At 43.4% G+C, this 53,755-nt stretch overlaps 2 protein-coding genes across 3 annotated transcripts; one reads left to right on the top strand and one right to left on the bottom strand.

Moving 5' to 3' along the window:
* Window positions 1-6,925: 6,925 nt before the first annotated feature.
* On the top strand, window positions 6,926-16,673 carry ddx18 (DEAD (Asp-Glu-Ala-Asp) box polypeptide 18). The gene is made up of 14 exons (XM_034109324.1): window positions 6,926-7,081; window positions 8,331-8,468; window positions 8,550-8,771; window positions 9,450-9,585; window positions 12,401-12,501; window positions 12,605-12,804; window positions 12,997-13,111; window positions 14,273-14,412; window positions 14,493-14,654; window positions 14,751-14,903; window positions 15,019-15,132; window positions 15,829-15,885; window positions 15,979-16,156; window positions 16,283-16,673. The coding sequence occupies exons 1-14, from the start codon at window positions 6,976-6,978 to the stop codon at window positions 16,429-16,431; spliced, it is 1,971 nt and encodes a 656-aa protein (XP_033965215.1). The 5' UTR covers window positions 6,926-6,975; the 3' UTR covers window positions 16,432-16,673.
* A 5-nt stretch (window positions 16,674-16,678) lies between these two features.
* Window positions 16,679-49,388, bottom strand: LOC117466194 (glycerol kinase-like). Of its 2 annotated transcripts, XM_034109326.2 has the most exons (20): window positions 49,101-49,388; window positions 46,681-46,754; window positions 40,263-40,369; window positions 40,055-40,132; window positions 34,583-34,662; window positions 34,345-34,482; window positions 34,034-34,143; window positions 33,841-33,907; window positions 31,224-31,259; window positions 30,764-30,831; window positions 29,917-29,959; window positions 29,750-29,830; window positions 29,525-29,603; window positions 29,275-29,371; window positions 28,972-29,056; window positions 28,617-28,737; window positions 19,739-19,882; window positions 19,485-19,571; window positions 19,254-19,346; window positions 16,679-18,142 (listed from the first exon to the last, which is right to left on the bottom strand). In XM_034109326.2, the coding sequence occupies exons 1-19, from the start codon at window positions 49,152-49,154 to the stop codon at window positions 19,255-19,257; spliced, it is 1,641 nt and encodes a 546-aa protein (XP_033965217.1). In that variant the 5' UTR covers window positions 49,155-49,388; the 3' UTR covers window positions 16,679-18,142; window position 19,254. The 2 variants fall into 2 exon arrangements, with proteins under 2 accessions (XP_033965217.1, XP_033965218.1); XM_034109327.2 differs by lacking the exon at window positions 19,254-19,346 and having other exon boundaries at window positions 49,101-49,387.
* Between the last annotated feature and the right edge of the window lie 4,367 nt (window positions 49,389-53,755).

Genomic DNA, 53,755 nt, shown 5'->3' with positions numbered 1-53,755 from the left:
CAGTGCAGTTTATAGTATTAAACCATTCGTTTTTTTTTTTTATGTGTGCATTGTTATTTGTGTGTGAGCAACATTTTACTTGAACTTTATTTCAATGAAATTAGTTGTAATTATTGTCCTACATTTTAATTTGTTTTACAGAGATGTTTCACAGCTGTCTGGGCCTAGTGGCCCACAGGCGGCGTTTGTCCAGCAGCCACAACATCCATCTGTGCCGGCCCCCAGGTCAAGATCTACTGTGGCTCAAGGGCCTTCACTAGAGCCATCACCACCAAGGACCAGCAGACCAGCTGCCTCCACCTCCATCTGCGGCTGCCACCAGGTCAAGATACACCTCAGCACAAAGGCTCCACCACAGCCATCACCTTCAACCCAGCCAGCAAGGAGGTCTCGTGGAGGTCTCGTATAGCACTTGTACACCCCACCTACACAGCAGCCCATGCACCATCACCCCCATTTACACAGCAGCCAGACCCACTGTCTTGGAAGACAGACAAAGACCTTGACACTGTCTTGACATTTATAATGAATAGTTGGTTGAAAGTTCTGATGTTCAATATTGTAAATAGTGAGATTTTCCAGTTTCTTATATTTATATAAATAGTTGGTTGAAAAAAACATATTTATAATAAATTGTTGGTTGAAAAAAAAAGGTTGAATGCTCCATTAGTATTTGTACACATCACATGAACCTTGGTATGTAATATGAAGTCACTATTCAGTCCTGATGTATCTCAGTCCCTGCTGTGCTGAAAGTAGAGTGATAAACACCTGTTTTACTCAAAATTCGAATAAATTTTTTTCATTTTAGACATGAATTACACATTTATGTACAGTGTAATTCAAATATTTCACTGCTTTTGTGATCCTAAGACTTTGGTAACCAAATCTAAAACACCAAAACAATTCGATCACATGACAGGGTGTCTGCGGGGTCTTAAAAAGTATTAAAAGTTGATAAATCAATTTAGCAAAAATTAAGGCTATTAAAAAGTATTAAACGGCATTTTCCAAGGTATTAAGAAGGTCCACAGCAACGACAACATGTAACACCCTTTAAGTTACTGAAACAACATGTCGGGAAACCCCCTCAAGGCGGCCCCATGCATCGCGTGCCATAAAATGCTGCTTCTTATTTGAAGTTTCGTTGCCTTGCTCCGCTCGGTGGGGGGGGGTTTATCTGCTGGTGGACTACCTGAGAGAGATACAGCAGGAGAACACGCCGTCCACCGCGGAGAATAAACAGAAGGACCACCATGCTCCGGGGTCTTCTTCGCTGCTTTTGGTGTATTTTGAGGCGGCAGCAGCGCCACTTACAGGCCTGGCATATGTACTACAGCGTTTCCAGCATTTCCAGCGGTCTAGTGTGAACGGACACGTTAATGAATTGAACGGAAGACTTTTTTGCGTTTGCGTTTTACTGTATGCGTCCTCGTGGGGCCGGGGTCTAAGCCAAACTATATCCGGTCACAGAGATCTGCTATTTTAAAGTAAGGTCAACACATATCGACCCTAAATATAGTCTATATTAAGAACGAGAAAAGTCTTAACGTATATATCCTTTTTTGTAAACATATGACAAATGTGTGAGGGGGATGACGTCAGAGCATCGTCCTCTGTGCCGGGCTTAGCCCCGGACAGCCCCAGCCCAATTGAACCCCTGGGTATTTGTGAGGGAGCTCCTATATGGCATTACCGCTGAAGCTCATGAAGTTTAATATATTTCATCGTTTAAAGTTTTGTCAATTGTTGTGTTTATTGGTCAAATACTGGTTTCTACTGGTTTCTGAGGAGTTCACTGGAATGAAAGAGCACGGAGTCCAGAAGCAACAAAGCAGCATGCTGCATTAACCCTGACCTTCACAGAGAGGTTGAAGGTCATGTGGAGAGGAGGCTTCAGTGTCTGTCTGCACTCTGTTTAGTTGTGCTATCTTACAATCAATATAGTACATGTGAGGTGAAGTATAACCGGACACGAGAGAGATCAGATCATAACGCAGAACACGCAGGTCTTCCGGATCACAGCTCCCCGCTGTGACGGACCGTTGAGCGGAGCAAAATACACTAAGAGTTAGACCTAACACACTTAGCTAGTTTATCTACTCTGGAACTAGCTAAACTAGTTATAAATATATTTATTCTTTACTGTCGGTCACTTATTACAGGTTCAGCGAGCTGCACGAGACTGACGGGCTGTCAGGAGAGAGAGGAAAAGAGAGAGAGGGAGAGGAAAAGAGAGCATCCCGTTTATTTTTCCCATTTTATTATCCAGAATTACTGTAAACTTTTGAATAAAGTAGTTCATCTACTATTAGTAGTTTGTTTAAATGCATTAATTATGTTGTTTCTTTCATTAACATAAACTAAATCTCACGTACCCCCTGCATAGCCTACTCCAACGTACCCCTAGGGGTCCGCGTACCCCCATTTGAGAACCACTGATCTAGACCACCTAGGATCTTGATTCTGGTGGCTAATGCTACATTTTCAAGGATGAGGAATGCAGTGGTACCAGGGACGTGCACAGACATTTGGGGGGCGGGTGCTCAAGTGAGAAAAAGGGCGCTTCCCATAATCATTTATAAAAAAATGTTTTAAAACAAAAACTTAAATATAGTTGCACATCTCTGACTTACTGACCAATTTATTTTAATACCCTCACACTCACGCAATTGTTTAATACTCAAAAGACTTCTACAAAATAATCAGCTAACACAGAAACAATGGTCTTCTTTAGTATTCACGCACAAGAGCAGACAACAAACTATAGTACAATTAATAGTTATTAAATGAGCAGCCAACAATCAAAATTATGAAGTTACTGTTTAAGGACATTACAGGCAAAAAGATCGTTTTTTCATGTACTTGTTATTTTGCTTCCATGTTTTCTTTCACTCTAATGGAAATAAAACTTCCAAGAAACACATAAATCGTGTTCGTTTTACTACCATGTCTGAATTCATCCATAGATTTAAAGCTAAACTGCATTTAAACATAACATTTCAGGGGGAAATACTGACTTGACGTAAGTAACTATCTGGGGAAGTGATATGTTTTTTAGTTTTATCCTTTTCACCTGCAATGCCTTGGTAACTGCATGCAAATTAGCGCATTTTAATTAGTTAACACCTAATCTGCATATCAATGTGGCGATTGTGATGACGTTATTAGATACACATTTTACTGTATTCACTTTAAGTGTCTCCCCTTAAGTACAGTACATTAGCCTGTATGCCCATTGCCCATGATACATTGCCTTAGCTAAACCTTGAGCTAACTTATCCATTAGCAAATAGCCTACCTTAGTTAACTTTATTTGTTTTTGTCTTTTAGCTAATTAGCTGTAAACTCGAGGCACTGGCAGTTTAGTAATTTGTTCATCACCACTCACCTTCAAAATGTGCCAAGAAAAGCCGGCATAACATGGGACAGTAAAGTGGGAGGTGCTGCTACCTGTCAGTCTGAAGGGACTGCCGATGTCCGCACCGCTGTGCAGGAGACGTGGAGGGAGGGTAGAGAGAGCATCGGAACTTCTCAGTCTAATCTCCCGACCTGATGTTTTTATTTTGTATTCAGTCAATATATATTTGGAAAGGGAAACTGTGCGCAAACAGCAGTAGATATATATTAATTTATTAAAAAAGGGCACTTTCTCTGGAGGAAGAAAAAGGGCAAGGGCTCAAGCCCATTTCGATGTCTATGTGTGCATGTGTCTGAGTGGTAGCCTACTATTTACAACATGCTAGAATGTAGCTAACTCCATGTATCTGGTATTCAGGGAACAAAGTACACAGTAAAACCATTAACATATGTATTATGGTGAAGTAGTATGTTACATAATATGTAATATTACAGGTTTTCAACTAAATGCAGAGTTAGTTCTGACAACACAGTCCACCACAGTGGCAAGGGCAGTGCACTGAATTGCTGCCTTGACACAGTTGAAAATGGTCCACTGCACCCCTTTTTGCATCCACAGCGGAGGAGTTCGCGACAGGCCTGGGTCGCATCTGGTAATGTGGTTCAGTAAACTTACCATCCACCTGTGGCCTTCCTCTTCCACCCCTCTTCCACATCATCAAACGTCATCCATGTATCCCACGCCGTCTTCTTGCCCCTGCCACCAAAAGATGACAGTGTCACATCCAGTAAATGCATGGAACATTGGTAAGGCTATGCATCGATCTGGACCCACTGACCTCGCCATCTCATGAGCTGCTAAAAGCCGAACACTCTTCCCAGCTCCAAAGGCAACCCACAGCAGTGATGTTGAGGGATTGGGCTGCTGTGACTGCCAGTACTACCGCGTCCGTGTCAACTGTGCGTATTGACACCTTGTCCTTCCATCACAGCATCTCCTAGGTGTAGGATGCGGGTATCAGCCTCCTCATGTGTGCATGGTGCAAGTACTGATTATTTGTTTGCCAGTGTTGAGGGCTGTCACACTGGTTGCCGCCAGGAAGGAGAACAGTGCAGCCTTCTTGTCTTCAATGCGCAGAAACTCTGGCCAGTTTCCAGGAATGACACTGGATGGCTCAACGCGTCTATGAACTCCCTTCGCTCTCTGGCTGCGTGTTTCAGCCTTCAGACTTTTGGGAAAATATTCATCCCACACGACATCGACTCTGCTGACATGCTCCAGCTGAGACGGGATGTATGGTGAGAACACTTTCTGCACATAAACAAAACACTTCTTAGCAGCAGCAGGTCGTAGCATGTTCACAAGAGCAGCCCCATCAAGGACGATGACCTGTACTGTGGGGTGAGATGCATTCTCTTGTAAAGAAATCAGGTCCTCCAAACAGCCCACCAATCTGACTTGGTACCAGTTCTGAGCTTGCCCATTTGTGACAATGATGATGGACATACCTGGTTTTCATGCTCAAAAAACTCATCCAGACTTCCATCACGTATCTCAGATACAATGTACAGCCGAGAGAACAGAACAGTCATTCTTCAGAGATGAGAGCTGTTGTGGAACCTGGACTTCCCTCGGACTGGAGGCCGGCTGAATAGAGGGACGTTTTTCCTTTTGATTGGATCTTTGATGGGCTTTGTCTATTTGACCAGGCGCTCACTGACATACAGTGGAGGAAATAAGTATTTGATCCCTCGCCGATTTTGTTTGCCCACTTACAAATAAATGAACAGTCTATCATTTTAATGGTAGGTTTATTTTATCAGTGAGAGTAAGAATATCAAAAAGAGAAACCCTTGTTGGACAGCACAGAGGTCAGACGCTTCTTGTAGCTGGTCACCAGGTTTGTGCACACCTCAGGAAGGATTTTGGTCTACTCTTTGAAGAGGCTGATGCTTGGCATCTCAAAGCTTCAGCTCCCTCCAAAGATTTTCTATGGGATTAAGGTACGGAGACTGGCTAGGCCACTCCCTCACCTAAATGTGCTTCTTCTTTAGCCACTCCTGTGTTGCCTTGACCGTATGTTAAGGTTTATTGTCCAGCTGGAAGACCCATCCATGACCCATTTTCAGAGTCCTGGCTGAGGGAAGGAGGCTATCGGCCAAGATTTCACGGTACATGGCCCCGTACATCCTCTCCTCGATGCAGGGAAGTGGTCCTGTCCCCTTAGAAAATAAACACCCCCAAAGCAGAATGTTTTCACCTCCATTTTGGTCTGATCTGACCACATCACCTTCTCCCAAGCCTTCTCTGAATGATTCAGATGTTCATTGTCAAACTTCAGACGGGCCTTTCATGTTCTTCTTGAGCAGGGGGGGCCTTCAGGCGCTGCAGGATTTGATCCATTATGGTGTAGTGTGTTCCCAATAGTTTTCTTGGTGACTGTGGTCCCAGTTGCCTTGCATAGGAGGTGCCAGGGGGGGCACTAGGGGGTGCTGCAGCTCTAAGCACCCAACTCCACCATCACAACTTAATTGAGGAGTGACGAATCTTTAAGCAAAACAGCACTTTAAATTGAATTTCATTAAAGTAAAGTTACGTTACCTGTTGACTGGTGAACTGGAGCGTAGTATGCTGGAATGACCTCTCAATCACATACATATTTTCGACTTTATTCTCGTAATATTAGGTTTACGACTTTATTCTCTTATTATTACGACTTTATTCTCGTAATTATGACTTTATTCTCTTATTATTACGACTTTATTCTCGTAATTATGACTATATTCTCGTAACATTATGACTTTATTCTCGTAATTATGACTTTATTCTCGTATTATTACGACTTTATTCTTGAAATCTCTGGGGGGGGTTTTCTTAGTGTGGCCCTAATACTCCGTCGTAAAGTATAACTTTGCCACAATTGTAATTTACTTGAGTATTTCCATTTTATACTACTGTATACTTCTACTCCACTACATTTTAGAGGAAAATTGTACTTTTTACTGTCCTACTTTTATTTAACACTTACAGTTACTATAGGCCTACTTATATGTATACTTAGTTAGTTACAATTATATATAAAAACACATGATATACGTAGGCCTATGTGATATGATGTACTAATAATTCTAATATTTTACAAAGTTTCTCAAATGTGCTGCACATAGACATGTTTAAAATACTTAAATCTTTGAATATACCTGTCGGTCGTTAACTAAATCCAGTGGTAATCTAAAGATGTTCAGAAACGATGCAGGAATGTGGTACAATAATTTAAAAAAAAAAAAAAAAAGTAAAAATAGTCAGCTAAAAGTGAGCTAAAATGAATGTATATATTCTTTGTTGTACCTTAACAATACAACTAATTCTATTAATACTTACTCAGCGGGGTTAATGTTAGCATCGGGACCACAGATCGGGACGCGCACCCAAGTTTCATTCACACATTCAACATTTCTCGGAATGTTCTAGTTAATATATTTTCCCCTGGCCAAAAGTCTTTCCTCAAAGGATTTTGAGACGGGTCCTTCGCATTTTCACTCAGGCAATGCAGAATGCTACCCCCATGGGTCCTGAACACCACACACATACACACGTGTGCATGCACAGCAGCCATGGCGGACCTACAGATGAAGCTGCTTCGCAAGAAAATTCAGAAGAGAAGTGATAAAGACAAAGAGCGCAAACTGTTGAAGACGCAGGCAGAAGACAAAGAGACCGGTATGTCAAGTAGAACAAATATGATCTTGTTGCATTTGTTTAGTGTTTCTGAAGGGGTGTCGAACGTATATGCTAGGCTAGCTACGTTAGCTTCTCACGAGAGGGATTTCAATCCGGAACTCATGTCACACCGGTTAAACTGTTTCATGACATTAGCTGGTTTTAATTTGTAACGATATATTTATCCGTGTGTCACCATAATTGGTTAACCATCACAATTTTTGATTTTTTAATTGTTGTAATGCTGCTAGCTAGCACTGGACAACATGAGAGTTCTCCTTACAGATGTTACAGCAGAAGGCCCAAAAGTATCACCCTTCACTGGCTTCCATGAACCTAAAGAAACGTTTTAAACACCATGGAAGAAAAGTGAAGCATCATGAAGTCCATCAGAACTGCTCAAAGATCTTTCCATATCCTGTGTGGTGTAAATTAAACTAAGTACTGTACTTAAGTAACATTTTGAGGGACTTGTACTTTTCTAATATATCAATTTGTTGCTACTTTGTACTTCTACCCCACTAATATTGGACTTTTTACCCCACTATATTTATTTATTGGTTATGTATATATATATATATATATATATATATATATATAAAAGAAAATACATTAAAGAAAATACTGAACTACTAATAAACCCAATTTTTCACAAAGTCTCTAAGATTTGCTCCACATTAACACGTTTAAAAAGATTATATTGCACACAAGTGTTAAACAGTTTACTTTTACTCCACTACATTTAATCCCTTTAGTTACTTTACATAATTGTGGATGAATGATGTGAAATATAATCAAGTGTGCGGAACAGCAGAGGGAGAGCTGTCATCTTCCCTTTACAAGCTTCAAAAATGTATTTATTGTGTGCTTTTGGAAATATAAGTTTCATATTCTGAAAGCCAAGACTTTGTTTATTTAAAATCAAACGGAACCCCGAAAAACGCAAATCCACGTTTATTTTGAAATGAGCCGTTGCGACTTCCGACTGATTTCGATAGAGCGGATAATATAATATCATATTATTCTGAAATGGACCAATCTGTCGACTTTTGGCACTTTAAGTATATTTTGATGCCAATACTTTTCTACTTTTACTCGAGGAACATTTTGATTGCAGTAATTTTACTTGCGACAGAGTATTCCTTCACGCTGGTACTTCTACTTTCATTAAGTACACAATCTGAGTACTTTTTCCACCTCTGCATATCATCTGGCTGATTGAATGTGTTTTGTTTCAATGTGTTTACAGCAAACGGGTTGGAAACGCAACCCGAAGCTGCCTGTAAGCCTGACGACAAACCCCAGCAGAAACAGAACGAGGCGACCCCCACTGAAGACGCTACTGCGAAGAAAAAGAGAAAGCTCGTGGACACTGCTGGATCGCCAGGTAACACATGAGCAGTCGGCTAGCTTCACATTAAAAACTAAATATGTGTTTACCTGTGATGGCTAACCAACATGTTTCCAGTTGAGAAGAAAACCAAAACGCTGACTGAAGCAGATGATGAAGAGGAGGACGATGAAGAGGTGGAGACGAGAGCAGCATTAGCAGATGGAGAACAGGCTGCAGACAAACCAGAGGAAGCTGCAGATGATGATGAGAGCGGAGAGGAAGATGAGGAGGAGGACAAATCTGGAGAGGAAGATGATGAAGAGGAAGATCAACCTGAATTACCATCCGGCTTAACGGGTAAAGAAGAATTAGTTATCTGTTTAACCCACGGGTGGGAGATGATAAGATTGTATAAAAACCAATTCCATTATTTATTGCTCTTAACGATCTGATTCTTTATCCTTTCCTAAAAACCCACCAGGGTTTTTAGGAAACCCACCATGTCTGTGTCCGTTGGTATAGACGAGACCCTTTTCATCGATTTTACTTTGTAGTCGTTGTTTGCATAAAAATATAGAATATTACCATTGTAAAAAATTCTGCTTTTAAACTGTCTAACATTTCTGTGAAGTTGTAATGTCAACAAGACGATAAGAAAACAGTCAGACTAAGTCTTTGCTTCATGGCAATAGATGGTATGAACTTCTAAAGAAACACTTTACCCAAAGCATCTGAGCGGGGAAGGAGTCTCCTAACGGCTCGTCTTCTTTGACTCTTACCTGAGGAACATTCAGCAGGTGCCTTTATGTGTTGCCCGCTCAGTGTTTCCATCATGAAGCGGGTGTCAGCAAAGGCATACAGAGACTCTTGTGGTGGTCTTCGTGGGGGTCCCCAGTGATTCTCCTGACAGGACTCACTGCAAGCACACTGGATCTGACTAGTTTCCCAGCCCTTTCCTGGCATGCTGTGTTCCTATGCTTCATCTACGCCTTTCCTCTCAGCCCTCCACTGATGAACTGTTGTCTGCTATTACAGGAGCGTTTGAGGACACAGCCTTTACCTCTCTCTCTGAGCTGGTGAGTGACAACACGCTGAAAGCAGTGAAGGAGATGGGCTTTGAACACATGACTGAGATCCAGCACAAAAGTATTCGCCCCTTGCTGGAGGGAAGGTAAGCGTCACTCTACTCTTACTCTGTTCCGGGCAGGTTTCTTGTTCTTAGGCTTTTAGGCATCAGTTTGTCAGAAAGAAATAGAGAAGCTCCTGTCGTTTGGCTAGGACAGGGTTAGTCAAAGATATCACAGATTATGTGCCAGTGAATTCTATGCGTAGCTTGATGGTTGTTAACACCGGTCCACAGACAGCCTTTTTGTCACAGCAACACACTTGTTAGACCCTATAGCAGGGGTGGGGAACCTCCGGCCCCCGGGCCGTATACGGCCCGCGAGACAATTTGATACGGCCCTCGAGGTAACACACGCAAAAAAGAAAAAAAATTAAGAAATCTAGAACGCAAAATATGTAACAAGGGAGTACCTGTTTTTCCTGGCCACGGTCAGGGTCCTTGAACACAACACGAGCCTAACGTGTCATCACGTGGTATATGTCTCCTCCGACAGCGGTTTAGAGCTGTCGGAGAGCAGAGCACAAGAACGCCGCTCCGGGCCGGGACTTCACAAATGTCAGTAGCCATAAGGAGCCGTACACATGCCGCAGATTTTGAGTGGCTGTGTCTTCAGTTGAACGCCCAGTGGCGATCTGTTCATCTGTCATACTGATCATACAGTCAATAACTTTGTTGTTATTAGCATCTGGTTACAGGGTGTCCGCGGGGTCTTAAAAAGTATTAAAAGTTGATAAAATCAATTTAGCAAAAATTAAGGCTATTAAAAAGTATTAAACGGCATTTTCCAAGGTATTAAGAAGGTCCACAGCAACGACAACATGAAACACCCTTTAAGTTACTGAAACAACATGTCGGGAAACCCCCTCAAGGCGGCCCCATGCATAGCGTGCCATAAAATGCTGCTTCTTATTTGAAGTTTCGTTGCCTTGCTCCGCCGCTCTGTGGGGGGGGGTTTATCTGCTGGTGGACTACCTGAGAGAGATACAGCAGGAGAACACGCCGTCCACCGCGGAGAATAAACAGAAGGACCACCATGCTCCGGGGTCTTCTTCGCTGCTTTTGGTGTATTTTGAGGCGGCAGCAGCGCCACTTACAGGCCTGGCATATGTACTACAGCGTTTCCAGCATTTCCAGCGGTCTAGTGTGAACGGACACGTTAATGAATTGAACGGAAGACTTTTTTGCGTTTGCGTTTTACTGTATGCGTCCTCGTGGGGCCGGGGTCTAAGCCAAACTATATCCGGTCACAGAGATCTGCTATTTTAAAGTAAGGTCAACACATATCGACCCTAAATATAGTCTATATTAAGAACGAGAAAAGTCTTAACGTATATATCCTTTTTTGTAAACATATGACAAATGTGTGAGGGGGATGACGTCAGAGCATCGTCCTCTGTGCCGGGCTTAGCCCCGGACAGCCCCAGCCCAATTGAACCCCTGGGTATTTGTGAGGGAGCTCCTATATGGCATTACCGCTGAAGCTCATGAAGTTTAATATATTTCATCGTTTTAAAGTTTTGTCAATTGTTGTGTTTATTGGTCAAATACTGGTTTCTACTGGTTTCTGAGGAGTTCACTGGAATGAAAGAGCACGGAGTCCAGAAGCAACAAAGCAGCATGCTGCATTAACCCTGACCTTCACAGAGAGGTTGAAGGTCATGTGGAGAGGAGGCTTCAGTGTCTGTCTGCACTCTGTTTAGTTGTGCTATCTTACAATCAATATAGTACATGTGAGGTCAAGTGTGTCGCCAAGGTAACCGGTTAGAACTCAAAGTGGCGATGAGGTCTTAAAATGCATGGAAAGGGTCTTAAAAAAGGTCTTAAAAGGTATTAAATTTGACTTCAGGATTCCTGCATATACCCTGGGTTAGCTAGCTATGCTAACGAATATAAGAAGCTTTTTCTACTACCAGTGAGGTAAAGGCACATCTTTATATGATCATTATAGTTATAAAAAAATAATAGAATACAGTAAACGGGTATAAAATACTATGACAGTAAAAAAAAGTTGTTATTAATAAACAAGAATACAGTTTGAAGTGATTTGTAAAATATCCATAAAGAAAAAGAAAATCTGCTTCCAGTTCTGTTTCATATGGGTGCTGAGAGGTATCCATAGATCTCCTAATGTTGCTCTCAAAGTGCACCAAACTTCAACATTTAAAAAAAAATCTTCCCGGGGAACATGCCCCGAGCCCAGACCCCCCTAGAGGAGGTTAGGTCCCCCCCCCACTTAAATCATGTTCACATTGATAGGAAACTAAATTGCACACATCTTGTGTCCATATCTTTCTGTTTTGATGGCCATGCCACAACCGTGCACGTGCATGCATGCGCGAATCATGGTAAAATATCTGGATTAAGAGGTTGCTTTTTCTTTGCACAGCATGAAAGAAAGGCCAAATGAATGGGCTGTGATTTTAGTATTTTTAAGCAGACGTCAATAATTTGTACGGCCCTCGGAGGATGTTGAAAAAAATTGAAATGGCCCTTGAGAGGAAAAAGGTCCCCCACCCCTGCTCTATAGAGTGCCACAGTGACGCGTCTTAAAACCCGGAAGGACGTGATCCGCCTCTTAAATGTGTCAAACACAGACCTTATTTCCAGCTGTTTTCCAAAATCCTATGGAGAAATTGCATTGGTTTTTGTCAAAGGAACCAGAAGTGGTAAAATGCTAACTTACTTCCGGGTTTTAGGACGCGTCACCGTGGCACTCTATTTTACACTTTATATATGAAAAGCAACTTATTCAGACCAACAAGGAAAAGGTGATTAAATTATTCAAATATATTTATTTCATTCCCATTAAACGTCACTTTAGTGTTGTCTTGATGAAACGGTCTGCTTTTCTTCTCTGTAGGGATGTCCTGGCTGCTGCCAAGACAGGAAGTGGTAAGACCCTGGCCTTCCTCATCCCGTCTATAGAGCTCATCTACAAACTCAAGTTCATGCCCAGGAACGGTGAGACTCCCGTTAATAGACTCTTTCTCCAAATTGCTGAAACATTTCTTATTCCTTGTGTATCAAACGGTCTTCTGATGCTTCATACTGCTCCAACCCCCAGGCACAGGAGTGGTGATCCTCACGCCCACACGCGAGTTGGCGATGCAGACATATGGTGTGCTGAAGGAGCTGATCCAGCATCACGTGCACACCTTCGGGCTGATCATGGGGGGCAGCAACCGCTCCGCTGAGGCCCAGAGGCTCGCCAACGGGGTCAACATCGTGGTGGCCACACCGGGCCGACTGTTGGACCACCTGCAGGTGAGCTCAGCCCCAGAACCACCACATGAACAGAGCATCACGAACAGAGCATCACACATTCACCACAGTGTAGAATTGGTGGTATGACACATTGACTAAACGTTTAATCACCGTTTTATATTTTCCTTCTCTAAACTCTTATTGTGAATATGTGGATAAGATTATTCGAACTAAATAACATTGTGTGTTCAGAACACGCCCGGATTCATGTACAAGAACCTGCAGTGTCTCATCATTGATGAGGCCGACCGGATCCTAGAGGTGGGCTTCGAGGAGGAGCTGAAGCAGATCATCAAACTGCTGCCAAGTACGTACCCACCTGACTGTTCTACACATTTGTTGGAGTATGTCAGCAATTTAGTGATCCACTTCCAGAGTTAGGACAGTAACTGACAGTTTGAAACAAAAAGCTCACAATCAAAAAAGAAAATTAAGAAACAGGCATGAGAATCACCCACCTTTGGGCGAAATTCGCCGTTTTGAATCCAAAATAGGTCGTTTGTGTGATTCATGTAGATCTGCAATACAAATATTTTTGGGGTATGGGGGGGTCTGGGACCCGGAGTAATCTGCGTCCGCGAGCTGTTATGTGCCATCATGACACGCATGGTGTTCTTTTTTTATATATTATAATGCAGCGCGAGCTGTGTGCTCGAGTCTTCCTGCCTGTCGGCTCTGCTGCTCCGCGATGATGGTCTAGCTTCAGCAGCCACATTAGCTAGCCTACGGGTGCGTTCGTTAATATTAACTGTGCGGTCCGGAGTCACTGTGGCACAGACCGCTGGTGAACAGCTGTTAGAACGGGCCGTTCAGGTGTTCAGAGCAGAGCTCCCTGTCGGAGCGCAGAGCGTGATGTGCACTGAAAAGTTTTTCTGTCGCAATATTATCGTTGAGCTAGCTAGCTAGCATACATTGTCACTATCTGCTAACGTTAGCTTTAGCCTTCGTTTTCTAATAGTTTTTTTTTCATAGGCGATAAACGGAGGTGGTATAAGTATAGATCTTCTACTTGACTAAAAGTAGAAGCTCTCAGATATTGTACTAGAGTTTTTAAAGCCGATATTCCGTGGGGTCGGGGGGCTCGGGTCCTTGTCACCTTTTAGTAAGGAGGTCATAATATTTTTGTCATGGCTGAAGTTAAGTTTCTCCAGCTCTCCCCAGGTTGGCAAAAAAAATGCATCTCAAAATGCATCAGGTTGATGCTTTAAAATATGGAATATTCAAAATGTTCCTAGAGGGATAATATCCTTCTCACCGCTGACCCGTTTTCATGCCTGAAGAAATATGTGTACTTTTAGTCCGTAATAAGCTTTTATATATTTAGACAATGTCCCGCCCTGTCTGCCAAACAGACATATTTCTGTTATGTTATAGTATCCAAAAAGACGCACATCACAGGCTGTGTTGACCTCGTTCCTCTGATCCATCTGCCGTCTCTGAACCCCTGCCTATTGTCTGCTCTCCCCAGAGAAGAGACAGACCATGCTGTTTTCAGCCACGCAGACCCGGAAGGTGGAGGACCTGGCCCGTATCTCCCTGAAGAAGGAGCCGCTGTACGTGGGCGTGGATGACAACAAAGACAACGCCACAGTGGACGGCCTGGAGCAGGTAGGCTCTGCTGCGGTTTCTGTGAACGCAGAGCTGTACTGCCGCTCCGCAGCACTCTAAAGAAATGTCTCATGTTTCAGGGTTATGTGGTGTGCCCGTCAGAGAAGCGCTTCCTGCTGCTCTTCACCTTCCTGAAGAAGAACCGCAAGAAGAAGCTCATGGTCTTCTTCTCCTCCTGCATGTCTGTGAAGTTCCACTACGAACTTCTCAACTACATCGACCTACCTGTCATGGCCATCCATGTAAGAAGTGCCACGTAGCTTCACATTAAGTTGTGTTGAGTCTGTCTCGTCTACAAAGCCAGTGGTAGTAACAAAGGTTCTTCTTCTCGTTTCCAGGGCAAGCAGAAGCAGACCAAACGTACCACCACCTTCTTCCAGTTCTGCAACGCTGACTCGGGCATCCTGCTGTGTACTGACGTAGCTGCCAGAGGACTGGACATCCCCGAGGTGGACTGGATCGTCCAGTACGACCCCCCAGATGACCCCAAGGTATCAAAACGGCCCTTGTTATATCACATGATAATAATTGTTCAACACTTGATGTTTACTTTTGAATTCAAATGAAATGTTAGGAATCCTATTAAGCCTACCAACCCCCTCACAGGAGTACATCCACAGGGTGGGCCGGACAGCCAGAGGCATCAACGGCAAGGGCCACGCGCTGCTGATCCTCCGCCCCGAGGAGCTTGGCTTCCTGCGCTTCCTGAAGCAGGCCAAGGTAACATCTCTCTGCCCCATTAACATTCACCTGAAGGCCCACGTAAATCCACAATTTATAGTGTGATGGATCGTTGGAGCTATGTGCAACTCAAGGCATATGCTCGAACGGGAGCTGCCTGGACGCTGCAATCATGTTGCGCACTCTCCGTGCTGAGTGTGCTGACTTTTCGTACAATGTCCCGCTGTCTGGCTTCCTGCATAAATGTCGCTCCTCTGTTTTCATTTAAACAGTTAGCGCAGCTAGCTAGCACCAGATGCTAACAACAGCAATACACGTAAGGTCTCTCTCTCGGGCCACACATACACGCACCCTCCTCCGGTCCTCCCGATGGCCAGTCGGTGCCTGCCGGTGAGCGTGGAAGTGTGGTCTGCAGCAAGCGGGCGGCAGGAGCGGGGCTGTCAGCATCAGCTTGAGATGGTATTTTAAACTCGATGCGCTCTGAAACTACGGGGCGGCCGAGGACAAAAAATACACATGCGTTAAAATAATTAGAGCTCTGTAAATCTTTTTGACTCATTTCTGACATGCTATTTAGTTAATTGCATTTTACAAACATTAACTCTTGGATATGTGTTGTCCTAACTAGGGCTTGTATCATGATATCAATGATATGTATCACGATATAGCAGGTGTTACATATAAAATATTGAGGTCAGGTGAATAATGTCAGTATGAACACTGTTTTCTGTCCAGGTCCCATTGAGTGAGTTTGACTTTTCTTGGGCTAAAATCTCTGACATCCAGTCCCAGGTGAGAACTTATCCCTCTCAGAACATTTAAATACATGTATATATGGTGTTGTGCCAGTTCAAGTTTAAACACACACTGTCTGCTGTTCTTCAGCTGGAGAAGCTGATAGAGAAGAACTACTACCTTCACAAGTCAGCGCAGGAGGCCTACAAGTCGTACGTGAGGGCTTACGACTCCCACTCGCTCAAACAGATCTACAGCGTGAACACCCTGAACCTCCCCATGGTGGCGCTGTCCTTCGGCTTCAAAGTGCCTCCATTCGTCGATTTGAGTATCCTTTCCTGTGGTTTGTTTAATGTGTTGAGTCTGTCATGGCCTGGATCCCTCATTTCATGTGCAATGGTATAGAAATGTATAATAAACAGCTGAAGTTTCCCTTAACCCGGCTCCTCTCCAGACGTGCACGGCGGTAAAGGAGGAAAGCTGCAGAAGAGAGGCGGCGGAGGTGGCTTTGGATACCAGAAGTCCAAATTTGGGCAAAAGTCAAAAGTCTTTAAGCATGTGAGCAAAGGAAAGGGGGGTGACAAGAGGCAGTTCTCCCGCTGAAGACCGAACAGTGAACTCCTGGACTGATTCCTCCTGGTGTTAAAGAACCGCCTTTTTAGTACATGAACTTCCTGCAGGCTCCAGCTGTCCTATATGTGTAACTGTGAACAAACATCATCGGGATGCGGTGTGATAAAGCTGCATTCCACTGTGGACTTCCTGTTCCAGAATATTAAATCTGTTAAGTTTGCCTCGTATTATGTAGACTTTGCTCATTACAATGAAGTAACGGATATAAACCATGAGGTGCTGATGTACATTTCTTTATTTTTCAACATCACATTATCGATCTATTCCTGCAGAGCTGAGGGCTCTGATCATTCGGGACATATTACATGGAACGTTTTATACACCTTTTTTAAAAGACCAATGAGACCAGGCCACTTGCTCTAAAGAGATAAGGGGGGGGGGCAGCATTTCAACTCCAGTACTGGATCTATACAATCTAAAGTATACAACTCGTAATCTTCACGTGTGGTGTTAGCGCTGGGCTGGTCTGTTGCTTTGACTGTCTTTAATGTATTACATCCAAAGTAGCAAACGGTTGAATCACCAACACCGCCGCGTAGATGGAAAAAAAAAATGTATTGTCTGCCACTTTAGTCCAATGAACACTTTAAAAACATTCAGACTAACATCAAGCGCGGAGCAGCTGTACTTTCTCATGTTGATTTAAGACCAGACTGGAAGCAGTGAGTCATTATCACCTCGAGGAGCCAGGCACAGCTAGTCCGTTAGCATGCTAGCTTCAGCAAGTCTTGACACTGTAATATCTTCACATTCTGTTGGTTCCGTTTTTGAATGTGGTAAATTACATTTCTGGCAATATTTCACACATTGTGCCTTTGAAATATGTCAGACAATACAGTACCCAAATGCTAAACTTTCAGAAGACTAACTCTTGAGGTGTCTTCATCATTCAGGATGTGTATGAGTAACTGACTAATTACAAAAACCCATGGGAATAATCCTAGTACCATGATGTTTTAATAGATTGTAGTTCGTCTTAGATTTGAGTAATGATCAACTCTCAAATAAATCATTCATAAACCTTTGTTTAAATCCTGCATGGCTCACAATCCTCATACACAGGATACATTATAAAGTGCTGTTGTGAGTTAATGCATGCTAACATGTAGCCTGTTTCCCCTCAATCTAGAAAGAAAATCATGGTAAAAATCCAGGAAACTAATTATGCCTGATATCCTTAACTCAGAAGATATCTCACTAATTTTAAGTTCTTCAAAAAAGAAACCCCACGAGCAGTAACCTTTTTCAAGCATTAGTCACACTAATCTTGTGCATCCCAAAGCTAAGAAAGAAGCACAAAGACATTAAAACGGTGTACACAACAATTAACAACTGTCACAGTGATGAGGTACAGTAGTGTGCCTGTTTGCTACCAACACCTGAGTCTGCTATGCCCAACAAGTCGAAGAAGGCAAATTCATAGATTAAAAAAAAGGATGCTTTAAGAACATTTTCAGAAAAGAAAGATAAAAGAAATTCCATAAATCCAAAAACGGTTCATAGTGCTGCCCAGGTTGTGTCAGTCTTTAATGCGGCTGGCTCTTCATCCTTCAGTCAGATGTGGGGTCCCACTGCTAGCTACATCATGCAGCCTTCACGTCCTTCATCCACTGGGAGCACATCACTCTTTCAGCGGTGCTGCCATTGTACGGCTCCATGATCCACAGTTACAGCCGGGGATCTGTCAGGGGAAGGACCGTATTATCAGAGAGACTGCCACACAGATCGACAAAGTTCTTTTGGTTGGACATACGGTGGAACCAAAACATGAACCCTGTGTGCGTTTGCTCTGTCAGTTAGCATCTTAGCACAGCTACGGTTTGGAACCGGTCCGGCTCAGTCTGAATTCAGAGGTTCATAGGGACGGTTCACCCCAAAAATATATATTACATATTTTTCCTTTTATCTCTAATCAATCTGTCTTAGTGCGAGTGGCAGAGTGTGGGAGATATCCACCTTTTTTTCAAAATATTAGATGGCACTCAGCATGTGATTTCTCTGCGTTAAAAACGAAAATAAATCTGCAACAACAAAGGCAAGAGCAATGTCTCCTTCCAGAAATCATGACCTGGTTATTCCAAAGATCTTGTTGAGAGCAGTTTAATGTAGGGACTACTTTATTTATACCAAACTACACCATGTTTTCCTTAGCTTCAGCTCAGCCATTCTTAGGTGTAGTTTGGAAGAAGGAAAATAGTTCATACATCAAACTGCTCACAACAATGTTTAATTACATTATATTGTAGAGCTGGGGGAGACATCTCCAATACTCTGCATCCAACACACAAACTATCTAGATTGATAAATGGCGTTTCATTTTGGGATGAGCTGTACCTTTAAGACACCAAGTTACCCAGACTGCCTGTCTTTACCTTTAAACTGCAGCGTAACTAATGACATAACAGCGTCTGGAAGAGTAATAAACAGTAACATGCACACCCAAACAACATAGTAGGGCTAGAGCGACGCAGTTGATTCATTTGACAATAATACTCTGTTGTCTAATAACTAGTATTTAAACGAGTTATTTAAGAACAACTGTATTTACCATTCAGCACTCCTTACAAAGCTGGGGGATAAACCTGTCATTCATTGATTGAAACCATTTGTCCAATGAAGGCCAGGTTTTGTTTCAGAGAATTCTTCGAAGTGTAAAACATGTGTATTGAAAAACTGGTCGGTCAAACCCTTCAGAACAGTGTTAGTACAGCCTGGTAATGGGACCATGCCACAGTTAACCCTTCACAACATAAAGAAGCAGCCACACACACAGCATGCAAGAAATGTCGGACCTTAGAGGTCCGCTCTGATGTGGGGATGTGGGGAGGGGGGGGGAGGCACCCCCCAGGGTGTGCCGTTCATCTTCTTCCCTACACCCGTTGTCACTGAAGAAGAGAGCATCCGGAGGGATCAAACCAGACTATTGCACTTGTTCAGGGAAAAATGCTACAAAGAACTGTACGTCACTGACGTTGTAATAACTCAATCCACTTTGTTATAGGACAAATATTTCAGATCTGTACCGTTGGTATTGCAGCAGGGCTCGTTGGTCTCCCAGTTCATGGATCTCTGGACGGCTTTCTTCCAGCGAGCGTAGCGGAACTCGCTCTCTGTGAAGACGACACATACACCAGGGTCAGATTAGATGCAGATTTGTAAAAGACACACCGTCATGATGGTAACATCCACTAGATGGCAGCAGTGATGTGAACCCCTATGAGAGTCACATGCTGTGTATGGAGTGCCTCACACATTTCCTCCAGTTTTTCCTCCTTACCATCAGGGTTGATCTGAGGTTCATATTTCTCAGATGTGACGTGTGGCAGATGACTCGGGCTCAGGCTCCACACCCCCACCCCCTCTGCTGCCCCAGCTGCCATGGCTGCCCCCAGAGCGGTGGTCTCTGACATGGTGGGTCGCACTGGAACAACATGAGCCAGACACACAGGAGACATGTTTTCAGTTAGGTACAGTCATATCCATTCATTCTACGAACTAGACTAGTTAATCATTTCATTTATATAAATGCTAAAATGTTTTTCATGTGGCAGATATTTAAGGAGGGACAATGTTTTAAATACCTGAGTTTATTTTTAATAATGCAATCTTCCAATGAGCATTTTAATCATGATCCAAGATGCTATGAGTAGGCTGGACGTTGTCATGACAATTCAGTTTAAACTAATAATGTCATTTGGGTACACCGCTAAGTACACATCAGTTATCTTACAGCATTGAAGTCAACATCTGTGTGTGATTGTGTGTGTTTCCTTTGAACTGGGACAAAAGTCAGGACAGAGGGTTTAAAGTCCAGGTTCAATCATTGGTTACTCACAGTGACAAAACACTTTGAGAAGCTTTAGAGCTGTTGTTAGAGAACCTTGGTGAAGCTGTTGGTCCTGCCAGTGTTCTACTGATTCACCTTTTCTTTAATGCAGTTATATAGGGACAGCTAAACCATGTCAATCCATGCAGCTGAACCAGAGAAAGGGGCAGTGTATATGTATGCCCTTCATACTACACATTCAATTGTTGCCGTTATCATCACACTTCCCACACTGAAGTTCACTCCGTAACAACACGACTGAATCGATCATGTGACTGCATCGTCATGACATTACCGGTCCGAGCTCCAGTTCATTTCAAAGTTTTTCACAGAAGCCCCATCAACATTTCTCCTTCAATTTCATATTTTCTCGTACTATTTTAATGAATTTGAAAAAACAGAACTATTTGTGCTAAGTCAATATATTCTACTGTTCATTATAAAATGTGAGCTCCTCCTAATCGTTTTGCACCATCATTTGTAAAAAAACAGTCTGCCTTTCAGTGCACTATCGGACAGTCTGGTGGGCTGCAATGGATTCCAGGCAGTTTATTTTGTAAGCTCACAGCTCAAACTAATAAACACCCGGACATTTCTCACTGACACGTCATCCACATAATGTGTTAATAATACATACTCAATTTACCACATACTTAGTTTAACGTATCTTAGTAAGCCAGTTCCAACAGAGCCTCTTTTACATCCACACATTCTTTCTTGTCAAAACCTGGAGTCTACATTACCCACAATGCAACCTACTGTTGCATTGCACCCATAAAAACCAAAACCGTTTCCTTCACCCACTCTACTCCCTGGTTCACCCCCGAACTCCGTCTGATGAAAACCCGTGCCCGGCAACTTGAAAGACTACGCAATAAAACAGGGCTGAAGTCGAATAGTCCATTTAGTTTAGGAACCTTCCTAACGGAGTGAAATGACCCGGAAGTCCCTCAGTGGCAGCCATGATAAGTGCCGTTCCAATTCTAAATGAAATGAAAGGAGGTTTCAAACTTCCTTTATAGCCTCCTTTAGCTTAGGAACCACTGGACCTCCCTTGACGAAAGGAGAGGAGAAAATGATGCCCCACAATGCATTGCTGCCGCAGCATTTGCCGTCACTCAACAGTCGGCCGTTCACGGAAACAACCGATTATGACCGAGAAATGATATCATGAAAGTTACGGTGCTTATTAAGCTTTTTAAAACGTAGGTGGTAAGTTGCCAAAGTGCTTTGTTTTGAACGTTCATCAGTATTATAATCAAAAAGAGAAATATGAACGTTAGTTTTTACTGAAATGATCAAATAAAGAACATCTCACAGTCTTTACTGAGCTGTGTGGAGTTTGTTCAACTTTTAAAAGATGTTTGAATGGTGATATACACAGAGATAGATGTTAAGGACTAACGTTTATAATAAATACATTTGTATTGATTTAAGATCTTTAGTTCATACAGTCATACGTATTGGGATCATTGGTATTAATGTGGACCGGAGGGAGAGGGAGACGAGCATAAGTTTCACTTTCCTTTTTTATTTCAATTCCAACTTTGGTCCTGAAGAATATGTTTCTCTGTTGTCCACGTTCATAAAGCAAAGCAGCAGCATCAGAGCACGGTGCAGAGTCTCCAGATGAGTTCACAGTAGTCCCTCGTTCTTATTAAACATCCATGTTGTAGTCCGCTGTATAGAAAACTGTGGTTTCCACGGTTTCCCCACAGCAGCAGACGCACACAATGACGTCCGCTGGCGCATCATAAACACGTCAGATAGTGAAAGTGCATTCGGATTCTCTAAAGTACCGCAGTCTCTTCTCCTAAGTCCTTTTGAATTCTCCTATCCACTATCCCTTAACCCCGTGACGTTTCACTCAGAGGTCAAGGAATAGACGATAGGGTAAGGCCAGGGGTTACCAACCTTTTTTAGGGTGAGAGCTACTTTCAAAAAATAAAACAAGTCGAGGGCTACTTTTACTCCTCTTTTTGTTTGTTTTTTGCAGTGTATATATTTAGCACATTTTAACATTATTATATGCTTACCTTTAACCTTTGTGTGCTGTTTGGGTCTGTGGGACCCGTTTTCAGTGTTTACTCGAATAACATGTATTCAATTTAATTATTTTAACCTGCTTTATTTGGGGGTGGACGGTCATCACCTCCTCTAGGGGGGTCCGGGGGCATGCATGGAAGATGTTTTTTTAAATGTTGAAGTGAAATGCATCAATCTGGTGCACTCTGAGCACAACATGAATGTATGGATACAGCTCTCAGCACTCACATGAAAGGGAGATATACTTTTCAATAATCCAAACATCTTTAGAATATGATCACAACCAATAACAAATCATTTAAACTTGTTTATTCTTATCTTATGTTACCTAGTTAGCATTCTTTCTTTCTATGTATGCATATTTTACTAATCACTCCCCTTTTAAACAGTTTTTAGTTTTTTTTACTGTCCTATAGTACACATTGGAATGATTTCTTACTTTATCTATATTAAATAGATAAAGGTGTGCTCTCCATAGCTCTCTCTCTCCCTCCCTCCCTAGCGCTCTCCGTCTCGCTCGCTCACAGAAGCTGTGTGCTCCTCCGTGGCGATGACGGCTTGTAAAACTCTGCCCCTCATGTGCTGTATGGCACGACTAGGCTGTTCAATGGGGCTGATGTGTGACGTGGAAAATCAGCGGTCAAACTCCTTATGAAGCGGGGAGGTGCCACATTGCTTTGCTTCCCGACTGCAACGCTGGTCCCGCAAATCAAGCAAGAACGTGATTGGTCGATATTCATTATGGGGGTGGGGTGTTAGATAGATATAGAGTTGTAGTAAGTAGATAGAGTTTGCTATGATGGAGGTTTCGTTTATGCATAGGGTAGATTCTTTTAATTACATTTCCTTTTTTGTTTTGTGTATTTTATACATTTTGGATTTGCTTGGCGAGCTATATTTAGAACATGCCCGGCGGGCGACTCACGTTGCCCCTGCGGGCGACTCACGTTGACCCTGCGGGCGACTAAGTGCCCGCGGGCACCGTGTTGGCTACCCCTGGGTTAGACGATAGGAGCTGATTTTTGGATTATCCGACCGCAACCCGGGTCTCACGATTCATTCTCAAACCTACAAGGACCACCTACAGCAATACAAAGATGCCCTCTCCCATGCCCGCACCACCACACTCTGGCTCTGGAAACCCCAAAATACTCTTCTCCACAATAAACAAACTCCTCGGCCCCCTGGACACTTAGTCATTCACAGTCGACAAATGCAGCTCTTTTCTCACATTTTTTCAAAGCAAAATAGACAACAGTTATAGCAGCTTAACCACCACCACACCAGCTCCGCCTCAAGCCACCTGCCCCCCCTTATCCTGCCATCCCCTGTCCCAGTTCTCCCCTGTCTCCCCTACTGACCACTCTGATCTCCTCACAGGGATGAAAACTGCCACCCCTCCAGCTTTGTTAAGGCCTGCCTTCCTACTCTCTGTTCTCTCCTCACTGCAACAATCAACTCCTCCCTGTCTTCTGGCACCGTCCGACCATCCCTCAAAATAGCTGCCATCACCCCTATTCTGAAAAAACCCGGACAACCCTAATAACTTCAGACCAATCTCAAACCGACCCTTTCTGTCAAAAGTTCTGGAACGCGCTGTAGCGTCACAACTCAAGTATCACCTCTCCACCAATAACCTCTATGAAACTTTTCAATCCGGATTCCGCTCAAACCACAGCACCGAAACCGCACTCCTCAAAATCACAAATGACCTTCTCCTCTCCTCCGACGTGGGTAACCTCAACATCCTCATCCTCCTTGACCTCAGCGCTGCCTTCGACACCATCAATCACTCCATCCTCCTCACCCGTCTTGAAACCACCTGCAACATCACCGGCACTGCCCTCTCTTGGTTCACATCATACCTCTGACAGAAACCAGTTCATCTACATCAATAACTGCAAATCCCCCACCGCTCCCCTCCCCCAAGGTGTCCCCCAAGGTTCGGTTCTCGCCCCCCTCGTCTTCATCTTCTACCTGCCCCTTAATCACTTAATCCGCCGTCATGGACTTCAATTCCACTGCTTTGTCATTACATTGCATTTAGCTGACGCTTTTATCCAAAGCGACTTACAATAAGTGCGTGCGACCAACAAACTACAAACTTGAAGAAAACAGAATCATATAAGTACATCAGGTTTCATAGAGCAAAAACATTTCAAGTGCTACTCAACTGGCTTTAGGTAAGCCAGCCCTTTATTAGTATATAAGTGCTTTGTTAGTCATTCTATTGCTCGAAGTGGAGTCGAAAGAGATGAGTTTTCAGTCTGCGCCGGAAGGTGTGTAAGCTTTCTGCGGTCCTGATTTCAATGGGGAGCTCATTCCACCATTTTGGAGCCAGGATAGCAAACCCACGTGTTTCTGCTGATGGGAACTTGGGTCCCCTTCGCAGCGAGGGTGCAGCGAGTCGTTTGGCTGATGCAGAGCGGAGTGCACGTGCTGGGGTGTACGGTTTAACCATGTCCTGGATGTAGGAAGGGCCAGATCCATTCGCAGCATGGTACGCAAGTACCATTGTCTTGAAGTGGATTCTAGCAGTTACTGGAAGCCAGTGGAGGGAGCGGAGGAGCGGCGTGGTGTGGGAACATTCAGGAAGGTTGAAGACCAGACGAGCCGCTGCATTCTGGATGAGCTGCAGAGGTCGGATGGCACATGCAGGCAGACCAGCAGGAGGGAGTTGCAGTAGTCTAGGCGTGAGGTGACGAGAGCCTGGACCAGAAGCTGCGTCGCTTTCTGGGTCAGCTGGGGACGTATCCTCCTGATGTTGTAAAGCGTGTATCTGCAGCAGCGGGTTGTAGCAGCTATGTTTGCAGTGAAGGACAGGTTGTTATCTAGGGTCACACCCAGAGTCCTTGCAGTCTGAGTCGGGGAAACAACAGAGGGGCCGATGTTGATTGTCAGGTCAAGAGTGGGACAATCTTTTCCCGGAAGGAAAGCAGTTCAGTCTTGTCAAGGTTGAGCTTGAGATGATGAGCGGACATCCACTGAGAGATGTCAGCTAGACAAGCAGAGATGCGTGCGACGACCTGGGTCTCTGAGCGGGGAAAGGACAGAATTAATTGGGTGTCGTCAGCGTAGCAGTGGTATGAAAAACCATGCGGGCTAATGACAGATCCGAGCAAGTTTGTGTACAGGGAGAAGAGGAGGGGACCGAGAACAGAGCCCTGAGGGACCCCTGTAGTTAATTGACAAGGGTCGGACTCGGACCCTCTCCAAGTAACCCTGTAGGTGCGGTCTTTGAGGTATGAGGTGAGGAGGGAAAGTGCAGAGCCTGAAGGAGGATCTGATGGTTCACCGTGTCGAATGCAGCAGACAGGTCCAACAGGATGAGGACAGAGGAGAGGGAGGCTGCTTTAGCAGTGTGCAGTTCCTCAGTGACAGCAATGAGGGCAGTTTCTGTGGAGTGACCTGCCTTGAAACCAGACTGGTGCGGATCCAGAAGGTTGTTCTGATGGAGATAGCAGGAGAGTTGTTTAAAGACAGCGCGTTCAAGTGTTTTAGACAGGAACGGGAGGAGAGAGACAGGCCTGTGGTTTATAACATCAGACGGGTTGAGAGTGGGTTTCTTCAGGAGAGGGTTTACTCTTGCCTCCTTGAGACTGTTTGGAAAGTGACCAGAAGTTAGAGAAGAGTTGATGAAGTGGGGGAGAAACGGTAGAATATCAGGAGCGATAGTCTGAAGGAGGTTTGAAGGGATAGGGTCCAGAGGACAGCTGGTAGGGCGGGCAGAGGTAATGAGGGTAAGAACCTCACCTGGAGAGAGAGGGGAGAAGGAGGTTAGTGTGCCGGTGGAAGGAGGGTCTGGAGACCCAGCGGTGAGTAGAGGTGAGTCAGAAAAAGAAGAGCGAATATCATCAACCTTTTTTTAAGTGGTTAACAAAGTCGCTTGACAGAAGGGAGGAGGGGGAAGGGGCCTTGGGAGGATCCAAGAGGGTGGAGAAGATGGAAAATAGTTTTTTGGGATTGGAATAGGAAGATTGGATCTCATCTTGAAAGAAAGTGCTTTTTGCCTGAGAGATGGAAGCAGAGAAAGAGGAGAGGAGAGCCTGATAGGTTAGGAGGTCGTCACGGTGTTTGGATTTCCACCGTTTCCGCTCTGCTGCCCGAAGGACGGTTCTATTAGCACGCAGTGCGTCATTTAGCCAGGGAGCAGGAGGGGACTGACGAGCCTGCCGAGATGTGAGAGGACAGAGAGAGTCCAGAGAGGATGAGAGAGTAGAGAGGAGAGTTTCTGCAGCAGAGTTTGGAGGCAGGAGTTGGAACGAGTCAGAGGAAGGGAGGGCTGAGAGCACCGATGAGGCAAAGGTAGAGGGGGAGAGGGAACGAAGGTTACGGCGGACAGGTGCAGGATGAGAAGAGATTAGTTTGTTATATTTGGAGAGGGGTAGAGAGAATGAAATGAAGAAGTGATCGGATGTGTGGAGCGGGTTTACAGAGAGGTTAGAAGTAGTGCAGTTCCTTGAGAATATGAGATCGAGGACACTGCCAGCTTTATGAGTCGGTGGGGACGGAGACAGTGAGAAAGCAAAGGTGGATAACAGAGATGTTAGTTCGTCTATCTTCCCCGTCTGGAGGTTGAAGTCTCCGAGAAGTACAGCGGGAGGGCCAGTTTCAGGGATGTGTGAGAGGAGAGGATCTAATTCCTCCAAGAAGTCCCCCAAGGCGCCTGGTGGACGGTAGAGAACAACAATGGTTCATTGTATAGGATGGGTTACTGTGACGGCATGGAATTCAAAGGTGGAAGGAGGGAAGTTAGGTAGCTTGAAGAGGGAACAGCTCCATTTGGGAGAGAGCAGGAGACCAGTGCCCCCTCCTCTGCCAGTGGGTCTGGGTGTATGGGAGAAGGAATATGCTGTGGAGAGAGCTGCTGGGGTGGATGTGTTGGATGGAGTAATCCAGGTCTCAGTGAGAGCAAGGAAATCCAGGGACTGCAGGGAGGCGGAGCCAGAGATGAAGTCAGCCTTAGGAACAGCTGACTGGCAGTTCCACAGGCCGCCTGAAACTAGGTGCTGGATCTCAGTGGAGCACGTGGGATAGACGAGAGCAGACTGGTTATAGCGATTAGGAGATACACGAGGCCAGTGATAATTGCGAGAAGACACATGAACAGGAATGGAGAAAACACACATGATTATAGCCTGAGGGGCTAGACAACCAAATAAAACACCAGCGATACTTGGCTCAATCAAAGTAGGATTTGCCTCCTCGTGACTCCAGCAGGACTCCTTTGTCTTCGTCTGTCTGACGCTCCAGGAACGTGCTACCTAAAATGGACACCTGATTGCTGAGTTCTCACAGCTGTGGGGCCACGTCCCTTTAATTAGTTCACTCTCTGCAGCTGGTGGCCCTCAAAAGGAAATCTAGACTGGCTCCCTCCTGAGTTGTTATTGTATCTTTTCAGTGGACCAATGGTTTTACAATTACATTGAAGTTATAAAGTTATGAGTCTAACCCTTAATACAGTTACCCCTACTCAATAAAGCTCTTAGTATTCTACAAATGTTTAAATCAAAGTTAACCCTAGCAGTCAGTTAGTTCAGTGTTAAGGTTTCAGTCAAATGACTTGTCCCGAGTTTCTGCCTGACAGATACTGTAGCGGGTTTGAGATTTAAAATCACAATTCCAGTCAGATCAACTACAGAGCATGTATACAGAGCACACACTGAAACAGAGAAGTCTAAACACAGAATGTTTCCCACACAATTCTAGAGGTCACCAGTTGTTATCCTGTTAAAATCGAGTTGCACACGTCGACGACATCCAGCTTCTCATCTCCACCAAGTCCATCTCCACTGCTACCCACTCCATCCTGACAAACTGCATCACTGAAATCAAATCCTGGCTCCAACTCGACTTCCTCAAACTCAACTGCGAGAAATCTGCAATAATAATCATTGGACCAAAACAGCTCACCACACCTACCCATCACTTCACCCTCAACATAGCCGGCTTCCCCGTTCCAACCTCCCCTCACATCCGGAACCTAGGCATCCTATCTGACCAGACCCTCTCCTTCAACCGATACATCAAGCAGATCACCAAGACAGCCTTCTTCCACCTCAAAAACATCGCCCGTCTACGTCCATCCCTCTCCCCCACTGCCGCAGAAACCCTCATCCACGCCTTCATCACCTTGCGCTGTACAAGTATCATGTATTATATCTTATTGTAAGTCGCTTTGGATAAAAGCGTCTGTATTATTATTACTGTTGACCCTTGTTCAGAGATTCAGAAACACGTGTTTATTGTTTGTAGTGCATGTGTGAGTTGTGAGTCCTCTCACCTACGGGGATGCAGAGGATGTCGGCCTGCAGCTGCATCAGGAGTCTGTTGGAGGTCATGCCTCCATCCACCTGCAGCTCGGTCAGAGGGACGCCGCTGTCCTGGTTCATGGCATCCAGGATCTGAGACACACAGGGCTGTCGCGTTAACACAACCCAACGGCAGCCAATACCATTCACACACCTTTCACATCTGAAGGATGGTCACTGGAGCTGAAATACATGTCGTGCTTTCTTACCCTTTGTTGTTCTGAATACATTACAATATAATATGTTTAAATAAGTGTCTTGCTCTTCCCTGGTGTTGGGAATAGGTGTGTGTGGGTACAGGAGCGAGCATGAGGAGACGCTGCTCACCTCTCTGGTCTGAAAGCAGACGGCCTCGAGGGCAGCAAAAGCCAAGTGGTTCCTGTTGGTGAACTGAGTGAGCCCACAGATGATTCTGGAAAACAAACAAAGGGAATTTGTTAATAGGCAAACTTTAATGTTGATGATCAAGGGGCTAGATTAGGGTTAGGGTCAACTAATAGGTAATGTTATGCTTTTACGTTGCTTACGAGTCCCTTGAGAAGAAACTAACATATCACATTATAACTTGTCTCCACAGTTCAGTGTGAAATTACATTTGATAGCTCAACAGTTAAACATGCGCCTGCTCACCCTCGTGCACTGGGCTCCCAGTAGGGGGCGTAGAGTCCGGAGAAGGCGGGCACAAAGTAACAGCCGTGAGACGTGCCGGCTGCAGCTGCTAGCTTCTCTGAGAGAGAAAGAGTTGTTAGTCAATCCCATTATATAATTAGAGGGTCTCTATGTAAGCATGTATTAAGCGCTTTATAGACCATCTGTGAATACAGACAGATTTGTTCATGAACGGGTCAAATGTCACAGGTAAGCTGTAGCGTGTTAGTACCGATCTCTGAGGAAGACTGCACGATGCCCAGGTTGTCCTTCAGCCAGCACACCACTGCCCCGGCGATGGCTACAGAACCCTGGGAGGAAAAACACCAGACCCAAATCACACAAGAGGCAGGTAGAACACCTCACAGCAGGGTGCACCATTGAGGACTTCATTTTCCATCTGGAGGCGGATTTAGAAATAAAACGTAGTAAAATAAGACATAAAAGCTTCACACACCTCGAGGGCATAGCAGGCAGGCTCGTCTTTCCCCAGTTTGTAGGCAACTGTGGTCAGCAGGCCGTGGTCCGACATCATAGGCTGACAGAAGGACATGGACACACATTATGCAACGTGTAAAGCACAGGAACATCGGGCACAGTAGGCAAGAAGGGGAGGTATCTTACCTTGGTGCCTGTATTTCTGAGCATGAAGCAGCCGGTGCCATACCTTCACAGAACCATGATAGAAGCAGAGAGGTGAGAGTCCTGATGCATGTCATCAGTAACGCAGTAACAACATCCCTCACTTGGAAGGTACTGCATGTTGGAGAATCAGTTCTCAAGGTTTGAAGAAGGTGATGTTTTACGATATGACATTTATATTGTGTTGCTTTATTAACAAAGACAACACTGTGTAATTACAGAACTAGAATGTATATTATTCTGATGTCCATGTTTTCATACGTACTAAAGTCGCTGGATTAAACACACCATCATCACGTCATTGCTTTTTCTCCTCTGATCTTTATAAACCTCCTATTAATATGTGTGTAATGTTTTTATAACTTCACCATTTATTAACTTATTAATGTCATTGTGCAGCTGCACCTGAAAGAAATACGTTTGGAATAGTAGCTCCCCATTTTCTAACATTTGAAATGCTTTCCCATATGAATATTTCATTATGTTTCTGGGTAGCTTTGGAAACATGAGCTCTTGTCCCACAAACATGAGCGAGCATCACAAGCGTTCCCAATGAATGTGCTCTTTGCCTGGACATCCTTCAGTAGAGGGCTGCAGCACCTTCAGCCAACCAATCAGCATGCTTAGATATGCATGCAAATTAGTATGTGATGTCATCTAGTTAATCTTAACCCAAGCTTTATCTGCTTTCCATCCGAATACAGTGGTCAACACAGATAAGGTTTTAAAATCATCAGGCATCGTTATTGTTATGGAATGTTGTCAAACACAATAGTAGTAGGCTATCTTTGGCAACGAGGTGTGATAAATAAAACCGTGGAGGGCTTACGTGTTTTTGGACTGGCCTTCCCTGAGGCACATCTGACCAACCAGGGCAGCCGACTGGTCGCCAAGACACTGAGGGACACAGCCACAGTAACAAAGAAATGATAATCCTCTTCTGATTGCACAGATATGCACACAGACACCAGGGTGTACAACGCCCCAAAACACACAGAGTCCTACACTTCAAAACAGACTAAGTCAAGATGTTCCTCGAGAGCTGGGTGGACGCTGCCCTTTTTTCTTTCACAAAAATCATGAGAAAAGGAGGCCTTGAACAAGGTTACTAAAGAGTTGTGACATTATAAAGATGTGCACTGGGTAGGAGATGCTACAACTGAAAGCAAAAAGGCTGTTTAATAGATACATGACTGGAAAAATAAGAATCACATGTCTACAAATATGGTGAATGTAACTTTATTAAGTAGTAAGTAAGTAAGCAAGTAACATGACATGTACGTTCTTACCCCAGAGATTGGAACCCCTGCAAGAGAGCCGGATTTCTGGCAGGAAAACAAACACACACATGTTCAGAGGTCAAATAACTGATTGCAGGAAAAGGCCAACTGTTCTGTAATCCAGTCACAACACAAGGGTAAATAGTGCACTGCGTGTGCATCCGAAACATTTTAATCAACATGAAGGGGCAAAATGACAATGCAACACCTGAGATAGGAAGATACCCATTTGTAGCCAAGAACGCTACCATCCAAAATAAAAAATGAGAAAAGGTCGCTCAGCGCAGTCGGGGCTCCACCAGGCCTGCCTCCCTCTCCCCTCCCCACAAAGAACAGCTGAGTGTTCCTTAATGGTTCCTCCCTTAGAGTCAAGATGGTGACAAAGTAGGAGATGAATTCATCTCCACCAGGGCTAATTTAAATGGATCATCGTGTATGGAATTGATCTGCAGATGAGCTGGTTTCAACTCATACCTATCTTGTCTGTCCATGTCAGTCTAGATGGCCTGCCGGTTGCCAGAAATGCCTTATTATAGAGACATACTGTATACACACACACAGTATATTGCAACTGAATCAGTGCGACACAGCCGTAGATGTTACACAATGTGCTGTGGCGAAGGATCAGGATAATACTGTGAAGGGAAGCAGGAGTAGTATCAGCCAATGAAGCGGTCTCTTTTCTAACTAGGGCCGCCTTCTAGTAGCCTATTATGTCAACGGTAGGTTTAAGAGGATGTGGGTAAAGTACAGTAAATAACTGTATTCTGAGTTAAAGGAGGGGAAGGTAATTCACTTCAGAAACCCTTTGTTATATTCCATGGAATGCTCTTAACATCCCGATAGCAATGAATATTAAATGCTTTGACAATAAATACATACAAATATTTCATCTGTGGAAGCCGTGGCGCTGTAAAAAGCACGACCAATCATCTGCCTCGGCAGATAACTGGACGGCCTACCTGCCTGTCAGCCTTCCATCTGTGCACAAACTTACCTCGTGCCCTCATTGGTCATGTGCACGTTCATGTGTGTTGGAGGAGGGGCTCTGTAAGGAAGTCTGACGGAAGGGGCATTTTTTTTTGTGTATTTTCAAATTCTAGCGCACTCGAGCTGGTTTCTCCTTTCTTACCTACGCTACCTTTAAATGAAAGACTGTGAAAAACAAACTGTGGACTGCGGGGCAAAGGATGTGTTGCATAACAAATGCAAAACCAGGTTGTGGTCAAGAGATAAGAGATCACACACACACACACACACACACACACACACACACACACACACACACACACACACACACACACACACACACACACACACACACACACACACACACACACACACACACACACACACACACACACACACACACACACACACACACACACACACACACACACACACACACACACACACACACACACACACACACACACACACACACACACACACACACACACACACACACACACACACACACACACACACAGGAGCTGAACAACCCGTTTCTACTTGAATGCAGTCAGTGTGTGTGACAGAACAACATTTGATCGTATCAGGCCATGAAACAGGAATCTCACGCAGCAGCCATAGTAATCCCTGAATCAACAAACAATCAGTGAAAAATACTTTCCCTGGATCCGGTAATAAATAAAAATACAAAGAGCAAAAATGTTTAGACAAAATAAATGCAAAAGCTGCACTTTGCTACCTCGGCTTTCTGTACGCGAAGCCTCCTCTGCCATCATCTTTATAGCCGTATGCATGAGTCCTGATTTTAATGAAATCCTCTTAACGAAACGTTTTCTGTCCAGCAGGAATTCCAAAAGTAAATTGAACAGGACAATAACATTCAGCTGGAGTTATTTTGAGTACCTCACTATCGACACATCAGTACAGTATCGGCCTTTCTGTGGAAGAACACGTTGCATCTTATTAACTTATATGTTCACTACAGTGATTAAAATACTTCATGAGGCCGATGCATATCATCGTGACTTTAGACTTTGATATGCTACAAGTCATATCAAGATTTAAATAAGATGTCATTGCCAAGGCTGAGCATTTCCACTTATGATCCGTGTAGCAAAGATTCTAAAACAGAACAGCATCTGCATACTGCCATATGCTGCCTTCCAGTTGTGGGCTTTTCACGTCACCAGGGGAGTGCTGTGGCTCTACGAGTGCTTTGTATCGGTACTGTTGAATTACTTTCATCAACGGCAGTGAGCGGTTCTGGTTGCAAAAGGAGAAATGGTGAGCTTTCACGTGTTATCAAAGGATCTAAAGGTCGATTAATAGACGTGCAAGTTCATTCCCTACGCTAACTTTCTGTGGTTCAGACATTTTCCATCCCTTCATCCTGGGGACACAGCACCGTGATGGTGGTGTTAGTTTCAGTAACTAATGAATAGATAAGCACAGCGCACACGTAATGTGGAGAAGGGATAGTTACATTAAGTGAATACAGGCATGATCACTGTATTCAGAGCTGCTGTGGCTCAGGGGGAAACTCACCTGGAGGGTCAATGGTTTGATGCTGCCCCCCCCCCAATGTGCTCCTATTAGCATGTCTCCAGTATACCATGTGTATGTAGATCACTAACTGAAGCGTAACTGAGCTCACCATCCAGCCGTAGATTTCAGAGGAGCTTCTGACAGCGGGGAGGACTTCCATCGGCACATCAAAGTACCTACAAGCAGCACCACAGCAATCAGTGGTGAAGACGCATGTTTGCAGTGGACCAAACATGACGGGCAGGGTTTCCATTAGCAGGTCTGCAGTGCAGTCTGTATTCCATATGCTCCCGTGTGTTTACCTGCAGAGCTCAGGATCCCAGTCCATGCTGTGGATGTTGAAGAGCATGGTGCGGCTGGCGTTTGAGACGTCTGTGCAGTGGACCCCCCCGTTGTTACCCCCCGTCAGGCACTGAGGAAAACCACACTGGAATTAGCACATGTTGTATGTAAAAATAGGGGGCTGGAGATTCTTTATTGGTTTCTCTCTGTATCTCGTTATAGAACAGCCTCTGCTCTTCTGCGACTCACTTAGGAAACAACAAATTCTGGATCGTAAAAGACTTTATAAAAAGGTGCAGCTAATCAGGTACAAATCCATATAGTTGCTGACCCAGATGATCCAGGAGTCCACTGTTCCAAACATGGCACGCTGACTCAGCACCGCTTGCTGCACTTCCTCCACGTTGTCCAGCAGCCAGCGGAGCTTCACCGCGCTGAAGTAGGTGCTGATGGGAAGGCCTGTCTTGTGCTGCAGAGAGTCAGAGTCTTTGTTTAGATACTGGACCATATTCAATCAGAAGAAAGTCAAAAGGGAGAACCATCCAAAGTTCTTTCTTACCCACACTCACCTTGAGGTGGTTCTTGCTTTTGCCTGGAGACTTGTTGATGAGACTCTCCACGGTAGACTGTGTGCGCAGGTCCAGCCAAACTGCAGACAGAGAAGAGGGCTCACATACACCTTGACATATCTCAATTAGGACATTTCACAGCTTCCTTCTGCAACCCTGAAACTTTCTAAATAGATTGTCTTACCTTTGAGTTTAAAATGTGTAGAATTTGAAAGTAGTTAAGGGGTGAACTTTCATTAAAAGGCAAATATTAGAGGAAGTACATAAAGGAAACCTATTTGAGCAACACTTTGGTTCCTTTAAACATTTCTTGTAATAATGTTGACCTCAATCTGAAGACTGAGAGCAGGAGTAAATGACAGTAATTCATCAGTCAAATTAATGACGATATAAAAACATTGTTGTTATTCCAACAGTAAACGCATCTCACTACAGAACCAAATGACACACTTTCATTGTCCCTTTCCAGTGGGTTCTGAAGAGGACATATTCTGCTCATGTCCAGGTGTATATCAGTATGTAGTGTCTCCACTTTAAAGAGTCCTCTCCTGCTGATGTTCAGGTGTATATCAGTGTGTAGTGTCTCTACTTTAAAGAGTCCTCTCCTGCTGATGTTCAGGTGTGTATCAGTATGTAGTCTCTACTTTAAAGAGTCCTCTCCTGCTGATGTTCAGGTGTATATCAGTATGTAGTGTCTCTACTTTAAAGAGTCCTCTCCTGCTGATGTTCAGGTGTATATCAGTATGTAGTGTCTCTACTTTAAAGAGTCCTCTCCTGCTGATGTTCAGGTGTATATCAGTGTGTAGTGTCTCTACTTTAAAGAGTCCTCTCCTGCTGATGTTCAGGTGTGTATCAGTATGTAGTGTCTCTACTTTAAAGAGTCCTCTCCTGCTGATGTCCAGGTGTATATCAGTATGTAGTGTCTCTACTTTAAAGAGTCCTCTCCTGCTGATGTTCAGGTGTATATCAGTATGTAGTGTCTCTACTTTAAAGAGTCCTCTCCTGCTGATGTTCAGGTGTATATCAGTATATAGTGTCTCTACTTTAAAGAGTCCTCTCCTGCTGATGTTCAGGTGTATATCAGTATGTAGTGTCTCTACTTTAAAGAGTCCGCTCCTGCTGATGTTCAGGTGTGTATCAGTAAGTAGTGTCTCTACTTTAAAGAGTCCTCTCCTGCTGATGTTCAGGTGTATATCAGTATGTAGTGTCTCTACTTTAAAGAGTGCTCTCCTGCTGATGTTCAGGTGTATATCAGTATGTAGGGTCTCTACTTTAAAGAGTCCTCTCCTGCTGATGTTCAGGTGTATATCAGTATGTAGTGTCTCTACTTTAAAGAGTCCTCTCCTGCTGATGTTCAGGTGTATATCAGTATGTAGTGCCTCTACTTTAAAGAGTCCTCTCCTGCTGATGTCCAGGTGTATATCAGTATGTAGTGTCTCTACTTTAAAGAGTCCTCTCCTGCTGATGTTCAGGTGTATATCAGTATGTAGTGTCTCTACTTTAAAGAGTCCTCTCCTGCTGATGTTCAGGTGTATATCAGTATGTAGTGTCTCTACTTTAAAGAGTCATCTCCTGCTGATGTTCAGGTGTATATCAGTATGTAGTGTCTCTACTTTAAAGAGTCCTCTCCTGCTGATGTTCAGGTGTATATCAGTATGTAGAGTCTCTACTTTAAAGAGTGCTCTCCTGCTGATGTTCAGGTGTATATCAGTATGTAGGGTCTCTACTTTAAAGAGTCCTCTCCTGCTGATGTTCAGGTGTATATCAGTATGTAGTGTCTCTACTTTAAAGAGTCCTCTCCTGCTGATGTTCAGGTGTATATCAGTATGTAGTGCCTCTACTTTAAAGAGTCCTCTCCTGCTGATGTCCAGGTGTATATCAGTATGTAGTGTCTCTACTTTAAAGAGTCCTCTCCTGCTGATGTTCAGGTGTATATCAGTATGTAGTGTCTCTACTTTAAAGAGTCCTCTCCTGCTGATGTTCAGGTGTATATCAGTATGTAGTGTCTCTACTTTAAAGAGTCATCTCCTGCTGATGTTCAGGTGTATATCAGTATGTAGTGTCTCTACTTTAAAGAGTCCTCTCCTGCTGATGTTCAGGTGTATATCAGTATGTAGAGTCTCTACTTTAAAGAGTCCTCTCCTGCTGATGTTCAGGTGCATATCAGTATGTGGTGTCTCTACTTTAAAGAGTCCTCTCCTGCTGATGTTCAGGTGTATATCAGTATGTAGTGTCTCTACTTTAAAGAGTCCTCTCCTGCTGATGTTCAGGTGTATATCAGTATGTAGTGTCTCTACTTTAAAGAGTCCTCTCCTGCTGACGTTCAGGTGTATATCAGTATATAGTGTCTCTACTTTAAAGAGTCCTCTCCTGCTGATGTTCAGGTGTGTATCAGTATGTAGTGTCTCTACTTTAAAGAGTGCAGTGCAGGTGGTATTTTAACTATATTTTGATGCTAATACTTTTCTACTTTCACTTGTAACATTTTGAATGCAGGACTTTTTATTGTAACCGAGTATTCCTACACTCAGGTACTTTTACTCAAGTACAAGATCTGAACTTCTCCCACCTCTGGCAATAAATCCTGAGTGGTTACCAAAAAAACCTTTTTTCAACGCGCTTGCATTTAAATCCGGCTCCCCGTCTCTCTGTGTAGCTGGCCTGTACCACTACACCTGCTGTCTTTGGAGCGTCTGACCCCACCCTTCTTTCACATAATGGTATGATCCTAGTGTGTCCTTGCATATGATTGGCCGGTGGCCCAGCTAAGTCCCGCCCCTGCCTGCATGGATTCTCAGCAAGAGAAGCGGCTGAAGATTCTGCTCTCCCCGACGGGAGTCTGCTCTTCTAGCGGCATCTCGCGATTGGCGTGTTGGAGACCTCCCTCTGAATTAAATGATCAAGTCACCTCAAGTCAGAAGGCTCAAGTCCAAGTCAAGTCCCGAGTCATTGGTGTTCAAGTCCAAGTCGAGTCGCAAGTGTTTTGTGATTTTGTCAAGTCGAGTCCAAAGTCATCAAATTGGTGACTCGAGTCCAAGTCATGTGACTCGAGTCCACACCTCTGGTATGTAGTGTCTCTACTGGGACATGTCTCTGTGCTTTAATGTTCCAAAAGCTCTTTATCTTTCTCATACTGCCTGTGCTGCAGCTCCTCTTTTCACCCTCTGTCTGAAACCAGAGCACAGTCTGCTCTGATTGGTTGGCTGGTCGGCTCTGTTGTGATTGGTCAAGAGCTTAGAGATGTCCCGCCCCTATCACGTACAATGTGTTAGAGCGCTAGCCAATACAAGTGTTACACAGTGATGTCACTATGTTACGGAAGTAAACAAAGGGGTCCAATGGAGTCTTCAACATTTCTGAAGAAGACTTGTGACACTTTACCTGACTGCAAAAAAAGTGCTCAAACTATTAGATAAACTGAGATTTTATCGTTTTTCATTGGGATTGTTTCAATTATAACAAAAACAAACTTGCCATTTCAATCACTCACAAGTGTACACATGGTGTCTTTAGGCTAGATAATAGAGCATTGTAATCTCTTGAAGGACTGCTGTGTGAACACGTACAGGTTGACACCCCCTCCCCCATCACATCACTCACATTCCATTGAAATATCAGCCAATAGGAATTCTGAACAGCTTGCATGTAAACAATCCTCTCAAAATGGATCTGAGGTGTTACAATGAAAGCTCTCTCTGATAGTAATGTAAGGCCGTCAGGGGGCAGGGCCAGACATGACGTAGTCCACTACCATCTGATGCAATCTAGTCATGTGCTGGGCCAATTCCCAGATGACATCATCTCTTGTTTGCTCAACTGAAGATGTTACAAATCAAATAACTGAATGTTTAGGCGGACACTTCACAAGTCCAAAATGTTGTAACAATATATTACATATATTGTGTTTCTTCTTCTAGACAACTTCATTTTAAATCATTTCCACATTTTACTTTTCGTTTTGGGATATATGGTCAATTTACCTCCTTTATACAAAATAAAATCACATTTCTGATTTTAAAAAACAAACATTTTAATTATTTGACTAAAGTTAAGATCAGAGCAACATATTGTGATGGATAATCATGGACTGGTATATCTGGTAACCGAGGACAAAATATGTTTTCCAATCTTCTTTATTTTGTATTTCCTACCTATTTAGGGTTAAAAAAAAACACCTTCCAATTTAGACTTTTTTAATTAAATTTGATTTTTTAAACGTTACAGTATGTCCACTGTAGAGGACGTCAGGACCATTTTAGTTTGAAAAGACTATGTAATGTATTATGGTTATAGAGTGATATATTAATTACAAGAATACATTCACCTTTATTTAAAACATAAATAAGTAATTGATCTGAACATTGCTGTTTATTTGGTCAATACAAAACTAGTTTGTTTTTTGGTGAATCTTTCCAGATCTTCAAAGACTTTGCAGTCGATATACTGGAAAAGTACCTCATTGACTCCAGTCAGCACGGGCTGTAGGGTCATCTTTACTAGTTTCATGGATGCGGTCTCCATCTGACCTGCTCATAGAAACAAAGCTTGCATTCCTGAGGCCATTCTCATTTGTCATGGCTCCACTTAAAATGAAAACAACAATAAGACATACGTGCTACTCTTGGCCCACAGGGGGCCATGTCTTTCCAGCTCGTCCCTATCTATCTGTGCACTCATGGAGCCTCCTGCATCTTTCCCCCCTTCTTCTTGACCCTCTTCTATCCCAGGTGTGAAAGCCTCACCTCTCTCATCACCTGAGAGCTCAACATCTGAATCTCCCTGAACTATCTGGTACAGAAAATGTCTGCTTCAGTTCCGTCTCCTGCAACAATGTTGAGTCATAAAGTCCATGAAGACGGTCCTGACGTCCACTAGAATGGACATTTATAAAAGAGCTGTTATTTCAAAACTTGAATTATTCAATTGCTTTCAGAACTAATTCTATAGTTCCTCACATGATAATAAACAACAACATATATGATTTTCATGGTAAAAATTACAATTATTCAACAATATTTGACTCCTGCTGCTTCTATAACATTTTGATTTTGGTATGCCAGCCACTTTGGATGAAAAGGAAGAGGAACTTCCCAGCATGCAATTGTAACCAATGACATAAGACCAGGATGTCTTCTGTACAGTACATCAGAGATTGGTAGGTTACCTCAAAAGAGTAAACGGAGATCTGGGTCATGTCATTGTTTAGGATTCTGTTTAGAAACCATTTAAAAAAAATTATAATGGCAGCAAGTAATGACAACAAATGCTAAACATTTAAATATAACAATGTTTCAATGAAAGTAGTGAACATTCATATTTCTTGCAAATAACCTAGTATGTAACCATCCATGCTTTTTGTGACATCTAGATAACCTTATTCCAACAGAGGACTACAGGAAGGTCAATTGAATGTCTATGTTAATAAGAATATTGGCAATGATACGTGTACATTCAGATGTATAGTGCACCCACCAATGGCGTTGTAGAGAGGCTCTCCCGTCTCTTTGTCCCAAACCAGGGTCGTCTCTCTCTGATTGGTCACCCCCAAAGCTGAGCAAACAGAAACAACGTCAATCTCAATAAACTCCCATCTCCACCCATTCCTGTGTTTCAGTTCTCTTCTCCAGCTGGAGGGGGGGTTACCACGTCTGCCCCCACAGCTCAGTGTCACTGTGCACACCTTTAATGTTGGAGATGTCGATGTTGAGCAGGCGGAGTTTCTCACATGTCCTCTCCATGCACTCATAGATCGACTGCATGATCTCTTTGGGGTCCTCCTCCACCCAGCTGTGGACAGACACAGAGACAGGCACGTTGACACACAGAGAGCCCTTGGTTTGTATTTATTCCATGAAAACAAAGTCATCAGCATACAGCATTGTGTGTGGCTGTTGCTATGCGTTACCTGCTCTACTGTGCCGATTCTATTCCTGGATAACTATTGAATCACGAGTATGGTCATTTGATCACATAGACACTCCAAAACGGAGCCAAGATAGACTAATATTATAGTTTGACTGAACTTCAGACTATACCAAATACATCAAACGAGTCTGTCCGAAGATATTTTGTAGTTTCTGACTGTGGAACAAACAGTACAAAACCCCCCAACGACTCTCTTTCTGAACCGTCTCTTTGACCAAATCAGAGATACTGATAGCCCTCTGACATAGAGGGAATCTCTATACTAGGGTTACAGTATATATTCGATGTATTGTGCCTTCCTCAGGCTCTAGTGAAAGACTATATTGCCAACACTAAGTACAAAATGTCTCCTAGTTTGTTAACAAGAGGCTTGCTTTGGATGTCACTCTCCTGCGGCTCATTCCCTCTCACAGGCAGTGTGTGGACATGGATGTACATATGAGGCTTTTGTATGTTGAGAGACCAGGGAACCTGTAAAGAGTCTAAAGAGAGCAAAAGGAATGAAGCCCCAGAGTCCTTTGCCATCTCTGTATAGTGTCGGTTCAGAAGGTGTAATAGAAGATGCCAGACTCCTAAGATAAGGTCAAACAAAGCCCTGTGTTGTGTTACAGTAACTGTGTATGATCGTGCACATTAAAGGGCTGAATCAAACACTTTATGAAATGTACGGTAATTGAGAGAAAATATAAAATATGTTTATAGGAGGCATAGCCTAATTATACTTAGATTGTATTCGTAAATCCTATCGCCCAGTTTATTTTACAATGGTTCAAAAAGTAGTTTTTGGCAAACAGCTGTAACCATGCAACATGACCTCAGCTGACCCTTGTAGTTTCAGGATGTGCATTCATGCAACATATCTAACATGTACACAACAGGAAGGTCATCATCTACCACATTCAATGAGTAGAACGCACCATGTCCATGGATATCAACCAAGCTGTAGACTCAATTATGTTACACACATCAAATAAAGTCAGAGAATAATCTGAACGCAGCTAAATTGTAACCCAAGTAACCAAGTAAGCAGAGTGGTTACATTCGGCAGCCCTTTTCTTGAATGTAGTATGGTTTGAAAAGGTTATCTTTAAATATGTTTTTGGACATTTAGTTAGGGAGTTCTTTGCATTTCTGGAAGACTTTCTGTCTTTGGATGTTAGGCAAACAGCTATAATACTGAGTGACTACTCATACTTTTAATATTTTGTAAAACCAGTTGAACCAGAAGAATATGGTTTACATTTGATTTTAAGTTTATCTTAGAAGCAAAAATTCCACAATTTGAATGTGAAGTAGTATACAGGGCTCAATGATTTCCCATGACCTCTCAATGACCTTTACCTCGTTTTCCATGACCAAAAAGAAATGACCACTGAAAATGGTTTATTTGAACATGGAACAGGAAAATAAGGTCTGCATATGAAACATGTTGTGCCTATAAAACAAATCCAATAGTAGGCTCACTAGCTTCTACACGCTGAAGCAACTGCAGTCAGGGAGGCAAAGTCATCAGGTATGAAAAAGGTGACAAGGATCCGAGCCCCCCGACCCCCCGACATATCGGCTTTAAAATGAGGAATAACAGGATGTGAGCCGTCAGAACAACTAAAGCAGCAGTTAGTAATAACAGAAACGCCAAAGAGTCACATCTAATAGAAATATAAAGCATTTATTTTAATTGTGTAGCAGTCAGTCTATAATTCTGGCAGCACTGTTGAGCATTTTGAAATGTATTTTCATGCCTCTGCAAGGCTTAGTCTTTCCATCTGTATAGCCACTGGTGTAAAGTAACTAAGTTCATAAACTCAACAAGTACTATACGTGGGTACAATTTTGAGATACTTGTACTTTATTTAAGTATTTCAATGTTTTGCTACTTTGTACTTCTACTCCTCTACAGTTCAGAGGTACATGGTGTACTTCTACTCCTCTACAGTTCAGAGGTACATGGTGTACTTCTGCTCCTCTACAGTTCAGAGGTACATGGTGTACTTCTGCTCCTCTACAGTTCAGAGGTACATGGTGTACTTCTACTCTTCTACAGTTCAGAGGTACATGGTGTACTTCTACTCTTCTACAGTTCAGAGGTACATGGTGTACTTTTACTCCACTACATGTATTTAATACCTTTAGTTACTTTACAGATGTGGATGAATGATGTGAAATATAATCAAGTGTTGAATCAGACTTTAGTTCCACCTGGAGTGAATCCTCCAGCTACCCTGCAGTCTACAAAGTACTTCAGACTAGCTGCACCTCCACCAGCTACCCTGCAGTCTACAAAGTACTTCAGACTAGCTGCACCTTCACCAGCTACCCTGCAGTCTACAAAGTACTTCAGACTAGCTGCACCTTCACTAGCTACCCTGCAGTCTACAAAGTACTTCAGACTAGCTGCACCTTCACCAGCTCTGAGAACACTTTCATGATCAATCATTATAAAACATATCATATATATTATTCTGAAATGGACCAATCTGCACAACGACTACTTTTACTGTCGCTACTTTCACTATATGTTGATGATAACACTTTCCTACTTTCACTTGAGGAACATTTTGAATGCAGGACTTTTACTGTGACAGAGTATTCCTACACTCTGGTACTTCTACTTTTACTCAAGTACAAGATCTGAGTACTTCTACTTTTACTCTAGTACAAGATCTGAGTACTTCTACTTTTACTCTAGTACAAGATCTGAGTACTTCTACTTTTACTCTAGTACAAGATCTGAGTACTTCTACTTCTACTCTAGTACAAGATCTGAGTACTTCTACTTTTACTCTAGTACAAGATCTGAGTGCTTCTACTTTTACTCAAGAACAAGATCTGAGTGCTTCTACTTTTACTCAAGAACAAGATCTGAGTACTTTACTTTTATTAAGTACAAGATCTGAGTACTTCCACTTCTACTAAAGTACAAGATCTGAGTACTTCTCAGTGGTGTAACTATCGACGGTGCAGCCGGTGCACCGGGGCCCACAGCCGTCCAGGGGCCCATGCAAAAAAAAAAAAAAAAAGTATATCATTTTTTTCATGGCATTGACTGGTTCACGCAGTCTTCAAAGTAACCTAGCAACCTAAATTAATTTGTAATTTGTCTGTCCAATGACCTTGCTCCCTTTCATGTAATACCTTGCGTGACGAGCGAACCGTTAAATCAACATCAAAAGTTATATGTACTACACAGCTATAGCAGCAGCAAGATCGGCAGAATTATAACAAATTCAATAGCTTGCATTTATAATGTACAGCAAACCAAAACACAAGAGCGGCGCTCAAAAGAGAAAGGACAAGAGAGAACAAGGAGATGTAAAGGCTAAACAGACAAAATTAGACCGTTTTTTTTGTCATACATCGTCCTCGAAATCGAACGCTAACGTTGGTAATGTTGACGTGAAGCGGCAGCCGGAGGCTAACGATAGCTCACCTGTCTCACCATCGTCTAGCTCCACAAGTGAAGCTGTATCCGTGGCTGTGCGACCTTCTTCTCCAGCCATGAGCCAGGAGGAGAGGATGGATTTGGCTGTGCCCGGCGGTGGTCCTACAGTTCCCGCAAGGGCCCCGCCCCCAACCGATAGGGGACTCTATGGCACTATTGAGACCCCCGACGCCAAGATCAAAGGCTATATTATAGCAACCGGTCCATGTAGGCCTACCGGCCCATTCCCCAGAGACACACATCAAGGAAACAGGTGTTTCTCCGAGATGTATTACACCACCACTACCAGAGCAGGTTGTGGCTGTGTTACTCCCCCACCCTGGCCTGTGCCTATTGTGAGCCGTGCTGGCTGTTCGCAGACCGAGGTGCACCGTTCTACAGTGATGCGTGGACATGCGTTGTCTGCGAGGATTGACTTAGGCTGCGGCCACACGAGGACGAAAACGGCTAAACGCATAGGATTCACGCAAACGCAAAAAAGCTTCCGTCCACACGCAATAGTTATCCGGATAGTGTCTGCCCACACGAGACCGCTCCGTTTAGCTCCAACCGCTGGAGAAGCTGCAGTACATGCAGGAGCCTGTACGCGGCGCTGTAACTTCCTCCACAAAAGCAGCGAAGAAGCATGGTTGTCATGGTTGCCCTTCTGTTTATTCTCCGCGGTGGGGGCCGAGGGAACCGGGCAGAGTTTTTCGCCAGTCAGCGTGTATTAAAGTTGAAATCTTCCGGACAAAATGATAAAAGTGCCGCTCAAAGGTCTTCTTTGTTATTTATTGAGCTTTAAAACAAATGAATAACGACTCTATATAATATAATAATAAAATACACGGAGCCTCTCTTTTTCCTCCCTCTCTTCGGACAGCGCCAGTGTCTGTCTCATGCAGCAGCTGATCCAGTAATGAGTGACCCGGCCGACAGTAAAAATAAACATATTTATAACTAGTGTAGGTAGTTTGAGAGGTCATTAAAATAGCTAAGGGCGATGATCTGACTTGAAGTGTGTGTTTTGCTGCAGCGGGAGGAGCTGCAGGTGAGCGGAGCTGCGTGTCTCCGTCCTGTCAGATTAGACTTCACTCGCGTTTGTGTCCATATCGAGAGAAAGATAAATAATCTGAATTCAGTGTGCAGTCTACTTTGACGCGGGGGTGAGCAGCAGAGGTGGGGAGGCGGGGCTATTGCCTCATCATTATCAGAAAATGATCGTATAGGGCGTACACACGGAGCCGTTGGACCCCCAGAGCGTTGCGTATGCCGTTCTTTCCACCTTGGGACCCGTTATCGTTTCCTCAGTCGTTTAGTGCCGTATTCGGTCGTCCTCGTGTGGCCGAACGGTCTATATGACACTAAACAGTAACGCAAACGACCGTTTTCGTCCTCGTGTGGCCGCAGCCTCACATGCACAATCTCAGGTCCATGTCGGAGCGTGTGTCATATATGAACAGTGGAAGAAAAACGGGAGAATCGATGCAAACATGGAGAGGAATGCAAGGAATGCTGCTAATTACTGGAGACAGGTACTTGAGCGTATTGTCAACATTACAATCACTCTGGCCACTTGTAACTTGGCTTTTAGAGGACATAGGGAGATTCTTGGACAGCCCAACAGTGGGAATTTTCTCAGTATGATAGAACTTTTAGCATGTTACGATCCGGTTCTGAAAGAACTTGTTGAGCGACCACAAGGTTCTGTGAAATACTTGAGTCCAGCTGTTCAAAATGAGATAATCTACATAATCGCAAAGTGGGTGCAGTGCGACATTCAAGTAGAAATAAATAATGTTTTATGTTGTTTGCATAAGTAGGCTATATTTTTCATTTCATTTATTTAATTAGTTAATTTCAAGACAACTTTGGGAATTTTGTTTGTTTGTTATGAGTTTTAAATAGATTTTGAAAGTAGAGAGAGAGAGAGAGAGAGAGATAAAAAAAAAAGCAAGCAACGCTGAGAGGGGGGGGCCCCAAACAAATATTTGCACCGGGGCCAATCACAACCTTGTTACGCCACTGGTACTTCTAAAGTTATTATCATGCCAATGCATATATGTGGTATTTTAGAGTTGACTAGATATTGATTAAGGCAATAGACTATGATATTCTGCTTGCACCTCGCGTGAAATGGCGGATACCGGAAGTACGGCGTCGCCCTCGGCCCAATCACGCTCTGCCGCTCTGCTCTGAACACCTGAACGGCCCGTTCTAACAGCTGTTCACCAGCGGCTCAGTCTGTGCCACAGTGACTCCGCACAGTTAACGAACGCACCGTAGATAATGTAGCTGACCCTCATCCCGGAGCAGCACAGTTCAGCCGACAGGCAGGAAGACTCGAGCACACACCTCGTGCTTCATATATTACAAAATAATACCATGCGCGTCATGATGGCACATAACAGCTCGCGACCGCAGATTATTTCGGCGATTAGATCAAATGTAAATTATATTTGACGCAACTTTAGTTACATTTCCATGACTTTTCCAAAACTTTGGGGAAAATATTGTTTTCCATAACTTTTCCAGGGCCTGGAATTTGCATTTTGAATTTCCAGGTTTTCAATGACCGTACGAACACTGAGTATATGATAATTGTATAATTGTTTTAGTAGAACCAATTCACATTTTAGTGAATTGTAAAATGTCTTTCGAGTTGGACTGCGGGTCATATAAAAGAAGAACTTTGACAGTCACCATGGTCTGTTGGAAGTGTTAATCATTGAGAAACAGTTGACGCACTCACCCCTCCTTGGGGAAACTCTGCTTGATCTCTACTTGGTGTTGACTCATCAGCTCTGCAGTTTTGGCGTTGAACACCTGTGGAGAAGTTAAAGTCATAAGAGACCATGCCCATAAAACAGAGAACAGAGGACACAGGGTGTGCCTGGGAAACATTCTCTTAATTATATGGGAACACATCATTTGGCACAACACAGGACTGGAAGAGGTACAGCATGTTTTAATTTCCCAGTGATAAAACTGACGATGACTGACAGGACTTTGCAATGCTGCAATGCAGGCACAGCAACCATCATGAGCCACTCCAATACAAAGGTGGCTGCCTATTACAGAGGGGAAAGATTGAAATGTAAGTTATGACCTACATTTAGACAGCATTTATTCAAATAATAAAGTAGGGTAATCCGTGTTAGCACAGCATTACAATTTGGCTACAGACAATATATATTCATAGATTAGGCTGCATGAATTCAACACAGCAAAACTGAGACGCATTCACCTTGTAACCCTTTGACCAGCCACCAGCTTGTAACACGTTGCACTTGATGACCCTCTCACAGCTGCACAGACCGGACAGACACACAACGAGCAGAGCCCTTTGACACTAACATTCTGCCAAGGTCACGCAGTTGGACTGCAAACAGGAACATTCTCCCCCCTTCTTAAAAATGGACAGTGGAAAGGTTATAGTGGGCCTGACATCTACGGTCATGGGTCTATGACTGTTGATCCAATAATAAAGTGTTGCCTCAAGCATACACTTTGGCTCAAAGCCATCAAGGTCATCGTTATGAAACTACGTTAGGAAGGTGCACAAATATATGAACTTTGTGGATGTTGGCGGTAAGGCTCAGTTATGTTGTGAGGATGTATTTAAACATTGCCAAGGGCTTAATTATTATCTTCTTTGACCGGAGACGTGTTCCCTTATCGTCGCTTGTGTCCTGAGATCAACCTTAAAGACAACCTGATGGGTTTAACCTTCACCTCCGCTTTGCTGTGGACATAATTCTTTACCACATAGGTTTGAGATATATTACCCAGCGAGGAAAGGGGTTGGGTGGCTTACAATTTTAAATCAGGCATCTGTGTATTTCTGTATAGATTATAGTTACAAATATTGTTCTCCTAAGCATTGCTCACAAATAACACTCTTTTATGTCTCTTCTAAGATAAGAATAGCTAGACCTGGTATTTATATAACTCTACATGTTCGCCAAAAATTCATCAGCTTTTGATCTATTGTTTTGAATTTAGGACCGACACCAGCCAAACAAAAGTCCCCAGACCCAGAGTGGTCTCAGTTGGCTCCAAGAAAAAAGCTATCATTTTCACAGAAATGTTTACCAGATATACTCAGCCATTAAAAAGCCTGTCCGTCCATCCTTTAGATCTAACAGTAAGTTGAACTTGTTAACGGCCCATATTTCGTGCCAAGTCTCCATCTTCCAGCTGACCTACTCGAGGAAGCCCAATTATGTTCACAATGGTTAACCAAACAGGACTCATATTACTCAACTGAAAAACAAAGCAAAAGACCACTTTGAAAGTAGTGTCTGCAGTATTCAGTATTCAAGTGGAATCAGGAAAAGGAAGGGGACATTAAGCAGGTGAGTCTCTTTGATAGATGTATGAAACTAAATGGTGGGATTTCAAGAAACAGGATAAGTGATAGGTTGCGTTGCTGTGTTTATAATATTTGATAAAGTTACTTTGGTACACTTTTTTGCTGCATCAATTGATGGCCCTTATTGTTATTTGCGCATAAATACATATAACTTGGTTATGTCCTTATAAAACCCATACATGATGTATTCCCAGGTCTAATATAGTTATGAACCCAGTGCACATGCTTTATGAGATGTTGAGCCCTAAATGAGGAGGATAGTCCTCTGTGTGTAGAAGTTTGTCATACTGATATTCTGTACAGACTGTGAAGTCCACTGAGACAAATGTAACATTTGTGATATTGGGCTATATAAATAAACATTGATTGATTGATTGATTAGAAGTTTGCACATAGAAACTGAGGATCACATCAGAGCTAATAACACTAGCGTCTCTCGTCCAGTAGGCACGTGGGCTTATATGTTTATATTCACTCTCAGCATGTGTTTGTTTTACTTTAGGCGAAAACATGCAAAATGCTGCTAAAGCTAACGGTAGCTAACACCACACACATAAACTGTATACATAGAACAAATAGATATTGAAGGGGATAACCTTTGCCGCGTGAAGCCAGAAACGTAGCTGTTACAGGAGTTATAATTTCCACTATCAAAAGTTCGTTCAGTCGAAGTGGTTGTTGTTTTTTGATCAGCTATGTCGCCAAATAAGATAGCAAATGTCGATCCATTAAGTAATCAGAGGAGTTGCATCAATACAGTGAACTTTCGGTAAACATCAAAGTAAATCATCACTCACCAGAAACCGTGTGGAGCTCGTGCCCTGGTCTATCGCAGCCACCAGCGGGTCCATACTGAATACTTTTTCTTGTAGCGCTTCAAACACTCAAAAAAAGTCGTTGAACACGGCCAGCTGTTGGGGTTCAGGCTCTCTGGATCCACGGCGTGAGTATTGGTTCTCCTCAACAGCGGCCGCGACTCCTCGTGAGGGAGGAGGGAAGAGGGAAGAGGTCGGCAAGGCAGCAAGGGGGCAGAGCGTGTATGAGGAGAAGAAGACCTTCATACAGGAGGAGGAGGTGGTGAAGTCACCAGAACCGTCCGCCGTCAACGCGATTGGCTGCTGGCCAGAAGGAGTGGGCCTCGCTCCGGCCAATCAGGTTTGGGGGCACGTTCTCGCTGTATTTATAAGGCTACAGTCTATGCTCCCAGTAAATGAGAATAATCGATACTAACACAGGCTGTGACGATTTGTTAGATAAAGTCGCTATTTAAGCAGACAACTCTCTCAGGAATTCTCTCCCCTTAGAGCTGGCAATTAATCAAACCTGAAGACTTGAATGTATGAAATCATCTGTTAAAAAGTTGTTGAGCTTTTTATTTGAAATATGTATTCTAGGTAGTTAAAAGGTTGAAACATTATAGTTCAGAGGCTGAGTAATGTAGTACTTTGTGTGGGCTCAGGGTGAGTTTGGCTGTGTTCCGCTGTGTATCGCTAAACAAGGAAATCACACCTCCACGGAGCTCAGCGCGATTCACAACGTGAAACAATCGGACGTTGTGAATCACCCCGAGCACACACAAAGTCTCAGCCGAAGTAAAAACAATAAGTGTGGCTTGATATTGAGAAGAAAAAGGTTGATAAACGCTGTGAGAATGGGTCTGCAGAGAGAATTTCGCCGCGATCGCAACTGTCTGTTATCTGCAGCAGCCCGGAGGAGACATCAGCTGAGCAGCGTGTGTGTGAGGAAGTCTGTGGATTGGTCAATCGGAGCACACTGGGCTCACAGGGAGGGGGGCAAGAGCTCCAACGAGCCGTTTAGTGGAGAGAGTGAATACACGTAGTTTACAGAGATGCTGTTTGCGAAACAATGTGAGTTTGGAAAATTGCACAGTATTTTTCTATTGTAATATCCCTCAACAATGGTGTTATGATCAGTAGAAAGGACCATGACATGTGACCTTTAAAACAGTACTGATTATGCACAACATTTTCCATAACAAAATGCCTAATAACATTCAAAAGCAGTTCCAAACCACAGCGTGAACATATGAATGTAAAAAAAGTCACTTGAAAATAAGTGTTCACAATGTTTATATGCAATTATGCATATATTATTATTATTATTACTCATTTGCCAAGTACCTATGTATATATTTTAGGGCTGTCAGTCGATTAAAATATTTAATCGCGATTAATCGCATGATTGTCCATAGTTAATCGCGATTAATCGCAAATTAATCGCACATTTTTGATCTGTTCTAAATGTACCTTAGAGGAATATTTTTCAAGTTTTTAATACTCTTATCAACATATGAGTGGACAAATATGCTTTATGCTAATGTTTATTATCATTTGAACAATGACAAATATTCTCATGAATATTAAACACAACAACCTCTGAACATTACAAATATTCGCCTCAATTCAACCAGGGGGGTATACTACGAAGGATTTTCGCTTAGCTGGCTAAATTCAGGGAAAACTCCGGCTTTCCGGTCCTACGAAGCTGGTTCTCTTTTTAGCAGGCTAGATCTCCATGGTAACTTATGCTTAGCGGCTAACCTGGTCGGGACCAGGTTAGGTTGCAGGCTAAGAGCTCAACTCAGTGAAAGCACCGCCTGCTGACCAATCAGAGCTCAGGGTGCGGAGTTTAAAGCGATCAAGTCATATTACAGGAGAAAGGAAATACAGAAAAGCTGCCGTCGCAGGAAAGACGGCCGGCAAAAATCACCGACTGTGTGAACGTGAACATGAATAGAATATCACCTCCATCTTCAGAGCAATCTGACTATTATAACATTAGCGTCAAGGAACCACTTAAATAGCTGCCACAACATAAGTACACTGAGTGCAGATGTCGATGTGTCCCATTATCATTCGTATCATATCACATCATAATGTATCATATCTCTCCTGATCTGAGTCAGCTGATCCGTATCTGGCCGTGCAACACTCACAGCGTCACATACTGTATGCAGAAGTATTATTTTAAGCAACACATTAAGTTGACGAAACACTCGAGACAAATGTAATTGAAGTCAGATCGTGTTTTAGACGGGGCAGTGATATCATAAACCTGTTAATGTACGCATTCAAACACGTGTTCTGTTCCAGCTGTATTCACCTTGCAGGTGCAGCTCTGTGGCTTTGATCCTGATCAAGTGTTTAAGTCATGGATGTTTAAAGTTTAACTTCTTCATTTTTGACTAGTATTAAAGTTCACTTTTCATTCAGGAAGTATGACGCTACCTGTCAGTACGCTTCTCCATGTTTGTGATTGGTCGAATGCTACAAATACCACCCCTTTCATGTGAACGCGCACCTAACTAGATAGGACACGGCTGGCTTGAGCGATCCACTTGATAACCCGCGTCGTAGTACCGTTTAGCGAGAGCGCGTATGTCAGAATCAGCTTGCAGACGGTATTTTAAACTCGATGCGCTCTGAAACTACGGGGCGGCCGAGGAAAAAAAATACACATGCGTTAATCGCGTTAAAATAATTAGTGGCGTTATTAACGCGTTAACTTGACAGCCCTAATATATTTATATATAGTATTTTAATTTCCAAAAAAAGATAGTTGAAACTGCTATTGACATGTGCAGAAAATGACCCTATATCTAGTTTTCGTATATATAGCCTATATATAAATATATAAATATATATGCATTTATTGTTTTCCTGCCCTAACTTTTATTTAATTTTTTCTCCTGTTTTCTTTATTTCTTTGTACTCCTTCATTTCTATAAATTTTTTACGCAATAATGCCGCTGTATTAGGATGATGCACGGGAGGGCTACTTTCCACTAGCTATGCTTCAGCCCTCCCGCTTCTACTAATTTTGTTCATCTTTGTGTGTATGAATTAAACTTTTTTAGTTTTTTGGATGAATTAAAAAAAAAAAATACTTTCAGCTTGGGGGCCCCCTAGTGGCCGCGGGGGCCCTATGCCTCCGCATATAGGAAGAAATGGCCCTAGGCGGAAGTACAGAAACACGTAACTCTGGATTTGTTTTCATGTTTGAGGTGCAATAAACGTCTTCCCTGCTTTCGGTGAATTTTGTGGCAGAAGTACAGCGCCACTTACAGGCCCGGCATATGTACTACAGCGCCTCCAGCGGGTCGAACTGTCTCGTGTGGACGGACACGTTTCTTGAACCGATTCCGTGTGGACAGAAGACTTTTTTGATATCGACATCGGTTCGTTTTCGTCTCCGTGTAAACGTGGCCTATTGCAACAGGCTTCCCACTCAGCGTGGTTCCCGGCTACAGCCTGATTTAGCTCTGGTTCTTCCTGTTTCCAGCGCGGCGGAGCCGGCTCTCAGTACCGAAAACCGGTTCTTAGCTGGCCCCACTCGGCTGCCCGGCAAGTACCAATAGTCACGCTTACGTCGGAGGGAGGCGAGATTAACCTGAGAAAAGTTGTAACAAGCAGTAGCGCTGAGCTAAGTGACTAGACCGTCACCACACACTTGTAAAAAACAGGGGGGTGTGTGTGTGTCTACAGAAGGTCCAGTTGTGATAGACACGGTTCGCCACTGCAGATCACTAACCTGCCCTGGCATGCATGGTGTGGGGGGGCCATTAACCAGTTCCCTACTTCCAACCACATTCCTTCAGTGCTTTTGCCTCATACCACACACACTTTGAAAACGTGGGTTGCGTTCCAATAGTCCATTTAGCTTAGGAACCTTCCTAACCAAGTGAAATGACCCGGAAGGACGTCAGTGGCAGCCATGATAAGTGCCGTTCCAATTCTCCAAATGAAAGGAAAGGAGGTTTCAAACTTCCTTTATAACCTCCTTTATCTTAGGAACCACTGGACCTCCCTTGAGGAAAGGAGAGGAGAAAATGCTGCCCCACAATGCATTGCAGCCGCAGCATTTGCCGTCACTCAACAGTTGGCCGTTCACGGAAACAACCGATTATGACCGAGAAATTATATCATGAAAGTTACCGTGCTTATTAAGCTTTTTAAATCGTATGTGGTAAGTTGCCAAAGTGCTTTGTTCTGAATGTTCATCAGTATTATAATAAAGAGAGAAATATGAACGTTAGTTTTCACTGAAATTATCAAATAAAGTCTCTCAGTCTTTACTGAGCTGTGTGGAGTTTGTTCAACTATTAAAAGATGTTTGAATGGTGATATACACAGTGATAGATGGTAAGGACTAACGTTTATAATAAATACATTTGTATTGATTTTAAGATCTTTTCATAGTTCATACGTATTGGGATCATTTGTATTAATGTGGACCGGAGGGAGAGGGTGACGACGAGCATAAGTTTCACTTTCCTTTTTTATTTCAATTCCAACTTTGGTCCTGAAGAATATGTTTCTCTGTTGTCCACGTTCATAAAGCAAAGCAGCAGCATCAGAGCACGGTGCAGAGTCTCCAGATGAGTTCACAGTAGTCCCTCGTTCTTATTAAACATCTTCCATGTTTGTAGTGT

This window comes from Pseudochaenichthys georgianus, chromosome 21, assembly GCF_902827115.2.
Source record: "Pseudochaenichthys georgianus chromosome 21, fPseGeo1.2, whole genome shotgun sequence".
Lineage (NCBI taxonomy): Eukaryota > Metazoa > Chordata > Actinopteri > Perciformes > Channichthyidae > Pseudochaenichthys > Pseudochaenichthys georgianus.
Note: the sequence above shows the minus strand (reverse complement) of the source record. Positions and strands in the feature narration are given on the sequence as shown.

Coding starts and splice junctions, on each gene's coding strand:
- ddx18 (XM_034109324.1), top strand. CDS start 6,976: ATGGCGGACCTACAGATGAAGCTGCTTCGCAAGAAAATTCAGAAGAGA. Junction 8,469..8,549: donor GGACACTGCTGGATCGCCAG/GTAACACATGAG, acceptor ACATGTTTCCAG/TTGAGAAGAAAACCAAAACG. Junction 15,886..15,978: donor TCTCTGACATCCAGTCCCAG/GTGAGAACTTAT, acceptor GCTGTTCTTCAG/CTGGAGAAGCTGATAGAGAA.
- LOC117466194 (XM_034109326.2), bottom strand. CDS start 49,154: ATGGACCCGCTGGTGGCTGCGATAGACCAGGGCACGAGCTCCACACGG. Junction 31,260..33,840: donor CTGAAATCTACGGCTGGATG/GTGAGCTCAGTT, acceptor TTTTCCTGCCAG/AAATCCGGCTCTCTTGCAGG. Junction 19,347..19,484: donor GCCCTGCTGCAATACCAACG/GTACAGATCTGA, acceptor TCTCTTCTTCAG/TGACAACGGGTGTAGGGAAG.